This window comes from Lottia gigantea, assembly GCF_000327385.1.
Source record: "Lottia gigantea unplaced genomic scaffold LOTGIsca_92, whole genome shotgun sequence".
In the NCBI taxonomy this organism is placed as follows: Eukaryota; Metazoa; Mollusca; class Gastropoda; family Lottiidae; genus Lottia; species Lottia gigantea.
In genome coordinates this window covers 693,274-765,362 of record NW_008711014.1, presented here as the reverse complement: position 1 = coordinate 765,362, position 72,089 = coordinate 693,274, and the positions used below count along the sequence as shown (strand labels likewise).

Sequence of the window (72,089 nt, the reverse complement as noted above, 5' to 3'; positions counted from 1 at the left end):
ATTCATAGACCTGTAACAGATGTAACCATGTTCTAATTTAAGATTAACCAGAAAAACGCCAATGATATCCACGACAGGTGGCGCTTTCTTCTTTATGACATACTTAATACTTATATTATCGACCTTCGTAAACTTAATTTTAAATATTATTTAAATTTGTTTGAAAAGTATCTTAATATTTTGACAGAAGCATCGATACTATGTTATGAATTAAATTTATTTTGTTGCTGTTACATTTTGTATTTTTGAATTTGGAAGACCTAGGCATTGGACGTTGAAGGTCTGCCACTATAAAGCTAAGCAATGACTATAAATGTAAAAGTCATTAATCGGATTAAGTGTCTGATGTTTTTAATTAGCATTTTTTGCTTGTGATGTTTCTGATTAGATTATTTAAGTACCTATACAGTATAATCATTATAATTGTAAATATTATATATTTTATAGGCTGTAGAAGATAGTTTACTTAAAGAAGATTATAATATAATATATGATGATATTGTAACAAGAATATTAAGATACAGTTTATCTTCTAACCAAATAAAGTAAGTTATCTACCCTTGGATTCGATCATTATTCATTTGTATTACCATGAACATTATGTATTGACGTTTAAACCATACATCCTCAATAGATAAAGGGAACAGTTTATGTGAATCTAAATGGCATTTTTTCATAAAGAATAGTTTCCTATAATTCTAAATTATACACAAGCATGTCATGCTGGACTTATAGACCAATCAATAGAGTCCTACAATTAAGCCATTAGCCTTGTGCTCGGTGAGATTTACAAAAAAAACTAAAAAAATTGCTTTTTGGTTTATTAATGATTTTAAAACTGTAGATACTACACTGAAGATTACACATGGCTAATGTCATTTTGATGGTTAATGTACTATTCTGTATTTTAGATTATGTAATTATAAAGAATATATCAATAAATTAATTAATAAAACAGACGATAAAGATCTTAACGAGAATATCTTACAATCAGGTCAATTACAAAACTCTACACCAACAGAAAAGGTAAGAAAGTTGTACTTAAAAGTTTAAATGTCAGTTACAGTTCATGCATAGCTAAAAGAATCTTTAAATCTCCAAAATTGATCATACAATTGATGAATACTAAACTTTACCAGTAGAAATGTAAGACATTGTCTCTTTTTTTTTTGGACATCAGCGATATATATTAAGAAATTGCAATTAAAAGCAAAAAATTCAATTAAACTGATCTGATTAAATACAAATGTTTCTTTTTTAACTCCATTTGCCACCAATGATCTGACATGATTGTTATGTATCTCCTGTTCAAGGTCACTTGAAATTTAACCAATCAAATGCTCTGTTCGATATTCATTGCTCTGTTCGATATTCATTGTTTAACATAGACTTATCTTCATCCCACTTAAATCTTTTTGCTTATAATAGTATAGCAGAAATGACATATTTTGATGCTATTTTTGCATGTTAAATTATTCATAAATATGACTTAAAATACCAGACTGAAAGTATTTATCTTGTTGCTCTGTTAATAATTATATAATTTTTTCAGTTGCTGATATTAAAGGCTGTAATTGATGAAACATTAGACAAACATTCAGATGATCTAGATGATTATTTAAATGATCATTTTACCTCTCAAAACCTGGTGAGTTATCTTTTCTTCTTTCAAATTGCAATTTTTTTTTTATTGTACTTTGTATTGAAAACAATTGATGCAAAGCTTTTTATTATTGTTGTAATTTGTACCCTTTCCTGTCATGTCTCAGCAAAACTGAAGAGCTGCTACCAAAATAATATTGGATATCTTGTGATGGGTGACATAAGCCCTTTAAATGGTTTTGGCGTCCTTAAAAGTAATGACAAGAAACTTTTAGTTAAAAACCTTAAAAACCGTCTATGTTGTTCCTTAATTCAAGCACTTAACTATCCCAACTTATTAAAAAAAATCATACTACCCTTTAACTTGTGAAATTTTTATATTAAATCAAAAAAAAAATTAAACAACTCAACATACTTTAAGTATGTTAATTCAAGTCAAGTAAGGAAAATAACTTATCAATGAAGGTCCCCATCTTTAAGTGAAATTTTTTTTATAAAAAAGTTGAATAATAGATGTAAGTATAAGATATATTGAGTTTTATAAGTGAAACTGTATAATAAAAGGCTCTGTTTATGCGACACTCCCACTTAATATATATATAATTTGTTTCCATCTTATATACAATTTATTACCAATTTTTATCAGATTTGAAAACCTCCCATTTTACACCTGATGACATGATCATATACTTTACAATATTGACTATTAAAACTTCACAATGTTTCCCTTAAATTTTCCTTCAATACTTTATATTATTGCTCTTAAATTTTCTTCAATACTTTATATTATTGCTCTTAAATTTTCTTCAATACTTTACATTATTGCTCTTAAATTTTCTTCAATACTTTATATTATTGCTCTTACATAAGTTTCTTCAATGTTTTACTTTTGTGCCTGTACATTAACTGAAATGGTTTATATTTCTGACCCTACATTAACTTTCATACTTCACAATATTTGACCTTTGACCTTTGCTGGAATGTAACGCCAAAACAGAAAATATTAAGACAAATTTCAAAAGATAATGATGGCTAATTGATAAAAATTAACACCTATCTGAAAATCTGATATCCTGAATATTGTTACACTTACTTGACATTTCGTAAGACAGTTGGCAATTATTAAAATTAGATTTAATTCTTGGATATGTGTCAAAAATTGTCTTTCAATATCCTGTAAATTGCCCTTTATTTGCTTTCAAAACATGTTTTGGGATTATTGATACAATGGGATATTGAAGAAGGAAGTAAGAGAATGAGGTATGGGTAGGGACACGTTTAACTTTGTGTATTGTGTACTGTATAGTGATAATCCCACACGATACACTGTATACCACAACAGGATACCTTACCTTGTTTACCTCTGATAATCCAACACGATACACTGTATACCACAACAGGATACCTTACCTTGTTTACCTCTGATAATCCAACACGATACACCGTATACCACAACAGGATACCTTACCTTGTTTACCTCTGATAATCCAACACGATACACTGTATACCACAACAGGATACCTTACCTTGTTTACCTCTGATAATCCAACACGATATACTGTATACCACAACAGGATACCTTACCTTGTTTACCTCTGATAATCCAACACGATACACTGTATACCACAACAGGATACCTTACCTTGTTTACCTCTGATAATCCAACACGATACACTGTATACCACAACAGGATACCTTACCTTGTTTACCTCTGATAATCCAACACGATACACTGTATACCACAACAGGATACCTTACCTTGTTTACCTCTGATAATCCAACACGATACACTGTATACCACAACAGGATACCTTACCTTGTTTACCTCTGATAATCCCACACGATACACTGTATACCACAACAGGATACCTTACCTTGTTTACCTCTGATAATCCCACACGATACACTGTATACCACAACAGGATACCTTACCTTGTTTACCTCTGATTATCCAACATGATACACTGTATACCACAACAGAATACCTAACCTTGTTTACCTCTGATAATCCCACACGATACACCGTATACCACAACAGGATACCTTACCTTGTTTACCTCTGATTAACCAACACGATACACCGTATACCACAACAGGATACCTAACCTTGTTTACCTCTGATAATCCAACACGATACACCGTATACCACAACAGGATACCTTACCTTGTTTACCTCTGATTAACCAACACGATACACCGTATACCACAACAGGATACCTAACCTTGTTTACCTCTGATAATCCAACACGATACACCGTATACCACAACCGGATACCTAACCTTGTTTACCTCTGCTAATGCTTAATTATGATCTATAAAATGGTAGTCATATTCTATACTCAAGACCTAAATATACATTCAAAATATTTGAACATGCTGGAATTAGCCTTATTAACAGACATTCCAGCAGGGTCCAGTCTCAATGATAATCTCAGTTGACAGAGCAATAGATAAGTTTATTAATTATGTGGAAATTAGACATATGGTTTTAGTTAAAAAGACACACACACAGCCTTGTAGTAGACAAAAACACTGTTTCATAATAAACAATAATTGAATATAAAATTATACAATCTGTATATGACTGGCATTTAAAAATTCATATCAATAACCCTCAAAAATATTTGTCTTATCAAGATTCACCTATTGATGTGACACAGTAGATATTGTAACAGTCAGTAGACTATAATGAATACAGGAGTAGTTGATAGTAAACAATGAATGATAATCATACTCTCTAGATTGTAGTCTGCCTGTCAAGTCTAATAATCACTGTTATAATGACGTGTAGAGTTATTTCCCTTCAAGAGGCTATTGACAATGTAAAGTGAAGAGTGAGATTGTGGCAAGTAGTTTGGTATCAAGAAATGATAGCACTACATAACAGTATTGATTTGTTGGGTATCACAGACGGCAATATATGGACTGAGGAAGTCAAGCGAGTAGTCTTTCTACAGCCACAATCCTATAATTCTATTTACTGGCTGCTACTTGGACTTAATGTTTCTAGTAAACAGTGTATTGGTTATATACTTGGTATTTACGTGATTATTAAGGCTGATATTTCGGTGTTAATACCTAGTTATGTTTTAAAACGGTAAGTATATATGTGAGATTGTTCAATGTGATTATTAGTTTGATCAGATAACCAAGAGGCATCATGAATTCAATATAATAATCATATAGTGTTTAGTTTGGCTTTAAATTGACAGTTGATTATTAAAGCTTTTCACCGCAAGCTGTTTGTATTGACAGATTGTCGGTTACAGCTTTACGCATGAGTGATTTCCCCCTGACGGACCAACAAGTAATAACTAGGGAGAGAACCAGCATGTTATTATTCTATTGAAGGCCTCGAGGATAACTCTCATCCTAAGATTAGCTCATTTTCAATTTTTTCTGGTAGTGGATCAATAATGTATTGGATAATGTTATTTGCTGATTTTATTTTGCCTTTAAGCTTCGATTATTGTGTTGTTATGTGGAAGCCATGTTTTAACCATCTCTTTAGGCTTTGCTATTTTATTGTTTTTTTATTTAGAATTAATTTTCAACTTAAGATTTTAGGTAGCCAAGGGGTTTAAGGTATTTATTTTATTGCCAATATTGTCGTTTTTTCTTGAGTCTTTGTGTTAAGCCTGTAGCACACAGAGTTTTGATTTCATAAAAGACGCCTCTTTCCTTGTCCTCTCTGAATTGAATTATTGACCAGGCAAAAGCAGTAATTTTTTAAGGTTCTTTATGTACAGCCTGTAGCACAATGAGCCTTGATTTTCATCAGTGAGGCCTCTTTCCATGCCAGCTTCTCTGAATTTAAATAATAATAATAATAATAATAATTTATTTGTACAAAAAATAGTACATTTACAAAAATACAATACATTTACAAAAATACAGGGTCACTAGATGGAACCAGGTTGAAAAATCCGGTTTTTCATGATTCTTTGTGTACAGCCTGCATAGCACAGCCATATTCATCAGAGATCATCTGCCCATGCAATAATTAGAATAATAACAAGAGGGTACTAGGTTGAACAATCGGAGGGTCATTCTTTGACCTTTGCTGGAATGTAACGCCAAAACAGAAAATATTAAGATAAATTTCAAAAGATAATGATGGGTAATTGATAAAAAATTAACACCTATCTGAAAAAACTGTTAAATTTTTCATAAAAATGTCAGGATATCCTGAATATTGTTACACTTACTTGACATTTCGTAAGACAGTTGGCAATTATTAAAATTAGATTTAATTCTTGGATAAGTGTCAAAAATTGTCTTTTAATATCCTGTAAATTGTGCATGAAATATCCATAGGAAGTGTAAGTAAGTTATCCTATTGTCTTCAAACATGACTGGCAAGATACAAATTAAAGCATGTACCATATTTGTAGAAGACCTCTTTTTATCGCTTCAAATGAACACGACTGGCAAAAAAAATCCAAACAACATTCCTGTACAAGATTGGATGGAATTTTGTTTTTTGATCACTCTTGATGAACATGACTGGCATAATACATCCTTATCAACTAAGTTATATATATTTTATGATATCAAATAGATGTGTGTAGATGTGATAGACTATAGTTTGTAATGACTGGCAAATACAACCAAATCAGCATCCATTTATTGTACTGTACATGATTGGAAGGTCTAATGATTTTTATCACTCTAGTTCAACATGACTGGCAAATTTAACTCTATCAACATCCCTGTAGACAAGGAATAAAATACTAAGTAAAAATTGATGTGTGTAGATAGATAGGCTATTGTTTTTTATATAGCTTTAGTTTTAATGATTCTGTTTCAACATGACCGGCTAATACAACCTCATCAACATCCCTGTAGACAAGGAATAGTATAAAATGGATATGTGTAGATAGATATTCCATTGTTTTTATTATATAGCTTTAGTTCAACATGACTGGTAAATTAAACACTGTCAACATCCCTGTAGACTAGGAATTAATATACTAAGTAAAAAATTGATGTGTGTAGATAGATAGGCTATTGTTTTTAATGATTCTGTTATAAACTTAGCTTGATCAATATTCTTACATAATATCAGAGTTTATTACTTATTTTAATTACTTATATAATGTATATCAATATTGACTATGGTAGATATTCATATGAGCTCTGTGCATCATTGTTTTGAGTGCATAAACGCACTTCTTAAAACATAAGTTCAGAACTTTTCTCCAAACATAGACATGACTTCAATAGGCTGAAAATAAGTCAGTTATCAGAAGATCTCATAACGTGAAACTTTAAGTAACAATATGATTCAAGTTCTGTTTTTATATTTCTAAGTGCATACAGGTTCAATTGCAGGATAATTGATACAGTGGTAAAAAGACAAGAACTCTCAGAAGCTCCATGGGTTTTGTGCCTCACAGCATTTTCACCGACATTTGTCTCCACATTAAATCAATCTGCTCCCTATTTGTACCCCCAGTCTGATCGAGGCTGCCACAAACACTGCTAGTGATATGAAACCAACAATATGTCTTTGTCAACAATATTATTAATATTTCTGTTGATGTCATTGTCAATGTCATTGGATGATAAATTTTTATTTATTTTGAAATTTCTTCACCATTTGCCTTATATTCAACTGTGAAATATTTCGAAATGTATATGATACATTGGTTTTTTCACGATATTTCTGAAATTTTTATAAATTATATATTATATTTAGTGTTATTTATATCTATGTAAGTAGTTAATGGTGGTCATTGTGGGATACACTTATTTTTTCTGAAAATTTAATTAAGAATTAATTTGATATTAAATAATACATTCTCAATAACAGTTAGTGATAAATCCTCATTTTCATGATGCATTCGTTTTTAGTAGTATTTCACAATTGCAAACTAATGCAAAACTGTTTTTTTTACATAGAAATAACATTTGACAAAAAATAAATTATGCTGTTTTAAAGCCCTATGATGTCATCAAGTTAAATGAATGAAAAGATAAGATCGTTAACAAGAAAAGTTAATTAGTATTAATAAATAATTAAGATGACTATTTCTATATTGAGATGTAACAGTGAGGTTATAATGTATTAACTACATTTTTCATATCTGACTGTGAACTGGTCTTATAAACTGGCACTGATATGGAATTGTTCAACTTCAACCCTTTTATATTTCTAAAATCATCATTGATAAATTGCTGTAATGTAACTGGTAACCGTTCTCAGAAGAGTTTTCTGTATTTGCCTAATGAGTGACCTTCACCTTTTCTGGAGGATTATCTTCTCTTTGTTCGGTGCCATTATTGTCTACATTCAAAAATCCGCTGAAAACTGTATTGTAAAGCAGTCATTGTCCTGGCCTTTTACTGAAAGTCTTAGAATGAGTTTGCATTTACAAAAAAACGACATCCTCTTAAAAAATATTTCATTTCATTTACAAAACAGTAAATCTTGATTTGATCTGATAAGAAATATTGCAAAATAATAACATATTTAACATAACTTTATAAATGTGAAATTCTAAGATAGTATTTTTTTGGACCACCCTTAAAAGAAGTTTGAAATGCCAAATGGTATGATGTAAAAGTATATCTGTAATTACTGTTTCGAAGGTAGAATCTAACTCAACTTTACCTGTTATTGTTGGCCGCAGTTTTCTAATATCAACATCCACTCCCAAATGTTTTCCTTTCTAGAATTTGATTTTTAAGATTTTTATGTATGATACTGGTATTTCAAATGTTATGAATTCTTCTGATTCCTGTTAATGGCATACAGGAACTTTTTTTGTGTTGCATAATTAAACTTTTAACAAAGGAATGTCTCTCATTGCAATTAAATTGAATTATATTAGATCATTTTTCAAAATTCTTCAACATGTTTTGAAATAGTTCCTTTAGGTTATGCTTTTGCACTACAAATTTCAGCTTCTAAGCTTTCATACTTTGGACATTATGGTCCCCTTTGGAATAATTGAAATATTTTGATATATTTTCAGAGAGGAGAGACAATAGGTCAAGATGCATTTGGTAATACATTCTGGTACTTTAATGGTAAGTCTAACCTTTCTATTCCTTAGTGTTAAGTTGCAGGGACCAAACCTGCATAAATTCCCTTTTATCTGAATGATTAAAATCTATGTAAATCATGGTATTAGTAGCTAGGAATCTGGCGTAAATAAGAGTATCTGTCTACTTCTATCTGAATGATTGAAATCTATGTAAATCATGGTATTAGTAGATAGGAATCTGGTGTAAATAAGAGTATCTATCCACTTCTATCTGAATGATTGAAATCTATGTAAATCATGGTATTAGTAGATAAGAATCTGGTGTAAATAAGTCTATCTGTCCACTTCTATCTGAATGATTGAAATCTATGTAAATCAAGGTATTAGTAGCTAGGAATCTGGTGTAAATAAGAGTATCTATCCACTTCTATCTGAATGATTGAAATCTATGTAAATCATGGTATTAGTAGCTAGGAATCTGGTGTAAATAAGTCTATCTGTCCACTTCTATCTGAATGATTGAAATCTATGTAAATCATGGTATTAGTAGCTAGGAATCTGGTGTAAATAAGAGTATCTGTCTACTTCTATCTGAATGATTGAAATCTATGTAAATCATGGTATTAGTAGATAGGAATCTGGTGTAAATAAGAGTATCTGTCTACTTCTATCTGAATGATTGAAATCTATGTAAATCATGGTATTAGTAGCTAGGAATCTGGTGTAAATAAGAGTATCTGTCTACTTCTATCTGAATGATTGAAATCTATGTAAATCATGGTATTAGTAGCTAGGAATCTGGTGTAAATAAGAGTATCTGTCTACTTCTATCTGAATGATTGAAATCTATGTAAATCATGGTATTGGTAGCTAGGAATCTGGTGTAAATAAGTCTATCTGTCCACTTCTATCTGAATGATTGAAATCTATGTAAATCATGGTATTAGTAGATAGGAATCTGGTGTAAATATGAGTATCTGTCTACTTCTATCTGAATGATTAAAATCTATGTAAATCATGGTATTAGTAGCTAGGAATCTGGTGTAAATAAGAGTATAAATCATTGTGGTTTATTGACAGGAATAACAGCTAATTGAATTAAAGACCTTTGTGATAGTCATTACTACCAACAGTAATTATTCTTCCACTCATTCCTTTTATTGGCTTCTTCTTATTATTTACAAGCACAAGTATCCAGTGCAAAGGCCCAATTCTGTTTCATTCTGTAAACAAATTGAGAACTGTACAGGCAGAAAGTTTCCAGTTTGAAATTCAATTCTCTTCTTTTCTGTAAACAAAATTGATGACCACATAGTGGAATGGTGTTTCAGCTTTTTCTTAGACTAAATTTTCAAGACCAATTTAAGACTGCACAGAGGATGGTAATTGAAGATACCAAGGGTCTTGCCATTGTCTATGATCTTAGTTACACAAAATATTATGAAAAAATTGAAGCCTGTAGGAGTTCTGTAGACACACAGGATATGGTGCTTAAGAACTGAACCACATTCTGGAGTAATGATTACTGTGAGTTAATTTGGAAACAAGATTTAAAACGTTGAAGTTGTCTACTAGATCAATGACCTGTCTGGCCTACTGGATAGTATTTGAATCTATTGGTCTGTCGAGCACTGACCAGGTTTGAACCAGGTTCGTTCAGTGTGATAATGTTGGTCAAGAAATAATATGCTATGAGGGCAGACAGTGTCTTGAACCTGAGGTCCTAGTGAATTATTAAAACTTATAAGAATCTCATCAAATTCAGTTTCATATATAATAAATACTGGGTTATAGAACTTGGTGGTACTGGTTCAAGTTGATATCACAATATTAAGCATTAATACATCACGATATGGGTATTTATTGTGATACCGGTATATCACCTATAATATTTATTAACTTTTAGATGATAGCAATGAAGTGAATATTTCAGTGGTTTGCTGTGTACGTGGGCCAAGTTTTAATGTTAGTTCTGTAGAGTTTCTATTTGACATTATTGGTAACTTGCTACTAATAAATTCTAGGTTTATAAGTTTTAATAAATATGGTGGCTCTTTTATGTGGTTTGTCCAAGTTCTAAACGTAGTTCTGTGGATTTCTTTTTAGTCATTTAGTTATTAGTGTCTTGCAATAAATAAATTCTACATTTATTGTCTTTTAATTAAAGTTATCTGGTCAGTTGAATCCTTGATACAAGCTCCAATATGTAGTCTGGAGTTCTTAAATTTAGTTGTTTTGTGTCATACAATTAAAAAGTGGAACGATTATATGCTTTAAATAATGGATACTATATTTGGTTTGGTTGCATCCTTGGTCCAAGTTCTAATTTTATAGTTCTGTGAATTTTCTATTAATCATTTAGTTGTGTGCACCTTGTACAGGGGATTTATCATCTGAAATACTTACTTAACCAGCTGATAGAAGTTATGGTCAGTTATCTGCAGCAATATCAGTATTAAAATCTGATGCCCTGATATCAACATTATCTGAAACAATGTTAAACGATTACACTATAGAAATTTAAGATTGGTGTTACGCTGTCAGTTACAGTCTCAGACCTTGTCCTGTTATTCCAAATTTTTTGTTTGAAATGACATGAAGATATAAAGAAAAAAGTCGTTATATTTGAAGAATATTCTTGGCATATTTGTTTGTTTTCTTATGACAAGTTGAAATTTTTATTCTAGAAATAAACAGAAAGAGTATAGTTGTATAAATTTGTTTGTGTCTAATATTATATTATAACTGTATGAAATAAGTATTAATTATCATACAAACATCCTTTCTGGAAAATGAGAAATCATATTAACGGTGATTTATGAAACTAATTACTTTTCTCCTAATTGAAATAAACTTTGTGTAGGTAGATGGAATTTCATTATGTTAGATATGAAAACCTTTTGAAATTGATCGAAATAGATTTTTTAAAGAGAAAATTAATAATTTTAATAACTTTTCAGGTTCCACCATTATGTAGAAGTTTCCCAATTAACCAGACAATCAAACCTTACAAGGATACATAAGAAAATAATGATCATAGGCAAAATTTATTTTACATTATCAAATTATTTCTTGTTAAATAGTAGAGAAAGACATGAGATCAAACACCTCCCAAACCCCCTCTCTACTACTATAATAAGTTTGAAAGGAAAAAATATAAAATTCATTTCAACAGCCTTGAAAAAATGGAAAGAACATTGTACGTCTATTTTACTGTCTGGCTATTTGATCATATGATGCTGATAATTCCCTTGACATTTCTACCCCTCAAAAGTAAAATAAAGGAAAAATTCAGGCTGTATAGAAAGAGTCTGTGTACGTTTATATTTCGGAGATGATAAGACAAACAATACAAATACGAATCGGATGCCTTCTGCAAAAAAATAAAAGTATAGTGTAGATCCATCAAGTTTTTACTGCCTATCTTTTGGGTCATATAATTGCCAACAATTTCCTGTTTTGTTTCCATTCCTTCAAATCAAATTTAAGAAAAATTATATTGTAGACTTGATAGGTCACGAATCTGTATGATTTTATTTCTGAAATGACGGTATTGTATATAAAAAAAAAAATACTGGTGGATAGGGGTACCTTTTAAAACACCATTCATGTATTTCACTTAACAAAAGATTTGGCATTTAACTATGCTACCTGTATGGAACGTTTCCATTACAATCAAATGATTACTAGTCAGCCTGTTTTAATATGTTACCATGGAAACATGACAGAATCTTAACTAATCTTTATAGAGATGAAACATTTCTAACAATTTATTTTCCTCGTGTACAATATCCTACCTTTTTTTCTACATCAGATTATTGGCTTTATTAAATGTATTTTTAACTGAGTTCCGTGTTTGTTTTTCTATTTGAACTGCTTGTAGTTTGAGGAATATATAGTGCCTGACGTAAATTATTTGCTGTTTCATTTACATGTTTCAAAATTGAGAAGAATTTTTGTAGTTTGAGAAATATTTAGGTAGAATGAGGTAGAATATTTGGTGTTTGGTTTACATGTAAAATTTAGGTATAGATTTAGATTTTGAAATTAAAGTAACTGTTATGTTCTTAAAATATTGACCTGATTAATTAATGTTATTTATTATGAATACATAGACAAAAGAATTTGTGTTGAAGCAATCCTGGAAGTATTTTCTTGTAAGAATCAGAAAGATAACAATCTTTCGCCCAAAATTTCAAGTAGGTCGGGGTATATATGATCGGGCCATCAAAACTATAAAATCTGAGTCAGGGAATCGCATGTTTGAGCAGGGATGTATTAGAATTATTTTTTAAACCAAATTTTATTTCTCAAATCAAAGATTATTTTTGTATGCTGTTAACGAGACATATTTACACGGCTTGATGAAAACTGACGAGCATAACAAATCTACCCCTAAGTTTAGAAATGAGTTCTTCCAATTGTACATAAACAGTTTCATATTGGTATAGTGTATGCATGTGCAGAAGAGTTCAATAGTTAGGTCAAGGGGTGTAATATACATGACTGACTCAATATATCCAGTCTTGATTTATAGAAAGAAATATTCAGTAACCTCTACATATGTACAACATATGGTGAATACAATATTGACTTCTATATGTTGAGTGCAACCCAAAAAACCATGCCAAAATATTTTAAGAATATTTCTCCTACTTCAGGTCTATTTTGTGTATTTTTTCTCCAGTGTTAGTTAACATATTACATCTGTTGGTTTATCTTGTTGAAGAAAAATAAGAATTGAATTATAGTGAGCTGTAGATAGGTTTTAATCCTTCAGAATACAATTAGTCATATTCAATTTCTCTCGGCTTTCAGCTGTTCACCCTGAATATTTTAGTTTTTAGAAGTAAAGTCGTCTAAATGTATACCTTAAATGGTGAGGGTGGAAAATTTTGTTGGCTCTGATTTTTGTCACAGACTAGAGTCTTGTCAAAGAGTTTCACCGCCTGGCTGTGGACATGCAAGAATAGAGAAAATCTCCAGTTGGTCGTTTTCTATATGTCGATATTGCTTTGATTATGGAATTAATAAATGAAATGAATATGATTGGATGATGAGGCTCTGTGGAGTCTTGTCTTGTCGTAAGTACGGTTACACGAAGACAACAATTGCCAACGAGAAAAAAAATCATTGACAATTATCAAACTGGTTTGATGTTCAAAATCCTGTTGACAACACGATTATCTTGTAGTGGAAGGGAGGGCATATGTGAAATTTTACTCAATGCGTTAGCGTCAAAAATAGGCGACAAACACTGTTCATGTACCCTCATGAAATTTAGGACTGGATAACTGATTATTTGCAAATATTTTTTGAAGTTTAAAATGGAATTTTGAATGGTTAAGTTTGATGCTATATCCAAACTTGATGATATCACTATGTTCAAAGCTGTGTGCTATAACAGTGAGGATAGAGCAAGCTGGTATTACAGTATTAATAAATGTGAAGGATAAGATTCAATTAGATTTTGACCCCACTATACTTCCTTGACAACTGCCTTGTTTTAACACCATAGAGCTGCATACAGAGTAAGTTGTTGGTATAAGAAATCGGATATGATATGCCACCACTCTTGGACTCGTGAGGCTATGCCTTGCCACGTTACTGGACTCTAGACGTTTCTTGAATCAGACCAGTCAGACAGATATTTCTATGATGTATAAGATATAAATACTGAATGAGTTGGTGGTATAATAGATGAGATATTAACAGTAAAATGACAGTAAGATATGATTACTCTAATCAATATAATAGTCCTCTAGTACCAGTGTTAAATATCACCAATAATCATTTATTAACACCTTCAATATACTCACATCTGCCAGTCAGGAATGGTTTACTTTCCATAGCACCCTCAGATATATACTCGTTCTCTGGCCTTGTTTTCTGGCCTTGTTTTCTGGCCTTGTTCCCTGGCCTTGTTTTCTAGTTTTGTTTTCTGGCCTTGTTCTCTGGATTTGTTTTCTGGCCTTGTTTTCTGGCCTTGTTCTCTGGTCTTGTTTTCTGGTTTTGTTTTCTGGCCTTGTTCTCTGGATTTGTTCCCTGGCCTTGTTTTCTGACCTTGTTCTAGACAAGTGAACTAAGGTTAATTATGTTGAGTATTTAGGAATAAGTCCACAACTATATGGACCCTTCTTTCACATTCAGCATAATGCTGACAGTTTTTGTTTATATTTTCAATTATACTCAGTTATGCCTTAACCTTTTCTTGACTTGCTTGTAAGCAAAGTGTTTTTTGTTTATTTTTTTTATTCTCCTCTATTTTGTAATTGAGGACTTGTAATCAGTAAACAGTCTGTGGTTTAAAATTCTCATCATGTTAGTCTTTATCAGTCTTAAACCTTACAAAAACTTCAACTATTTTTAATTTCCTGTTCAAAACTTGCTCTTATTGTGAGCTATAATTGTCAAAGAGAACTGTGGCGCTAGACTTCAAGAACCTGAAAATTGCTTCAGGAATTCAGGAAGATGTATAAGAATTGTTTTGGAATTATTGATCCATTTTCACATACCTCAAGACATAATATGGGATGTCAGGGATGCTGATGTGACAGTTTTTGCCAGTCATATACAAAAAATGTCCAGCTTTAAATTTCCTTTTTTGAATCTGTTGTTGAAAATCTTTATCCAATTTACTCGGAACCGACAAGTTAGGGTATATTTTTTGGCTTGTATTCCTGGATCAGGGGTCGTTGATGTTTTGATTTACAGAAAAACAGGACTTAATTTAAATTCCATAAATATATATACAAGAATGATGTCAAGGTATAAGACTAAGAGTTTGATATACCTTGACATTGTAAAGATGTGATTATGTTACTTTGATTTATTGAGTCATTATTAGAAAATCATGTGTAGATATATAGGGGATTTTTATCACTGTATGTTTTTTGTCTTGAATTCCTGGATCAAGGGTCAGTACAGCTCTAAACATGTGTGTATGTACCTTGTTAAAACCACTTATAAAATATTTATTTTTAAAAACCCTTTGATAAGGTGTCTTTTGTCATATAAAGAACTTTCAGGGTAGACACTAGGGGAGAATCTCCTTGATCTTATTTTATTTCATAATCATAAAAGCAAACATGAGTATTGAAATGAAATTTGAGACACTAGTTAAATTCATAATATTTGTTAAGAATTGAGAAATGGTTTTATTGAAATATCAATTCACTGAAATATAATCCTAGATAAATCATTTTATTGTTCTACCTTGAGATGTTTATTTTGATGGTGAACAATGGATAGTGTTAAATAAGAGACAGGGTGTGCTTGTTGTGGAACTGTACATCTCTGAATTCTTTCCTTGATTGTATAGCAGCATTAAAGTGGGAAGGGCATCGGTTGTGGTGTACTGTATGGGTTGATCAATATAGTAGAACATAGAAGAAGCAAATTGTGTCTGGTCCAGACGATTACCACATGTATTTGCTACTTCCATTTTCTACTATACCAATTATTCCTTGTCGTACACCACACAGGACATCGTACACCCACAGGACACAGGACATCCTACATCAACAACGTACACTCACAGATTATCATACACTGTATTTTTTTTTACGCAGCATAAAGATTACATTACGCCTTCTGGAAAACAATGGCTTCAAACAATTAATAGTTTTGAAATGAAATTAATCCTATTTCTCTGTTCAATTTGGGCTAATGGCTTATGTGCATGGAATGAAAATTTCATCAAGACAGTTGCATTAGCCTGTTTTTTTTAACCATTTCCAATTGAGTTCAGTATAATGTGTACATTCTGTCATTTATCAAAAGGACAAGACATGTTTGAAGAGAAGGATGATGTTGTTTTGGTTTTGAAAGTGGTAATTATATAATAAGAGACTTATTCCATATTGCCACTGATATGTATTTATTATTGATCTGTATGCAATATTGTAATATCTAAATCTATGAAATATGTCATTATATACAAAGTACTTCATGACTGAATGAACAGCACAAAATATGCAAAATGAAATGAATTTGTTGTAAATAAAAAGGACAAGTTAAACTGCAAACTATGGTAGGAAGGTATATATTAATCTACTCTTTATACAAACTTTATTAGAAATAATAAAATACAAGGTCACGACCTGTTCAAGTCTTTATTGAAGATTGTCAAGTCTTAAGTACAGATCATCAAGTCCTTTCTTATCAAAGTATTTGATACAGGTATTTTCACAGTTCTACTCAGTTTATCAAGTGCTATTGACGTTAGTGTATAAGTGTTATTACTATTCATATAGTGGATATATTATAATATTTGATTGGAAGTAATGTGAATTATGATATAGGTAACTTTATTAATATACAGTAGTTTATAGTTGTATAATGCCCTGAGCTAAAGTTTTGACCGATCTTTTAACCCTTAATGACCTGTCTTGGTTAATTGTTATTATGTAATGTTGGTAGCCAACTTTCTCACTTTTTTCAATGACCCTGTCTGGTAAAGAAAAGAAACCTGTTCAATATCGTTTACAATTTTTTAATGATCTTATTTGCCCAAATGATAAGTGTGAATATTTCTTATTATGTTAAAATACAATCTTAAGACATATTTTTTGGCCAATAAGGAGACTTATGTGTACCGGTATAGCCAATTTTTTCGTTCATAAAGCCATTGTAAAGTTCAATATTGTATATTATATTTATCTGCTTCATCTTTATATTTTATCATTAGAACAATCATTAGTTGTATCAGATGAGGATTCAATGGATACTTTAAGTCACAGTAAGGATTGAGAATTGACTATCATACTGATTTGATTTATGTCACTTATATCTAATTAGGCAATATATGAAGTTAAATCACGTTAATCAATAATTTCACTAGTGTACAAGTGATTGCTCTTATACAGTGTTCTGAAAGGGTTAACACTTCTGGCCCCTGTTTCTATACATAAAATTTCGTCTTTAAAATGATGGGAAGATTTGAGAAATGGGGGCCACACAAAAGTTGTTAGGTTCTTTACGTTTTAAGACAATGTCCTTGTACTGCTAGGTGTCTGGTGTGTCTGGCCTAACTTTCAAAAAACATTGTAGCTCGCCAATCAAGACGCTTAGCCAATCTTAACATCTTAACAGAAAAACTAACAGGAAAATGTTTTGAGATACTGAGCTCACTGATATCACAGACTAAAGGGGAAAATAGAGGAGGTATGGTGTATTGTGAAAAAGGATCGATATAGTAGAAAATAGAAGAAACGAATCGTGTCTGCCCCGTGTCCAGACACTTACCTAGTGTCTCCACATCTTTTAGTTTCGTTTGTATCGATTCTTCCACACAGTAGATCGTCTATTCACAGCTTAAGATGGTAGATGTGTTAACTGGTTGTGGAATCAAGAACACAATTGGATGATTCGATACTCTTGGTAGTTTGTCAACCAATAGCTTTAATTTCATATCTAAGTCTGGTATCGGTGTTCTGAAAGTTTGTCCAATCTTTCAAGAAACAAAACACTTAAAATTTGTCTGGCAAATATCATTTAATCAAAAATCCTGTGTTACAGTGCAATTACAGTGCAATTTGTATTTGAATTCAATTCAATAAAACATGCATTTGTTTTTTTATGAAATATCGGGAAGTATTATTAAAACTATTAATAAAAAGAAATGTTATATTTAATATTTTCAGTTGACACCTGCCGCATTATTCACTAAATTTGTTTTTCAATTTTCTCTTTTGCACGATTTACAAAGTTTTCACAAATTTGAATTGTTCAGACAAATGAGAAAGATATTATAATATTTTATAAAAGGGCAGTCAATGATGGTTCTTTTATCTTATTGTGACCAGCACAGACTTAGAATTAGAGAAAAATAGCTGCAGGCCAAACCAATTTACTTCTCTGATTGTTAATAGTAGCATTGTGTTAGGAAATTAGGGAAATATGGCGTTTTTAGATGCAAAATGCATGAAATTAGATTTGAACAATATCATTGTACAGTTTATTGAATTGTTTACATATGGAATTTAATGTATTCATGTTTATTTTATACAATAATCTTCACTCTATTGAAATCGGATCTTATGATTTTTCTGCATAAGAACAAAAGTTAAAACTAGAAAAAATACATCTGAATTTTTTAGAGGCAAGGTGTGGCTGGGAAAGAGGGAAAGTTGTGGCCCGGAAAGAGGGAAGGTGTAGCTGGGAAAGAGGGAAAGTTACGCCCGGGAAGAGGGAAAGTTGTGGCCCGGAAAGGGGGAAGGTGTGGCTGGGAAAGAGGGAAAGTTGTGGCCCCGGAAAGAGGGAAGGTGTGGCTGGGAAAGAGGGAGAGTTGTGGCTGGGAATGGGGAAAGTTGAGGCCAGGCAGATGGAAGGTGTGGCTGGGAAAGAGGGAAAGTTGTGGCCCTGGAAAGAGGGAAGGTGTGGCTGGGAAAGAGGGAAAGTTATGCCCGGGAAGAGGGAAAGTTATGCCCGGGAAGAGGGAAAGTTGTGGCCTGGAAAGAGGGAAGGTGTTGCTGGGAAAGAGGGAAAGTTGTGGCTGGGAAAGAGGGAGAGTTGTGGCTGGGAAGGGGGAAAGTTGGGGCCAGGAAGATGGAAGGTGTGGCTGGGAAAGAGGGAAAGTTGTGGCCTGGAAAGAGGGAAGGTGTGGCTGGGAAAGAGGGAAATTGTGGCCTGGAAAGAGGGAAGGTGTGGCTGGGAAAGAGGGAAGTTGTGACTGGGAAAGAGGGAAAGTTATGGCCGGTGTGTGTGCTATGGAAATATCCAACCTTTTTTTACAACTTTTATTGGAAGCCTTCTATATTATTTCAGCAATTTATATTCTCCTCATCATGGAGATATTATTGTTAATCAGTGTTAATTAAAATGGACCCTTTAGAATATTTGCAATAGATATGTAGGCTAGAACTGTAATGTCTGAAATGGGACAATTTGAAATTTTTTGGCCTGCACTTGACCTTTCTTAGCCCATTAAAAAATATATAAAATGCTATTTTTATACCAGTTAATAATTTAAACCAACATTTTATAAAAAGGGGCCTAAACTAAATAAAGAGTTCAAAATGTCATCTAAATACTTCTTTGTTCAACAGTAATAGACTACTCAAATAAAAAAGGCGGGAAAATTTAAAAACTGCTGCAGATGTATTATGAAAAAATAAGTCATGAATGTTTGATTTGACTTTGAAAAAATATTTTTAATGGATATGTATTATTGATAAGAAAACCTAATATTTAATTTTTTCACTTCCTTGAATTTACTTTAATGCTAGAAAATCAGATTAGAGCTAGTGACCTATTTCTTTCAAATGCCTGACTCTTGGAAAATCATGATAAAAGGATTCTAAGAAGTCTGATTGGTTCATTTTCTTTCACTATCATTATCGAAAAATTTCTTAAAAAGTAAGAATTGAGAAAAAAAATTCATTTCACTGCATTCTATTTCTGATGACAATGTGAGAACTACTCTGAATGGTTGAATGTAATAAATATTCTAGTATCTATCCATCAGAATTGTCTTATTTAAAATAAAATCAATTTAAAATTTGAAGATGCGGTCCAAAAAATATATTCAAGCTTCCAAGGTTTTAGTTGTGACATGGAAAAGGAGAGTGAATCTAATCGGGACTGAAAATCGGACCTATTGGCATCAGGTGTTTCAGTTGTGACATGGAAAAGGAGAGTGAATCTAATTGGGACTGAAAATCGGACCTATTGGCATCAGGTGTTTCAGTTGTGACATGGAAAAGGAGAGTGAATCTAATTGGGACTGAAAATCGGACCTATTGGCATCAGGTGTTTCAGAATGTAAAAACATTTAAGAGAACAATGGAAAAAGATTCTAATGAAGTGACACTTTCTGTTCTACAATGACGTCTCAATAATAAGAACACGGAAATTGAAAAAAGTGAATTTTAATTGTATCTTTTGAAAAAAAAGGTGTCAATTTGATTGAATATTGTGGTTTGAAGGAGCAGTCTTCTGCTAGAGTAGAAGATTAACAACGTTGACCTTTAGAGATAAGTTCTTATTTAAACCCAGTCTGTGAAACTCTTGTATAACTCTTGTGGAACTTTATTACCTCCTCATTGAAGAGCGTCATCTATTGGCACAGTATTTTAATCTTTCATAGTAATCGGCACCCCATTTTGATTTGGACAGACTTTATTTGAAAAGCAGGAGTAGTTGAATCAATGTGGAACATAAAATGTAGAATTTCTATTTACTTTAACCGACTCATTCCGTACTTTTCTTTAAATATAATGGGCCCAAGATTCTCATAGTTTACTTAGACCACACTTTGAAAAGAGGAAAAGTGTAAAATGGGAGAAAATTGTGAGTGAAAGTCTGAAATTACCTAACTATTGATAAAATCTAGTCTACCAAGACTCAAACTTGTCTTTTAGAAAACCGATAACTTAAAGATACTTAGTTTCCATTTCTTGTTCATTGAGTTTCTAACTGATGTACCCAGACCCTTAGCTAGGAATGAATTGGTGCTGGGGCTCAGATTTTAAACTCAGAAAATTTGAAGAATTAAAGGCCCAGAGAACTCATTTCTGACAATTTTGAGGTGCCAAAACAAATCAAAATCTATATCTTTTTGATTTTGTACTGTTGACACTGTAAATGAATCAATCTCTGCTGAACTGAGGAAGGTTTTGCTGGGACTTAATTCTCACTTGCTGGGGCCCAACCCCCACGAACCCCACACTAACAGCGGGGCTTGATGTACTAAATTTGAAAATTATCCGATATCCAAGCTAAGTGCACTGATTGGGATGTCCAAAACATGTTCACTGCATGTTCATATCAGCTCTTCTCAACTGTTATGTAATTCAGAAGTGATGCCTTGTGGCAAAGCTTAGTGGAATGTTGTTTAAGAGTTCCTGGTTCAGTGGTGACCACTCTCTCTATATCTGGTTTGTTATATATTAAGTAGGTACTAACCTACATACAAGTCTTGATCCAAAATCTTCATAACAATTATACTGTATAGTCATTCCTTAAAGAGTAAAACTCTGATAGTTTGTGCCACTTTAAAAATGATTATTGAAGGTTTATAAACTATATTATAAGCATGTTCAATGTTTAACTATAATTTAAGATTATGATCTAGGAGAATTGAGAAATAGAAAGGAAGAAATTCTCGGCTATCAAATTAGCTCTGAAGTGCTGTCAAATAACGTATAGCTTTCGGCTTAAAAGAACAAACCTCACTGATTATATTTCTAATAACGAAATAAAAAACAAAAGATTGTGTGGGTTTGATTTATGATTTCTGAGTATCGCTGTGAAATACGTCTGAACGCGACCCATCATAGAGTCTGATAGCTAGTACATTGATTCTCATTTCCCATTCTAATCAATATTGTGGCGTATTGGAAATTATTTTTGCTGCGGGATCTTATTTCACTTGAAGCGACAAGGAATTTACATGAAACTATCTAATTGGTCAATATTTATTTCCTTATGTTCAGTTGGTGAGAACAACAAATACACTCTTCAAAAGTGATGGCCACCTGGGCGTAGAACACTATGGGATATAGGTACAGGAATCACATGATATGGTTTGTCCCCACTAATTTTTGTGGCTAATATGATTATCAACATGCATGGTAAAATAGATAATATTTAATTCTTTCAATTTACTATCAACTATACAATTCTGAAAAAGGGACTACTTCTCTGAACAGATGGTACACCACAATTTTATCAAAGGATCTGCGCCCCCTGGCTAGCAAGAAGTGTGGGTGATTTGTGAGATTAAGGGAAATTATTTGAATCCACCAGAAGCCATGAATTTTCACTAACAAACATAATATTAATTTGGATTGAAACACTCAGCAAAGATTATGTTTCGTTTCTATATGTATTGTTATAGCTAAGATCGTTAAAAATACATTCTATTCTGGATGTGAAAAAAACTTAAAAGTTGACTAGCTTTTAGACAACCATCCCTAATCTTAGCGAATATTATCTAAACTAGCATTAAAACCACATTAAAAAGTTATGATAAATAATTTGAAACAAAAAGTGATGTTACTTGGAAGTTGATTATCAGGTACATGCTTTAAAATAATTTTGTATTAAAACATCACCACCTTTTGTCATGAGAAGTTTATGAAGTATCAAATCTCTCTGATCAATATACTGTGCAAGCTTAGTTGTTTATAATATATTAACAATGGTTTTGAGACAATGAAAGAATGAAGAGAATGAGAAATGAATGAAATATTGTTAATTATTTTGATTGGTAAATGTAATTAGTAGATTGATATTGTCCCCTAAGATTTACTGTCTTTTTTATTCTTGCCTTTTGTATTTACTGATTCCACCCTAAGAGTTCGCTTATCTCTAATATATTCCTTTTGAAGTATGGCTCAGGTAGTTGATTGCTCAACTATCTTTTAGATACTGCAATTGTGTATCAGGGAAGCTTGTAAATGAAGCGATGTCATTGAATTGTACGCTAGCAAAAACAGCCAATCATAGTCCCTGATTACACTTACAGCCAATGTGTTTGCAGGCTTTCTGTTGAGGGTATGATTGGCTGTATTCGCTTGCATACAATCCGATCAAATCACTGCATTTACAAACTTCAGTGATACAAGAAAGGTGGCTGTTCAAGACATTTGACAAAGTTCTAATAGCTTGACATTGTGAATATGATAAAATACATTTTCAAAAAGTTGATAACTCTGTTATTATAACATGTTTATCATATACAATACATGTTCAGTGAGTTAATAACACTGTATAATAAATACTGTTATTATAACATGTTTATCATATACAATACATGTTCAGTGAGTTAATAACACTGTATAATAAATACTGTTATTATAACATGTTTATCATATACAATACATGTTCAGTGAGTTATTAACACTGTATAATAAATACTGTTATTATAACATGTTTATCATATACAATACATGTTCAGTGAGTTAATAACACTGTATGATAAATACTGTTATTATAACATGTTTATCATATACAATACATGTTCAGTGAGTTATTAACACTGTGTGATAAATACTGTTATTATAACATGTTTATCATATACAATACATGTTCAGTGAGTTAATAACACTGTATGATAAATACTGTTATTATAACATGTTTATCATATACAATACATGTTCAGTGAGTTATTAACACTGTGTGATAAATACTGTTATTATAACATGTTTATCATATACAATACATGTTCAGTGAGTTAATAACACTGTATAATAAATACTGTTATTATAACATGTTTATCATATACAATACATGTTCAGTGAGTTATTAACACTGTATAATAAATACTGTTATTATAACATGTTTATCATATACAATACATGTTCAGTGAGTTATTAACACTGTATAATAAATACTGTTATTATAACATGTTTATCATATACAATACATGTTCAGTGAGTTAATAACACTGTATGATAAATACTGTTATTATAACATGTTTATCATATACAATACATGTTCAGTGAGTTATTAACACTGTGTGATAAATACTGTTATTATAACATGTTTATCATATACAATACATGTTCAGTGAGTTAATAACACTGTATGATAAATACTGTTATTATAACATGTTTATCATATACAATACATGTTCAGTGAGTTATTAACACTGTGTGATAAATACTGTTATTATAACATGTTTATCATATACAATACATGTTCAGTGAGTTAATAACACTGTATAATAAATACTGTTATTATAACATGTTTATCATATACAATACATGTTCAGTGAGTTATTAACACTGTGTGATAAATACTGTTATTATAACACGTTTATCATATACAATACATGTTCAGTGAGTTTATAACACTGTGTGATAAATACTGTTATTATAACATGTTTATCATATACAATACATGTTCAGTGAGTTAATAACACTGTATGATAAATACTGTTATTATAACATGTTTATCATATACAATACATGTTCAGTGAGTTAATAACACTGTGTACCTTGTCAACAGGTATGCTGTTTGGAATGGCCATAGATGCAATCGAACCAAACCTATTTTTTAGAATTGAAATGAAGATCCTCCACTCTCAACCCCTGTGTAAATATTGTTATTCTAACATTCCTATCTTATTCAATAGTAATGTGTCAAGGTGTTAGAAATTAATATTGTTTTAGTTATTTAAACTATTTAATATTACCATCCCGGTATCAATGATTTGAAATAATCTAAACATGATGTAATTGACATATATACCCTCAAAATATTCAGGAAATTTGAAAATAATTTGATTCAGCAGAAAATACTGTAAAGAATTAAACGAAAAAATAAAAAAAGTAGATTTTATGTAATTCAAGTAGCTGTCACATTCCTCTTGAGTTTTTTTTTTTAAAATTCACATAAATGTCAAAACAAATTTTCAAATTATAATTCAAACTTTTGCTCGTCTTTCAACTTTACTTTCTTTGTGTTGAGATATGTTGCAGTTTTAAAATAAACGTTAAATTTTAAGCGAGTCAATTTCACACTTCAATCTCACTTGCCTCTCAGTTTTATTTTATTTTAAGATCTACATTGGCATTCTTACAATTCACTATTATATATGTTTTCTATATGTAGGTCAGAGGGGCATAGAGTATATATTTTATACATAGTGGCATTATATAGAGATAGTCTTGATCATTGAGTGGATTTTAAACAGTATATTTGTCATTCTTGATACTCACTAACACCTAAGATAATGTTACAAGATTTAACACAGTTCAACACTAGCTACTAGGTCGATTCAATGTGAAAAGGATTTTTTAATAGTATTAATCTATATGGATTAAGGGCTGGATATCTGTATATGTGTGTATGTGTACTAGGAATAGTGTATATAACATATAACCAATAAGGTAGTGTATTATTTTACTATTTATATACTGTTTATCTAACTATGATCTTTGACTGATCCTAGATGATTTTATTATTTTATCACATTCTTTGTTTAACAAATATTTAATGAATTTAAGTATAGCTACTTTTCTACAGATATTGAACTATTTATTAGAGGAGTAGGCTGTGGGTTTGAACAAGAGATTGGAAATATTGAAAGCTGTCTTGAAACATGTCTGTTTTCTTTTTTGTGCCAACATTGTAACATTGAGGCAATCCTAAACATACAGTTTAAATATCTGATGTGTTTCTGTTTTGATGACATTATTTTGAAGAAGGTTTTGACCCAGAAAGTCACAAAAAGAACCACAACAACATTATACTACTTTGAGCATATATTAGTTCTTTTTAAAATGTCAATTGATCAAATTTTGCTCATAAAAAAAGTGATGCAAATTGCTCCATTTGAAACAATAGTCTGAAATAATTTTAGCTAAATGCTTGAATACCTATTCTCAGATGCTAATAGAGTGGATGCAGTACTTTGGGAAGAAAATGCTTACTCTTTTTGTTGACACCTGGCTTTGTCATTCATCTTGAGTGATCCAGGATTGCTGTTGAACTATCATGTCTTTCAAATTGCAAGATACGAACATATCAGTTATCTCTTCCTGACTAAGTTAAAAAATATTGATTTATTCATATTTAAGTTCTCAAAGTTGAAATTCATTCTGGTATGTCCTGAACGAACCTGTGTGTTAATTTTTTATGAGTAAAGGTAATTGTTTGAGTATATTGGTAAGGACAAATAGAAATATCACGAAATGTGAGATAACATTCTCTTGTATATCAGCATGTGTTGTTATCAAATTGTAATAGAGGTAGAATTCGGCATGATGTAAAAACTCTACGAATTACAGACTTTATGGTGAGATCTGTTGCCAAAATTCTTAGTTTTAACAGTTTTACATTCTTCAACGTTCTTAGTTGTTAAATGATAGCTGGATTAGAAAAGTTCTGTGAAAAAGTTCTATGAGTTCACAGAGTTGACAGGGAAAGGTATCAATTAACTTTTTAAAGAGATGACAAACCCTGAGGCAAGAAAGAATTAATTTCACAGATTAAAAATGACCAATCATTACCAGACAATTTGAAGCTACATTCTGACATGGCTGGCAAATATTGTCAGATCAGCAGTCTAGGAAGGACATTTTTTTTGTAGAAAAAAACATACCAGTGTAGTTTTATCAGATGTTATCTGGTTAAGCTTGGACACTACTCCTCTGATTATTTAACAATAGTAGGCATTGAGAGCACTCTGAAAGGGAGGCTGAGTTGGCAAACAAGTGTATATCAGGTTATTTATGTGGGAGATACATGCTTTGTTTTGAGGCTGAAATTTGTACCCCTCGCATAGCTACAGGCCTTTATAGACAACAGGTGCTCTGATATTCCATACTTGATTCTGAACTCTTACAAACCAGTTGTCAGTAATAAATAGATATATACATCATATAGCTGACAAACCCTACAACATATTGCTATCAGGTGCTCTAGTATACTATACTAGCTAATAATCTCTATCACATCTTGCTATCAGGTCCTAAGGTATACTTTACTAGTTAACAACCATACAACATATTGCTATCAGGTGCTATGGTATACTTTACTAGTTAACAAACCCTACAACATATCGCTGTCAGGTGCTATGTTATGCTATACTAGCTAACAATCTCGATCGAATATTGCTATCAGGTGCTCTGGTTTACTATACTAGCTAACAATCTCGATCACATATTGCTATCAGGTGCTCTGGTTTACTATACTAGCTAACAATCTCGATCACATCTTGCTATCAGGTGCTCTGGTTTACTATACTAGCTAACAATCTCTATCACTTTTTGCTATCAGGTGCTCTGGTTTACTTTACTAGTTAACACTCTCTATCACTTCTTGCTATCAGGTGCTCTGGTTTACTTTACTAGTTAACAATCTCTATCACATCTTGCTATCAGGTGCTCTGGTTTACTTTACTAGTTAACAATCTCTATCACTTCTTGCTATCAGGTGCTCTGGTTTACTTTACTAGTTAACAATCTCTATCACTTCTTGCTATCAGGTGCTCTGGTTTACTTTACTAGTTAACAATCTCTATCACATCTTGCTATCAGGTGCTCTGGTTTACTTTACTAGTTAACAATCTCTATCACTTCTTGCTATCAGGTGCTCTGGTTTACTATACTAGCTAACAATCTCAATCACATCTTGCTATCAGGTGCTCTGGTATACTTTACTAGCTAATAATCTCTATCACATCTTGCTATCAGGTGCTCTGGTTTACTATACTAGCTAACAATCTCTATCACATCTTGCTATCAGGTGCTCTGGTTTACCATCCTTGAATCAGGACTGTAATTACAAAACAACAGTAATAAAGTGTCTAGGAATGTATATATATTATATAGCTAGTGAGACAAAACTAATCAATATTATCATTATTATTATTAGTGCCTTAAACACCGACATAGATGATCCATGGTTTTACTTGCTAGCTCATCAACAAATATAATAGAAACATGTCTCACTACTGATTTGTTTGGCGAGATCTTGTGTATAATAAGTTGATCATTTTGTAAGGTGGTAATTAATATTCAATACCCACTAGTCTGTTGGTGAGAGTAGAGTCGATTTCTACCTCATATGATCTATATTATGTTATAAGAGCGAAGCATAGGCAGCCAGGACGGTTCAGCAAGGTACTGGATTGCTAACAGGGGTTGGGGATTCCATTTGGATAAGTTCAGACAATGAGCCTGTCTGGTATGTTGGTAGGAGTAGATTCCATTGCTACATCATAATAGTCTGTATTAAAACATATTAGTTTCTCAGATATTTATATACTCAAACCAAAGCATATAAGTCCAGCATGGTTCAGAGGTTACTTGCATAGGTCCAGAGGTTCAGACAATAAAATAAATCTGTGAGCCATAAGGTGTGAACGTTAAAAGATCCCTCAACAGTTGTAGGTCAAAAAGATTAAGTTTATCTCCCTCTCAAGGCAACATTTTCCTCATTGCACACTTCATCCTGTCATCTGTCTTCATTAGCATTATCTGGAATAGAAAATTACACGTGAATTCATCACTTATCACACTGAAAAGACATGGATATGACTACTTATGAATTTTTGTAAGATGAGATTTTGAAGCTATTCGAAAAAAAGTAGATACACATTTGTGAACTGTTTAGTCCACATTTTGGTTTAATGTTATTTTGAAATTTTCGGAAATAAATTTTGTTTTGGCTTCATTCTTAAATTCTCAGCTAATGATATTTTTTCTGTCCAAGAAGAAAACTTGTGGTTTTTAACCATTTTATATATTTTTAAAAAGATCCATTAATCTCTTTTTTTTTTGTAACAAAGAGAATGTAGAAATTGTAATGAAAACTTAACACCCACGTTTTAATCTGCCATTTTACGTCTAACTCTAGTCAGAAATAACTTTCAATTATTGTTTCATAAGCTGAAAACAGAGGGGGTGGCTAAATACATCATCATGAATTCATTCTGTAAATGGAGAGAGATGACACTACTTCTTTAGGGATTTTAAGATCCATTTGAAGCAAGCTTAATCATATTAGATTTATCAAAAGAGTTTTTATTGATATTTGTCAAGACTAAAGGTAAAGTAAATAAATAATGAAATAAAATGATATAAGGTTCTATGTGTTACTTTTTGACATCAGGTGCCTTTTTCTTGAAAACTTAAATTGATGATTTAAGTGTTTCAGTTATCTGATTGGTCAGTCACTAAAATTGATATTAAATTTAGTTTTATTATCCAATCAGAATACTGTAGTTCTTAAAATCTGGAATTTATTTAAGTAAAGTTTTGGAGAATAAGGTCTAAAAGTGTGGAAAAATAAAACTTAAAACTTTAATTCATTTAATGATTCTAAGTGATTAAGAAGAGGACTTTCAGATTTATTTCATTAGTTTAAAACAACAGCCATGTTAAATAACCAGAATTGGAAATAAATTAAAGTAACAACTACCCACATGTTGTGATCCAATTTCCAACCTCTATTACTCATACTAAGGATATATGATAAGGATTAGTCAACTATTATATGCTAACTTACCTTGATATCTGTCAGAAGATGTTTTAGTACTCTATATGCTAGTGACTAATTTTGTGACTGTTTTGGTGTCAAGGTCAGGCCCCATATTCTTGAAAACTTAACTTAAAATGATTTTAGTTTTCCAGTCAATTGACTGGTAGGTCACTAAAATCAATTATATACAAAGTTATTCAATCAGATTACTGTATTTTTTAAAATTTTGATTTTATCTTACTTAAGTTTTCGAGAATAAGGCTAACAGTAGACTATATTGACTAGGGGTATAGCCTTGTTAAGTATACAGTAGTTCGTTTGTATAGTTTTTAGAATTATACAGGTGAAACTTTCATAATGCCTTTAAATATAAAATGATTGGAAAAGCAACTTTATGACTTATGTGGTTTCTTTTACTTTTTTCAGTAGACACATGACATTACTTACCGAACATAAATTGTTTTTCTGATTTCCAACCTTAAAGTCATTTGTGTCTACATTCATACCTAAAGTAAACTAATTATAAATTCAAAAAATTAGTACGAAAATTAAACTTAACAACTTCTTCAGTTTTCCATCATCTACCCCACCCCTCTTCAACCTGCACTGTAGAGAGGGTGAAATCCTCTTCAGGTATATATTTAGTTAGAATATATTAACCTTTAGTATACCATAGTTAGTAGTCAGTATGTTAACACCTATATCAGGATATCTAAAAAATGTCTGATGAGCAGGATAAGACTCAAAGGACCAAAGTTCCTTGAGACCAGGCGTCTTGGTTCTGCCAGAGGCCCCCAGATGTCAACAGATTTCAAATGACCTGAGATGAATTTGAGCATTTAGAGAGCTTAATTCTCACTTCAAAATAACACTTATCACAGACCACGGTCCAATGGCCTTCCCCATAAATATGCTACTGTCAGAAATGAACAGTGATATTACTACCTCCGCCCCTCTTTAGTCTGAAGAGGGTGAGATCATCTTCTGGTACACATACTAAGTGTGCCCTTGATGACAAGTGTGAATCTATTAACCTTATGCATACCATAGTTAGTCATCAGTAATGTTAACACCAATCTATATCAGGATTAAACACTAAGATTACAACCTGATACATAGACCCCAACCCCAAACCCCATCACCACCTCACCCCTAGTCAACCCACATCTCAGAGAGGCTAATATCATCCCCTGGTATATACATATCAAGTGTACCCTTGATGACTAGTTTGGATCTATTAACCCTGTACATATTTAACACTTACCTAGGATTAAACAATAAGATTACAACTAGTAATCAGTTGATATACATGTTGATGCATATTTTATAATACCTTTCTATATTAATCATAGAGTGAATTCTAATTCAATGACATTCTTTGGTCGTTACTAATCATTGTTAAAATTTTCTATTAGGGTAAAATTTTGGTTGAAATAGTCTTTGTTGAATTGATGCATTACAAGTTATTTTTAAGAGATTCAGGTAAAGTTTTGAAATGAATAATTCAAATTATGTATTTATATTTAATGTAAATTTGTATATTATTTTTCATATTCACAATAAGATAATTTTTGAATGTCTTTTGAATGTAAACTTGATTCAAAAAGTTATTTTTGGTAGGATTTTCATTGAAATTGATGATGAATTTCATGAAGATTGTTGCTTAGTATGATTGGTAGCCATTTTGTGAAATGATTATTCCATTGAATGAGTTATTGTCTTTGTCTACACGCTGTGGTTTAAAGGAATTACTTCATATATCATTCTAGGATTTTTTACGGGTTGGGGTGGTTGTGTAAAAGGAGCATATAGTTGTGGTCCTGTGTGCTACTGACTGTGCACTTTAAAGATCCCAGAAAGGTGCCACTGTCTTAGCCAATATTTCACACTGCATGGTGTTGCCTGTCTTCAGTAGATGTAAAACACCACTTCATTGCACTTAAGGATGTAATTACTTGACTGAATTCTACCAAACTAGTATGCACATTTTAAAGACACAGTTTTATGGAACAACAATCAATGGTTAAAGTTTTATGCAAGGTTTCGACGTGTTTACCCTGTGGTCCTCAGGCACATAATCAAAACATTGCATAAAACTTTAACCAGTGATTGTTGTTCCATAAAGCTGTGTCACAAATACTAAAGACTTTAGAATGCACATTATTAACTGGAAAAGACAATTGGTATTTGTGGTACTGATGTAGTTGGAGTTATCAGAATTATTTTATAGTATCTTTGTCTCTTCCTCATACCTGTAAATCTCTTGTTAATATCTCTAAGGGTGGTAATTATGCCATTTATATGGTTTAATGCACTAGAAAAAACAATGATCTATACAGTACATAATTTGAATAACCAGAAATGTTCAAATAAACCAGCAAGTATCCATATTACACAGGCTGACAATTACTTAGTTGGTTGTAATTATACGGAATGAATTGCTTAAAACAAGTATGCCCAATAAAGTATGTGTAATTTAACTGGAAAAGACAAATGGTCTAAGCAGTAGTGACATAATGAGAATGACCATACATCCTCACTTGTAAAATTCAGGGTTGTAATTACTAGATTGAATTGCTTGAAACAATTATAGCTTTTCTCTAGCTCATTGCTCTCCATAATGAATCCAGATCAACAATATAGTAGACAAGAAAAATCATTAAAATTATTATTAGTAAATTGAAAATAAACATTAGGTAGTCAACAGCTGGACTAGTGTATGAGACAGAACTACCAGTAATTAGTAATCAATTACCTTTAATTACATGTAACAAAAATTGTCTTACTTTATTTACTTGTTGTTGTTGTTGTTGTTGTTGTTGTTGTTGTTGTTGTTGTTGTTGTTGTTGTTGTTGTTGTTGTTGTTGTTGTTGTTGTTGTTGTTGTTGTTGTTGTTGTTGTTGTTGTTGTTGTTGACATCTAAGATGATTGTGGCTTATATTTTATTCATTTGCATAATTTGAGTTATTGCCCTTGATTCAGCGTTTAAGATCCAAAATGGCCTGATAAAGTAACAGATTCCAAGACTTTGATGCAGGTTGCACAACATTAAGATAGGTGTCTGTATTCCTAAGTTTAAGTTGCATACAAATTCTCTACAGTATGAGCATATTACTTTAATCAACATTGTAGATATGATACTAAAAACTCTCAATTCAATCAGACCAATAGAATCACTTAGAAACCTTCAAATTCCTGAAAAGTCCATAGACTGTTAAAGAATCATTTGAAAAAGGAGATAATATATTTGATGGTAGTGTATGTAAACACAGAATCAAGTAGAAAATTCAATAAAGCTTATTAAAATTCCAATCTGTCTCGAATAGCTGAATACAAACTCTACTCTAGTCTGCTAGTACAAGACAATTAATTATTATATCAATAATCCTCTCGATATACTTTTATTCATCTCACTGGTTCTACTCCTGCTTTTCTCTTAAAGATAGGTTCCCTTATTTCCATTTATTCATGTATATATATTCCATTGTAGGAAGGCTTATACTTGTATCAATTGAAAACAGAGGTGTTATAATGATCAGGAAAAATATCACAATGTTAGCTTAATTGTTAGTTTGATTCGATTGTTACAAATATATGGAAAACGATCATTAACACATAAGTTGCATAGCATAGCATAGCCAGTGGCAAAGCCAAGGGGTGGGGAGAGATATCTGAGATTGACGGAATCTCTAGCAGAGTTATGAGATTATGGGACTGTGACCCCCTTTGGCTCCATCACTGAGCATAGCATAGATCGTTATATTGGACATGTTTTGTAACGGTGGCAGTGGGGGTACAGAGTGATTTTGCCAGAGTAAAGCAGTGTTTGCTTGCATTCATACAGGATTGACATATTGAATATTCCTTTATTGCTAAAAGAGTTGAAGATTTAGTCTTGCTATCCTCCTAGAATTTCCTCCATTGTCCATTGCAGCCCATAACTGTAGCAGTTGATCAAAAGATTTTGGACTCTGTTTCTTTTCAGCTATCTTAAGCTTTTTAAGAAACAAGAGAATCATTTGGCTAAGCTTAATATTGAAATAGAAACCTTATATATGTTATTAGCTTAAATGACAAGAAAATCTGACTACCGAATCAAGTGTTTGGGGATGTTTTAATTCGCACGTCCTTGGTAAATCATGATGATCAGCTAAATGTGTGAAAACACCATTTGTTAGAATTAAGCTTAGTGGAGATGGTAGTTTGACTTATATATTTGCAAGTAAAATCAAGGGCTGGAGCTTGTAAAACTTGTAGACCCTTAGTAAATCATGATCAGCTGAAAGAGTCAGAAAACACCATTAGTTAGAATTAAGCTCAAAATGGTAGTTTGACTTATATATTTGTGAGTAAAATCAAGGACTGGAGCTTGTAAAACTTGTAGACCCTTAGTAAATCATGATCAGCTGAAAGAGTCAGAAAACACCATTAGTTAGAATTAAGCTCAAAATGGTGGTTTGACCTATATATTTGTGAGTAAAATCAAGGGCTGGAGCTTGTAAAACTTGTAGACCCTTAGTAAGTCATGATCATCAGCTGAAAGAGTCAGAAATTACCATTAGTTAGAATTAAGCTCCAGTGTAATTGTTTGAAAGTCATTTGTTCCCTTGACATCCTCATATCTCTAAATGGTTGTTTCACTTAAAAGGTTTCCTCTAGAATCCATTATACTGGAAGATACTCTGACATATGTCAGGTTTGATTCTATAATAACAACTTATTCCCTCTACCAAACAGACAGTCAAATAGATATGGATATTTCTACCATCTTAATGTCCGGATAAAAACAAAATAATTGTCTCTAACTTATATTTTTTAACCCTAAGCAGGAATTAGTTTTTTTAAGTCTGGTCAACATTATTTAAAGGGACAAGATCTCCATCTGTTTGACCAAAAGTACCTTATTCTCAGAATTTGAGCCTTGCAATCCATGTGTCTAGAATTATCTGCGTTTGAATGTTTAAATGACGTCTCGTCTTTTCTTGAGACTCTGTGATATATAGAAATGGAAAGTGAAATTCTTAGTTTGAAATATTTTCGAAGGAATTATATGATTTTGTTACATTTCTAATACTTCGGAAGACTAATAACATATATTCAAGACTAAAATCAACCTCACAAAATCCAATTTGTCCTATGGTTGAAGATCTTTAATACAGGAAAAAAACTCAGTTAATAATATTAGTTAATTCTCTCTTCACAATGGTTTATTGACTTCTGTTGTGGGATCATCTGATCACAAGACACCTACAATGTCCTTCCTTCGCATAAATAAGAAAATATTCTTGAAAAGAGATTTTGTTGAGTAAGAAATAATCCACTTCTCAATGAATGTTATTACCTTAGAAAATGTCAAGTAGTCCTATGATAATAGTTTTTGCAATATACTGTCTTTTCTTAGACTCTTTTTCCTCATTTACTATTTAGTCTGATAGCTTGTAAAAGTGATGGATTTTTTCTTGCCAGAATTCTCTTCTCAAAAGGAATATTTAGAATGATCAATAATGCTTTTTAAATTATCTGTATCACATTGTCAACTTCCAGAAGAATCTTTTTTCTCATTATTTGAATTTCAAAGGTAGTTTGTTTATTGTGCGTGTTGTTTTTAAAAGAGTGCTCAGTATTGTAACTTGAGTTCGAGAAAACTCGAATTTTTTTTGTTTTCAATTGAAAGAATCTTCAGTTGTGGATTGTTGTTTCCTGTGTTTTTTAAAATTGTGTTAAATATTGTAACTTATGTTTAAGAAGATTCTTTTATCTCTTGTTTTCTATTTCTCAGGACCTTGAGATATGAATTGTTGTTTAACTTGCTCGTTTTAAAGATTTAGTATAGTATTTAATTTTGAGTTGTGACAGATCATTCAAATGTTTGATCAATATTGGACCAACCTGTAAGATTTTCATAATTCTAGAAGTCTAGGGTCTGGGGTCTGTATTGTAATACATTACATATCAGTATATATCAGAATTTGATAAGATTTAGTATGATATTGTGTTGTGTATTTTGGTTAATTTTTGGGGTTTTTTATAGTAAAGATTTATTTTTTATGTGGAACATAGGATGATTTTTTTCTCACTTTGTATTTTTTAAATTCATGCATTATTATTCTCTCCAAAGAGTTTTGCATATATTATATTTTTCGGGTAAAATTAATGATAGAATTTTTTTTTAAATTCAGTCTATGTGAATTATAGTAATTTCACAGCATTGAAGATTAATTCTTGTGTAATAAGGTCATTTGACAATATAACAATATAAGATAATAAAATGTAATTTTAAAACGAAATAACTCCAGACATATTATCATGTCTTAACTCACTGAACACTGTAATAATGAATTATTATTCTTATAATTCTAGATCTTAGACTCTATAGAGAATATGCCAGTAAAAAAAGTGGAAGGTCAGGATGGGAAACAGTGTGTGTAAACCTCTCCGATTGGTACAAATTTATCAAACAGTTCCGCAAAACAAACAATTTTCAAGAAAGACAACTCTTCTCCTATCTTACAGATGAACTGTTTCCATTGGTGGAAGTTCAGTTGAAGGTAATTAATTGATTAATTAGGTTTTTTAATTAATTGTCTAGTGTCCATTAGTAAACATGGAGCAGAAAGTTTTCATTATTCTATTCTGTTGTAAAATATAATTCATATGATTAGTCATATTGGCAGGATCACAATTCTTTCTTTTTTCACTTTGTGAACCAAAGGATAGTAGATTGTAGAACATTAGGTGTTAAATAAAGATATATTTGAGGCAAAATGAGACGGGGCTATATAGGAAGGCTGTTTCCATTTTGCCCTTCCAGTATTTCAATGTAATAAATCATTTTCCTCTTGTTAATAACTGTAGTAGGAAGTCATTTTTTTGAGTCAAAATGTAAAGGGATCCAGACTGTGCATGTGTATATCTCATAAATGGGAAAAGAGCCCTGGCTTGTTGTCTTAACGAAAATCTTTAAACACTGCATGGAGTCTTAATTAAATATTTAACAGGCCCTGAGAACAATCCTATTAATTATCATGTCTGACTATTCTAGGAGAAAGAGAATAGCTGTATAGATAAAGAAACACTCTCTCAAGAGGTGTTGACTAAAGAAACAGCAGAGTTGGCAGAAATGTTAAAAGATTCCTCAGATACAATGAACAATCACGAGATTATTAGTCCAAATATTTCACCCGAGGCCAACCCTGAGCTGAAGGAAATTTTAAAAGATGATTCCACCCCGCCCAATAGCGAGAGAAATAAAAATAAAACTCCAGTTCCTTCAGCCAAAATAAATGGAGAAACAGGTCAGTAATTTCAGAATAAAATAAAGACTTCTAGAATGTAAAGAAGAATCTGAGAGAGAAGAGGCTAACAGGGTCTACTTTCTCTAGTAAAATACTGAGAGTTGGAGGTAGTTCTCCTCCATGGAAGCTCCACTGTGCTGCAAATGTAGCACAATTATTGCAGAAAGAAATTTGATTTAAGCAATTCGTCTCAACTCCAATTTAGCACATAACCCTAACCCTAGCATTTACGTCCTGTGCCTGTGCTTTAGTAATATTGTTTTCAATGCAACTTAATAACCATTATTGCCTAGCATTACTTCTAAATGATCAACCAATTCTGATGTAGAAAATCCAAGTTTATGGTTTTGATATCTGTCTTTCTGGCAGTGAAGTAATATATATATATATATATATATATGATATTTCAGATGTAAATATAAAAACGGAAGATAATAAAAATAATATCAAACCTATAGTTGATAACAAACAAGGTAAAGAAACTTCAATTTGAGAAAAATTAGATTTTCCTTGATCATGAAATGAAACATTCTGTCAATGTCTGAAAATTAGGGAAGATTTTTGATTTCTTCTGAATCATTATGATTGCTTCTTAATGGCACAAGTCTTGGACACAGCTAAATACTTGATTCAATTCTATTATCTTAAAGTGATACTACATGAAATACAGAATGAACATGAAATTTAAGTTCTTGAAATGGTCAATATGAGTAATATTCATCAGTGAACTTACCTGGTGTCATAAAGTTACAACAGAATCCCTGGAAAATCTGGAAAAAAATTCATAAAACTAAGTAATTATTGAAAAACGCTTAATCTTGATATTAAGCGTTTTTCAATAGTTAATTGCATATTTATGGATAATTACTAAGTTGTTTTTGGATTTATCGGATGATATAAGGATCCTGTTATGTTATTTATGACACCAGGTATATCTACTGGCTCTTATTCGCCAAGATTTAAATTTCTTAAACGTATCACTTTAATGTATTATGGCAAAATACATCTAAAGATTTATTGGGCCTAGCATATAGGATGAAATATCCTTGAAATTTATATCCAAAATCATTGTTATTTATTTCAACCATTGCTTTTAATATACCATTTAATAAATAGTGAAATAATAGATCTGTAAAAATATTATTTTCTATTTCAGTAAAAGATGAACCTGGTGTTGCTGTTACTAGTGCTGAGTACCCCCGAAAAATGACCCCAGGGGCTCAGAGTGGACCATTAAATGCTTTACAACATATGACCAATGATCCACCTTTCATGCAGCAGCACAGTCAGATATTTGTGTTCCCCACGGAATTTGCTAATCTAGCTGCTGATATGGTGCTTCAAGGACAGTGTGAATCTATCATTGACTTTCATTTGAGCAATCCCAAAACTAAGGAATTTCTTCAGGTTGGTAGAATATGTTTTAATGTTTTGTTTAGTTATAAGGGAAAGGTGATGAGAATACTTTAGGGCATAATATTGTATTTATTTAAACGCATCTGCAAATTATTCAAAACATTAACACTGACACTTTATTTTTGATGATATTGATTGGAAGCCGACACTGGGCCAACTCTTGAAAGTACTGGTAAAAAGTCAGTCTGAGGTATTTCACTGCCAAAGAAAAGGGATAGATTAAGTTATATTATATATTCAGCCATAAAATACAGCAAACTTTTATTTTTCTGAAATATATGTTGATATCTTTGACTAAATCTGAGTCATTTTCAGAATTATTATTTATTATTGATAATATTCCATTCAAGGGAAGTAATAATGTTAGTATTTCTTTAAAGTATGGATTGAAAAGTAGTTAAGAGCACTATGAAAATGAGGTTCTATTTGTTAAAGTCTCTGCATGTCTTGCCAGATTGAAAGAAAAATAGGTTTCTCTGCTTTGACAAAATTTTTCTCATTGTACTTTGTATTTCGTTAAAATTTGTTCATCAGCTTTATCTGGTTAGAAAAATTTTTTCATGATCCTCAATTATTTATACTAATCATTGTCTTTTGTGTCTTTTCAGCGTAATCCAATGAAGGGAAATCCAAACCGTCCAATGGCACCAGGAGGTGGAATGCAGCAACAGTTTGGTCCTGGTATGGGAAATAATATAAGGAATGCCAATCCAAATGCAATGAAAAATGCAGGAATGTCTCCAGGTCCGGGTGGAATGATGCCTGGGAATAATAGTGTGGCTCAGTGGGTACAGCAACAAAACGCTCATCTTGAGGAGCAGGGAATCATGAACAATATTCCTCCAAACGGTGGACAATTTCAAAATAATCCACGAATGATGAACTGGAATCAGCAAATGAATCAACAAGGCAATATGAACCCACAAATGAACCCTCTTGGAAACTTAGACTTCGATGACTTTCAGTTAGGTGCATTGAATCCTAATAATATGAACTTGTTACAAAGTAAAGTGCCGAATGAAAACTTAACTCCTGAACAATTACAGAGGAGAGGTGCATCGTTAGCAAAGTTACGGAAATTTCAGGAAATGTTATTCCCCGAACAGCGTGAGGATGTGTTCATGGATGGCCCTGGCGGTCCTGTAGGTCCAGGTGGTCCACCGGGACAATGTCCCCCTGGTGGTCCAGGTCCTGGCCCTGGTCCAAATCAAGGAATGATGCCTGATGGAATGAATCCAATGTTTCAACAGAACATGATGTCACAACAGCATGGCATGATGGGACAGAATATGATGCCACAACAAGGAATGATGGGTAATCAGCATGGTATGATGTCATCGCAACAGCAACAGCAACAGTTCATGATATCTCAACAGCAGAACATGTCTCAATTCGGACCTCAACCACCTCAGAACATGCCGAACTTGTCTCCATCTCAGCGTGAATGGCAGCGATTGCAGCAGGAATACTATAACAACAAATTTAAACATCAGCGAATGGGAATGGATCCTGGTGGTGGAAATGGTCCTCCTCCTCCACCATATTATAGTTCAATGGGACCGAAAGGAATGTGTGGACCTACCTCACCTAACATGAACGGACCTCATATGCCAGGTGGACCTGGTATGGAAGGTGACATGGGCTTTCCTCCTGGACCTATGAGGAGACCCATGGATCCAATGCACGGTGCTATGAGTCCTAATTTTAATGGTCCAATGCCACCTCATGGACCGGGTTTTGATCAACAAATGATGCCGAATATGCCAGGCCGAAATATGGCCACAATGTTACCACCTACTCGTGGCAGAAAGAACTCAAATGTTAGTTTATTTCGTGCTGGAAATCCAGAACAATTTTGCCCCGATCCTCCTCCGCGGAACGGATTAGGAAGTAAACCACCACCTACTTACGCACAGGCCCAAAAACGAAAACGAGACGACATGGAAGACATTTATAAAAATTTACAACCCACTCCCTCACCCCAGCAACTGAACTATCTGAATCAGTTTGAAGGGCAGGAGTTAACGATCACCAAACAACCTAACACAGCATATCATGAAAGTGGGGCAGGCCACCCAGGTGAACCTCATCCTGGATTTTTACAAAATCAAGTGAACTCTCCGATGCATCCTGGTGCAGGAATGAACAATAAAGGACCTTTGTCTAATTCGAGTCAAAACTCAAGTGCTGGACCTTTAGGTAGTCCTGGACCTCTACCAGGAGGTAATCAAATGATGGGAGGTGGTGCTAGTATGAGATTATCCCATTTTGATCCTCCGAATAATAATATCACCAGTGCTCCAACCACCCCCACAGCCAAAGCCTCCATGTCACATATTACCTCATCAAGTTTAGCAAACCTTGCAAAAGGCGTCGAACATTTGTCTAACCAAATGCAACAAAATATGATGCAAGGTGGTCCGTTCCACAGTATTCAAGTTCAGGGACAAAGTGCATCGAACGCAAACAATAATAATAATAGTGTGCAAAGTGGTAATAACAATAATAATAATGGTTCTAACAATGGTACTAATCCAAGTGGTAATAATAATAATAGTAACAATGGTACACCAGGGTCACAGGTTTCGCTTCCAACAACCACAGTGTCCAATGTTTCGAGTGTTCCACAATCTCAAGGAACTCCGAGTGTGAACAATACGTATGTGAACGCTACAATGTCTATTCAGCAGTTAAATATTCAAAGCGTGAATGCTCCAAGTGGCCCTGGTTCAGGGTATAACCCAACGATGCAAGTCCAACAAATGAACAATGGAATGTCACAAACTAGCAGTGCGCCTAATGGTCCACATAGTGGTCCCCCATCCGTGCCTTCCTCACATACCAATCATGTTTCAATGTCCCAAGCTTCAACTATGTTATCAAATATGGGCTCATTACCTCACGATATGCCCCCGTCAGGCCATCCAGGGATGCCAGGCCACATGCAAGGTCCCAATGGTCCTATACCACATGGTGCAATGATGCCCGGCGGACCCAGTCCAATGTCCAATCCCATGTCTCATCCAGGAAACTCAGGACATTTCTCAAATTCAGAGCCACCATTACCTGGACCTGCCATGACAATTGCAGCATCAATGTCCCAGTCTCAATCGATCATGGTCAACAATGGAATGGGACCCGGTTCCAGGCCTATGGGAAAATCACCAGGATTCTCAAGTCCGCCACACCCTGGTATGGGATCAGCGGGAGGCCCGAACAATAATCCAATGATGGGAAACAGAATGAGTTCGCCAAATTATCCACCAAATTCTGTCGGGAATGCCAATGTCCAGATTCAAGCCAAAACACCTAACACCATCCAGTATCTACCGGCTCATCCTCCAAATAACCAACCCAATGGCAATGGTCCTCAGAAACGACCGGAATTAGACTTCATGCAGCAATTTATAGATGGGAAAGGTCCTTCATCAACACTAAACTATTTCCCTCCCAATCAAAATCAACCTGGTAGACCGCCTGGAGTAGGATCACCTTTTTCAAGTCAACAACAAATGGCTATGCAGCAATCCATGATGATGCGATCAAGTGGTACCCCAGAATTTCCAATGGGTGGTCCTGGTGGTATGGGAGGACCCGGAGGAATGCCAGGAATGGGTGGACAAGGTATGCCAGTAGGACCTGGTGGGATGCAAGGTCCCGGAGGAATGAACGGTCCTATGCCTGGTGGCGGTATGGGTCCCGGAGGAATGCAGCATGGTCCTGGTGGAATGCAAGGAATGGACCCAATGGCTGGTGGTCCTGTAATGACCAGTATGCCTGATTCTATTATGGCCAGTATGGGAATGGGTCCTGGCCCCGGAGGTCCTGGTCCTATGAACAATATGGGAGGTATGCCACCAATGGGAGGAATGATGGGTAACGGTCGTCAAGGTAATCCAGGAATGATGAGTAACGGACAGATGATGAGTGCTTCCATGATGCAATCACAACACATACAGATGCAGGGTCCTGGACCTAGACCAATGGGGAACATGCCCCCAATGCAGTCCCCTCCAGGAATGAGGCAGTCAAATCCTGGAATGAGGATGCCGGGTATGATGCCTGGTAACCCAGGTTACGGACCTCAACAAATGTATCCACCACAACATATGTATGGGCAACCACGACAAAGGCAGATGTCGCCAATGGGCATGATGGGAAATCAAGGACAACCTTATATGGGCATGATGCCACCAACGTGACCTGTTAATCATAATAGTTGACGACAAAATGTTTTTTTGAATGCATGAAATAATTTGAATGTGAAACTTGGACATCATTGTTATTAATCATGTGACCGGATGTGTGGTGCGGAAGTGACGTCATTTGTGATGCTCATTACATGAGTGAGTGGTTCATTCGTTAACGTGTTCATTGTTTTTGAATAGGCCTATAATTTTTTTACCAGCATGATATCTTTGAATACGAATTGCCAAACGTTTGTTCAATTCGAAATTCGATGTAGCGCCGTGTAAGTCGAGACAATTATAAAAATTAACTGAGGCAAAGCATAAAATCTAGATTCTATTAATGTTTTTGTGAATTATTGAGATGCATAATTTGTTGATGTTTTACAAATGATTGGATGAATGGTTTGTGCAATATTATACTTTTATAGTTTAGGGGAAATAACTCGTACTAGCTTCAGACAACATTGATATTCGAGGCTCATAATATGATAAATTCTTGGTTTTGTTTCACATGAGCTCATACGATCTGTAGTTTCTTGCAAAAATGGCTCAACATCGCAACCGGTGGACACATTTTTAGCCCTTAATTAAGGACACCTTGATGTAGTAAACCTAGCTAAACATGTCCACCATAGAAGCAGATGACCCCCTTGTGGGAATTCTGACCAAATTTGTCCATCTTTAACACCTGTTACCTAACGTAGTGTAGTTGGGGTAATTTGGCTAAACATTTCCACCACCAGAAACAGTTAACCTTAACTAAGAATCGAGAACAGTAGACCTCAGTTGTGCAGAAGTAATGATGTTTGAAAGATTTATTTTTGATATATTTTATAAAGTGAAAGTGAGAGGTAGAATAGTAATGTTTATATCTGTATGGATAACCAATCGTGTAATATATTGTACAGTTATTTTGATAAAGGAATGCCTTAATAATCAGTTTGACGCAACGGATATTTTTTTTCATTGTCTGTTGATTGTAGAAAACAAACATAATTCTCAATAGAACAAAATGTTACAGTTATTACTCCTGATGTTGTTCATTTAGTTTTATTGGCCATTCTGCCTCAACCTTCAGCTTAAGTGAAAAGCCGAGGTACAGGTATCTGTTAAAGAGATAGATGAAGCGCAGTGGCCGAGCCAGGGGAGGTGGAGAGGGGAGGGCAGCCCCGAAAGCAAGTTTTCGAGCAAAAATCTCATAAATAGGTTAGAGATTCGGGCATTCTTGCAAAAATGGATGTACATGGTTTAAGTTTGGGCGCTCCTTCTTTATTTTTCTACCAGCTATCTCATGTTAAGCGTTCTAACTGGAGGAGCTCTCATGGATCAATAAAGCAACCTGTGGCGAAATAACAGAGCCCCGTCTTCTGCACATTTATGATACCCTTGCCTGTTTGACTATACAGATCTTCAAAACAAATATCATCACATAGCTTGGTGTTTGTCTTTTGGTCTTTAAACCGACTTGCCCTAAAATTTGCCCATTGTTTATTTCCCCTTCGGCGTTGACATGTAATTCAAACTCTGTAGAAAGGATTCTTCACAATGTCAAGCTATTACGAAATTATGAACGATACCTTGACCGAAACAGTCACCTTTCTTGTATCATAAAGGTTTGAAAAAATAAACGATTAGATTAGACTAAACGCTAGAGCATATAGCTAATCAGAATCTGTGAACACAATGCCTTAATGTTCACAGCTTTTCTTGTATCACGCAATGCAGCGATTTGATAGGATTGTAAGCCAATACACAAGAAAGGTGACAACTGCGGTCAGGGTTTAAGTACGAAGTTCGTAATAACTTTACAAAGTGAAAATGATAAACAGGATGCTCAGTATTATGACCTTGGTGTTGACAACGCCTACACAAGATACGTTGTGGTTGTTATTTTATTAAAGTAAAAAGATTATTTACATCAATGAAATGATCATCTATCTATTATGCAAACAAGCTTAAACGGGTGTGGGGTTTAAAATTTGTAGCCTATCTGATGCCATTTCAATGGTCACAGTGGCCACCTACACTTCAAGTCTGTACATCAACACGAAGAAACAGTTGCTGGAAAAGCCGTTTGAACATGACGACGAACCCATTTGTGCCACTGTGGAGGCTTTCGAAGCCACAAAGCAAGGATCCAAGTTATGGAAAACCTCTGGCAAAAGTGTGACTTTTAATGAATTGAACAGTAAATATTATAGCTATTTAAAAATGCAATCAAAGATAGGCTCCGAATTGTCACCCTACACTCGTATATTGTATTCCAAACATATTCAGAATGAATAGATTTTTATCCTTCAGTTAACTATACATGACCCTAGCGATAACGATACATTTTTTACGTGAGTCTTACATTCTTTTCTACCTTACTGACAATTTGGTGATAAAATGCATTCAGATAAAATAAAAATCCAAATTAAACCCAATGACATCATAATTCAGTCCCAAATGGCCTCCTCTTCAACTCCTATTTAAATAAATTTGTTCAAATGTTTTAAAAAATGGTAAGGTTAGTAAATTCGATGCTATTTATCTGTGTAATATATACAAAATACCAATTGCTACGGAAGCGAACAAGAATATACAAGCTAGAATCCTTTCATAGGCACTTTTCTTGTATACTCTATATACTATATATTGAGCAATTGGAATCGACATTACACCCACAGCGTTACTGTTGTCGATATCGCCCACAAGTGAAGCAACAATTCTCTGCCACTGCTTGGTTAAGGGTACACTGCTCGGCAGAGAACTGTCTAATGAATGCTGTACAGTTCAAACTACCAAACTGATCAGTATTAAATATGACTGGTTTATCGCCATATTCACAACCTGAAAAAGAAATATTAAATTATTCGTCACACATCACTGCAAATTATTTAATTAAACGGAATACAGAATGTATTGTGGTTGTTTTAATCAACTATCTCGTTCTTCCCTGTCAGATCCTCTGCTAAAGCCGACACAGTGTCAGTCGATGAGTTCGAAATGAAAAGCATGAACCATAGATCAAACTGGTGGTTTACCTCTTACAGCATATTGCCCAGAGTAACGACTTTTAATTCGTTGACAAGACTGGCAACATAACCTAGCTATTGGTGGTGAATAGCAATTGACTCGAACTTCGCCACCAGGGTGATAGGCTTCACAAAGATTAATATTTTGGTCGCCCCATGGACATTCTGAAAAATTGAAATAAATTTAATGCAAACTTATTTTTCTGTAAAATCTTGGACTAAGCTATAAAATGAGCAATGCAACATCATGTACAATGAGTATCTTTAGATCAAACAAAAGCATTATTGCGTAGTTCAGCCTGTAACGGGCCTCGATTTATAGTCTGGAAGACAAGAATTGTTTTTTTCACTGCATCACTAGTACTATATCTACAAATACTAGAATTAACTTCAGATTCCCATATTAGATATCTCATCTTGCAGCCTATGTGTTAGCTTCCGAGTGCTCTCGTATACCACGGGCTATAAGTTTCTGACCTGGTTTTGATGTATCTTTTAAAGAAGCACATGTAGAACAGCAGAACCTGGCGTTATCTGGGATATAACATAGACTAGGTTTTTCTCTGACTTGCTCACATCTCGGCGTCATATCGCCATATTCACATCCAGGATCACCTGAAACAAAAAGCTACAAATTGGAATATCAAACGGCCGTAAAAGGTATTAACCTTGTATTTTCCTACAGTGGATGTTAACAATTAGACGGTAGCATACACGACTCCTCACGACTGTTTCATTCTAACAATTTAACGCTTTGTTGGATTCCATGCATACGACCTGTATCATCGAAAATTTGGATAGACATTCCGTGTACCATTTGCAAATAAGACTCAAAAACCATCACCCTTTAGTGGAGTAGGAAGATAAGAATGAAATAGTGGACTATATTCTAGTGTCCTGGAAGACAAGTTATAAGGAGTATATAATATAGACCCAGCTTTATGGAACAACAATCACTGGTTAAAGTTTTATGCAACGTTTCAACGTGTTCTCAGGCACAGAATGATAATTGACCAACTATATGTACATTAATGCTTATTATTAAGAAAACACAAGAGATAAAAGGTTTATTAGTACAATAAGGTGTAGTTCATCAAATGGCATACTCACCAGTTCTGAATCTTTGACAGGATTCACAGCATCGTTCATTGTGACGACGATCATAGCAATCAAACCTCTGTAACTGTCGACATTGATAGGAATGGTCGCCGTATTCACATCCTGTAGAAAACAATATAATTGAGTATTGAGTGACGGGAATTCGAGAGTAAAATTGAGAGTTATTCTCAACTGTAGATAGAAGCAGGGATGGATAGCCGAGGTGATCCTCTTTTCATTACTTCACGAAAATCTATCCAGTAAGTGGTCTGGTAATTTATATCCGATTTACGTAGTATATATAAACCAAACAAAGCGCATTGTGGAGATTAAGTAAATCAAAAGAAATACTGACCTGCTTTAGTTGGTTGTTTCAATGGTTGACATTTATCACAACATTCTCGTGATGTAAATTCGTGACGGTAACACAATGACGATCCAAACTGATTAATAGCCTGAGTGCAGTCTAATCCATTGATCCTTAATCGCACACCAGTCTGTGGACAGATCTGAAAAGGGGAAATAGTTACTAGATCAAACCCTTTTTTCCATGCAGAACCTTGCTTCCTAATCCAATCAAATCCAGCTATTTGTAGAAAACTCTGTGGGCAACTGCCATAAATCATGTTGGAGCAGTAAGATGGGAATCTAACAAAATTTGTGGACAAAATAACTGTGACATAACATTATAATGCCTAATACCAAATCTTACCGAATCATACTGTGGATTAGCTGTATATCTAGGTAACGAGGAAGAAGGAACATATGACCCACCACTGGGAACATAGGAACCGCCAGCCGGAACGTATCTACTTCCAGAACCACTGGGTACATAACTACTTCCTGAGCCACTGGGAACGTAACTACCTCCAGAGCCACTGGGAACGTAACCACTTCCAGAGCCACTGGGAACGTAACCACTTCCTGTCGATACGTAACCAGTTCCACCTGGCACATAAGCCCCGCGTGGATTGACAGAACCCCTTGGTACAAACGATGTCCCAGAACCGCCAGGGTTTATTGAACCCCGTGGTATATATGCGGTGCCAGATCCCCTCGATACAAACGCGGTACCTGATCCACTGGGGACATACGAACTACTTGGAACATATGTTCTCCGTGGTACATATGTTCCACTTGATGTAAAGGTTCCCCTTGTACCACTAGAGGGCACATAGCTTCCTGAAGGGATGTAACTTCGTGTTCCAGTGGGGACATAACCACCTCTTGATGGTACATATGTTCCACTGGATTGGTAAACCGTTTGACGAGTTCCTTGGCCGGATCTTTGACCAGATCCTTGACTAGATCCTTGACTAGATCCTTGACCATTGCTTCCATAAACTGGGTAGCTACTTCTGTCTGATCCCGAACTACCACTCCTACCACTAGTTCCACTAGTACCAGTCCTACCACTAGTACCACTAGTACCACTAGTTCCACTAGTTCCTGAGTACCGGGTTTCGGTATAGAAACCTTCGCCAGCTCCTTGACCTGGAAATACAAACAGACCTTAATAAGTGTACAGCTGGAAACCTGAAATCGAACTAGTTACCCATAAGGAATAAGGTCATTTAGATCTCCCATTCAAATTTGTGGGTCAAACCAAAAACAATGGCTACCGTAATGTATCAAGACCCTTCTGTATCAATAGCTTCAAGTCCTCCTTAGAGTCTTTTTTTTTTTTACTCTGGATTGGGTTTAAATTATGGATGAATATGTACCGGTAGATGAATATTGTTGTCGCCCTCGTCCTGTCGACTCTCCGCCACTACTACCGGAAGTACCAGACCCAGATGATTGACGTCTTTCCTGATTACGGCGTTCTATCTCCCTGTTCCTTCTATCCAACTCTATCTGATGCTGTCTTCTTCGCCTTTCAGCTTCAATCCTTCTTGATCGTCGATCATACTCCGAGGCAGAACCAGACTGAGATCCGCCTACCCGTCCACTGACTTGAGAATGAGAACTTTCGGAGGAGAAGTATGTTCCCCTTGTTTCTCCTGGTTCCGTTGCACCACTATCTCGCCTTGTATTGGGTTGAGGGGCGCGTTCATGATCTGTGTATGGTACAGGCTGGAATAAAGAACAAACATGAATTGGATAAATTGGTTTTAATGTTGACTTTACTAAGCTACCTGTATCACTCTTTAGACAGAGATTCTGACGTTATACGACAATACAAAAAGCATCCAAATGTCAAAAGATGAAATCAATCAGGCAATCAAAATGTCGACCCGCTTAATCTATCACCAGGACGAGCTTGTTTTTGATAGAGTAAAATATCAAACAAGAAGGCCAGCAAGGTTCAAGAACAAACTGAACAGCAGTAGAAATGGAAAGAGACGGGATAGCAAAAGTTTTCACTCACCCCATATCGTACTGCAGTTTCTCGTTTTTGTATCGAATGTTGTGATGACTCATCCTCTGAAAAATAAATCAAACTTGAGCGCTATAAAAACCTTGAACACATGATCATAAATCACAACCTTGCACTAGAAAATATTTTCCAAGAGAATACATGAATATGTTCACATGTTTGTTTTTTGTACAATTACATTTGTTGGATAGCTAGTTACTAGTCTGGTCTGGTATACACTTGACATCATTTATCAGGTTTTTCATTAACGACAATAATATTTCATTCGGTTCTTATAACTTTGTAACTGTAGCTTTTTTTCCTTTTAGACTAAGACATAAATTTTTCCGTATGGTCACTTTTAAACAATCAAAAACAATTAACAGTAAATATATCAAATTTTGAATTTCTAATGCAAATGAGTGTTGATATATTTGGACTATTTGGGGTGCGGTTCTTTCAATTTTATGCTAATTTGTTAAAAATCTCGTTTGTCTTTCAAGAATTAGGCAAGTTGACAGTTTTGTCAAAGTTTGTTAGAATTTACATCATAAAAAAGGAATTATCATCTTAAATCTTAATTAACTTTCAGACATTGCTAGCCAAATGCAACAGTCTATAATCGTAATTTTTTGGGAACTAAGGACAGATATTTCTCATCTATAGCGTGGTAGTGTTGCTCTGATCGGTGGCATTTCTTTCCATTGTTAGTTAAGAGAAGTTTTAATGCAAAAAAAAAAATCGAATAAAATAGATACATTGTTCTCTAGTTATTCATTTACAAGACTTGTCTTATGTCGCTACTTTTTCAATCCGGTTTCCAGATGTCAGTGATGCAGGTAAGAGGGGCTGACATGGAAAAGGCGTCTAGTCGTTTGGATGGGACAATAAACCGAGACACTACAGGCTGTGCACCTTACAGATTTGGAAATCGGCTAAGGCCACTGTCCTGGCAAAATTTCCCTCATTGCACGATGCATGGTGTTGCCCGTCTTCATTAGCCCTCATGGTTCAGATAAGTAGGGCGTTAAATTCCATTCATTTCATTTATATCGCGACTTTGGAAAATGTAGTAAACAGTACAATGATACAAGTTTGTCTGTACTTTTGATGTTGTTCTGTTGGCAGAGATGGCAGTTTATCTGTCAGTTGGTAGTCTATTGTTTATTTAGTCTATTTATACTAATGAACTTAATTACTACAGAGTTATTTATTTATCGTTTGTTTATACCTACACAATATTGTTAGTAGATAAGGTACCTTTGCTATTCAGTAGAGTAGTTCGTACTAGTACTTATTGCCCTAGGTTTGCGAGACATAGATGTTTGTTATTTTTTTCTTAAAGACAATGTTTATAACAACATTTCATATAAGTACTAGATATGGCAGACATTGGCCCGTGTTGCTCTTTAACTCTCAAACAATGTCTATTGGGGCAATGGAATATTTAGTAGTAGTACATACTGCCTAAGGTCTGACAGACATAGACCTTTCTTAACACTAATCATTGTCCCGAGCAGGACCGAAGCTACAGAGGGGCCGGTGGTGGGGGAGGGGTAGACATGGTTGCTTGTTAAGCCCTACAGAAAGTTTATAAAGAAGAAAAAAATTATTACCACCTTCGAGCTCGTTGATCGATTGCATTGCCCCCCTTCCCCTATAAATCCTAAACTATTTCTCTTAAGTTTTCCCTGCAATCTTTTCCCTGTCAGAGAATTTAGCTTGAATAGAAAAACTAGGGGATATAATTTCCACTCAAATGTCTGAACATGCCTGGTACCGTTCATTTCCTTGGCGATGAAACTCACTTCAGCATTGCTGTCTAGCTCACTCGGCATTTGAATTAGAAATATGCGTGGGCGAATATTTCAAAGATAAAACTCAAGATTATATTTTAATTATAACATCCCTAGAGAATACTCTTATCATAATCAACATCTCAATGGATTTACACGAATAAACACGATAAGGAATTGGCTAACTGTCAAAAGTAATAATGACAAATCTAGAGATTCATTGCATTGATGTTGTTTCAAAAAAATCCCAATTGCCACCATAAAACCCAAAACTTTGGCAATTCATAACAATTTGTTGAAACACCTGTTGAAAGCCCCACAGAGCGAGAGCCAAAAATACAATTAGAAAAACACAACTAAAATAATTACTCGATGTCTAATTGGATTTTACATTCTTGTGAGCTGTATAGAAGCAAACAGTAGCAGAAAAGATGTTTTAATTCTAGAAAGAATATACTATCGAAATGCCAACCCTTCGTATCCCTTTGCGACGTTTTCACGCCACTGCTATATTTCGTGTAAAGCATACATCAGCAAGTTGCTGAAATCTACAAGAAGCGAAGATTAATGTAAGGAAGGGAATCCCAAACAATCATTTACCTCTTATGTTCTGGGTGTCTTCTGTTAATCCGCGTTGTATACAACATAATACCAGGGTACAAACTAATCCACGATACATATTTATAGTTTATCACAGTTGATTAATCCAGGTAAAATAGCAGGTGCTTGTTTTCTTCAGGAAGACCTCGTACAGCCTTACTATATATTTAAACCATGATTACCATTCTAGTTCCAGTCAATCTGAAGAGAAAGGTTGGACCATATCAATTTCCAAACTTATCTTAGACCAATTTCACAAAAACCAAAGGAAATGACGTCCCACTTTTCCCCACCTGTTTGGGATAATAAAGACTTAAAATTTAATAGATTAGTGAATTTTCAGCAAACGCACGTGTATTGAGGACAGGTCACATATTCATTCCATTTGCATTTTTCTGGGTACCCCCGATACTTGTAGTTCTTGTATTACTTGATCAGACGTCATAACCCTAAAATCCTTGTGGAATTTGCTATTTTATCATCACGATCTCTACGTTTTATCTTGAATAGCAGGACGAAAAAACCCCAGAAAGGTGCAAATAGAAGTTGCAAATGTCCTCAAGATACACAGAGAGACTAGAAAACATTTCATTTATCCCTTAAACTAATTTCTATATTTAATTCAATATCCTAAAATTTGGGATCTATCTTATAACTTTTGTTGAAGTAGGCGTCAAAAATATAAACTTAAGATTGATATTATGGGCAATTTCAAACAGAACCATATTGTAAGTCCAATTAGGGCCAAATCTAAGAAATATTTCTCCTCCCCGAGACAATTTTGAAAGATGTTAAAAACGACCTATTATCCAACACAATTCTCGAAATTAAGCCCCCTCCAATTAAAAAAATTCTGCACCCCTAAAGAGATCTTTTTCTAGCCACGGGCTTGTGTCCGATACTCATTTTAATTTTGCACGTTTTAACACCGGCGGAAACAAATACTTCATAATATGACAATGTCGCTACACAAATTAGAATCCGTTCGTTCAAAGTCAAAAGACCAAATAATTGATCCACATACACTTGAAGCATAAACACAGATGTCAAGTAACACAAACTAATGATCAACAATATTTTCCGACCCAACAGATAAAAGATATAAACACCATGATTTTTACTAAAAAAAAAAAATTGTCTCACAATTATTACACAACGGACTTCTGAATAAATTTTTACTCCATTAAAGAATAGATCCACGAGGTAAAAGCCGGTGTCAGCAGTGACACACTGTCGACATCTACAACCCGTTGTGAAACTAATGATAATGTACCCCAGTCACTTAGCACGAGAGTAAGAACTACAGCGATCAGGTTGCGCCGAACGTTAAATACTTTACCATACCTCTGTCTCAATCAAATCATCTACACAAGTCAAAATAAATATTTTCTTTGAGTAGCAACCATTTAGATAGAAGTTTCATGTGTGAATGAATGAAATTTCAACCCCTTTTTCTCTTTAATTTTTTGACGGCTGTTGATAAAATGCCAATTAGGTATCTAATAGATTTCTCAAGTTATCTTTTAACGATCTACATAATCCTCAACATATCTATACCTGTCTTATTACGGTTATTTATATCTTTATTTCTTCTCTCAGTTTACTCCGAATTTCTCATAAATCCACACCTTTTTATATTATAAAGACACAGTAGCCATTTAATTTATACATCTAAAATATCTTAATATAACTCGGAATATAAAACACAGGGTCGGGTATTCACCTTAATTCTTATATACACGTCTGATGTCTTCGCACATTCATTGGTAAATTGAATTTTACAGATTATTATTTTTTATACGAACTGGAATTTCAGCTTGGTACTGTTAGATTTAAAAATATTTGCATTTATAAAAGATTTCAGCATGAGAACACATTATTACTTTGAAATTTGATTTTACATTTAGGTTTAAAATTCTTGAAGATGTATTTCTATTTAATTCAAATTTCCCAAAAAATATTTTTGTATCATATTCATTATGTTATCTTCTTATGATCTAAATATACAATGTGGTATCTTCTATTGACCTTAATATACCATATGATATCTTCTATTGACCTAAATATACAATAGAGTATCTTCTATTGACCTAAATATACAATAGAGTATCTTCTATTGACCTAAATATACCACATGTATCTTCTATTGACCTAAATATACAACAGAGTATCTTCTATTGACCTAAATATACAATGTGGTATCTTCTATTGACCTTAATATACCATATGATATCTTCTATTGACCTAAATATGCAATAGAGTATCTTCTATTGACCTAAATATACAATAGAGTATCTTCTATTGACCTAAATATACCACATGTATCTTCTATTGACCTAAATATACAACAGAGTATCTTCTATTGACCTAAATATACAATATGGTATCTTCTATTGACCTAAATATGCAATAATATATGTTCTATTGCCCTAAATATACAATATGGTACCTTCTATTGACCTAAATATACAACAGGAAATATACAACAGGGTATCTTTTATTGACCTAAATATACAATATGGTATCTTCTATTGACCTAAATATACAACAGGAAATATACAACAGGGTATCTTTTTATTGACCTAAATATACAATATGGTACCTTCTATTGAACTAAATATACAACAGGAAATATACAACAGGGTATCTTTTTATTGACCTAAATATACAATATGGTACCTTCTATGGACCTAAATATACAACAGGGTATCTTCTATTGACCTAAATATACAATATGGTATCTGCTATAGACCTAAATATACAATATGGTATCATCTATTGACTTGAATAATCAATAACGTATCTTCTATTGACCTAAATATACAATATGTAATTGTTTCTAAATATCTAATGCAGAAAAGTAGGACGTAAAGCAAGATTCATTTAATTTCATTTCTAAATACCTAAATATACAATATGGTACCTTCTATTGACCTTAATATACATTACGATATCTTCTAATGACCCACATTTACAATATAGTATCTCCTATTGACCTAAATATACAATATAGTATCTCCTATTGACCTAAATATACAATATATGTATCTCCTATTGACCTAAATATACAATACGGAACAGTCATATCACATTTTACATTAATATTTAAGGATTAATCCAAGGGAGATAACTGGTGACAAAAAGTAAAGGAATAAAAAATAAGATCATAAGTTGATAAATTCGGTCTGTAGCATACGATTGGTGTGTTGGTTATGTCCCCTTTTCCAAGGAATATGTATATTAATTTATTTGTAACTATTTTGTTTCAGCTTACAATATGCCGGTGGAACTGTTCAAACTACATATTATGAGCAAACCTATAATATACATTATAATGTTTAACAATCTATGGTATTACATAATAAGTTGAATATTTGCTTGTCTACATGTAAAAATCAAATATTGAACTATTGATAGTCAATTCATAAATTGCATGGAGAATGTTGGTGATATACCATGCCAAGGGGCGAATATTGACTTTCATTGAGAAAAGACAGAAGTAAATCTATGATACTTTGAAGACTGGAAACATAAAGTTGAAGGAAATAAAAGGAAACGACGGATTGATTATTGAATTTGGTTATTATTGTAGAATTCTATAAAGACAAGAGATAAATAAACATAATCATATATTTTATGATCCGAAACAAACTTTAACATCTGTTGTGTGAATAGCCAATTGATCTGATATTAGTCCGATACTCCACTCATATCCTTTTCCAAAAACGTCGAGTCTGCAAATTATCCAAGCATCAACTTAATCTACCATCTGTCTGAACACAGAAATAGCTATTTTTCGTCAAGAAACATATGCCTAAGATACTATCCTCCAAAAATAAAAACAAATAGCTAAGCTAAATTTAAGGCACAAAATGTGTTGAGAGATGTATCCGTTTTAAACGAGTAGATTATAATAAATAAATCTGTTTCAAATCATCTTCTTCTGAACATGTTGGTCAAACAGTGATTTAACTCTGCTCTGATGCTTTGATCAGTCGATATATAATTTTATGGGTTAAATTCTTGAATAAGCGCAAATATAGCTGTAGCTAAACATCAAGCTTCGGACTGGCATTTTATATACCCTACACCAGTATAGTGGGAGTAATGTAAGAACTATTATCCCCGCTAAATCAATCTGGAGCGTTATTCAATTTGTAAAACACTTTGCAGTTTGAGATAAGCAAATATATGGCCTCATAAATAGATTTTCATAATGTGATTACGCTTAAGTATTATAACACAGAATTTGAGAGCGGCATTACCTAGAGTCCAAGACAACTAAAGAGAGGTTGGGAAGGATTTTCGGTTCCAAAAACATCACTGGTCAGTAAACAGCGACAGAAAAATCGAGATCTCATCTACTCTGCACTTTTAAAATCTTCGAAATATATCCATCAAATTGTGACATAAATACGTCCCATTTGACACACTTCTCAAAATATTATCTACATTGTTAAGGCTAATCGGAATGAAAAATCCAAGAGTGGGTCTACAATCTCAAACTATGCCTGGATCAAAACTTCAGAAACCCATCTTAGATAAATATATTTGGAAGGAGTCAAAATTAGCTATCAGAGATATGTTATTATCTACATTACTTGGGCAACCCGGGATGAAAAATCAAAGGGAAGGCCATTCTTTCTCTTACTATTCATAGATCAAAACTCGGTCAAAACTTACCAAACCACCTCGTTTTTACAAATTAATGGCAAAATTTAACCTGATTCTGAGAATGTGTGGCAGCCACTGACCTCTCTGTACCTCTGATTCGAATGGCAAGAAATTACCACCTGAATATAATTAGTTGTAATAATATATTAGATGTCTCGTTAAGATTTGTTAAGAATTAAAACAAAAATATTTAAAAAATGAAAATAACACGTGTTTTAGATTATTGATCAGGAATCAAGTTAAATATTGAAATATCAAAAACTTGGTGCAGTAATTATCCCCCTTATTATCATTAGATTACACAAGTATTTTACCTCCTTTGTTAGAGAGTTCCACCGGAAATTGATTCCACAACTGCGATACTCGATTTTTAGCGCCAAAGTAGGTGTCTCTTTTAACGGTAATCATCTACAAAATTTATAAGTTTACACCATCAATTGTAAATGAAATTAACTGATTTAAGAAGTCTAAAAGAATGTTTCAGATCTTTATGAAACACTTTCTTATTGAGAAGCGTGCACAATCCAACTTCTCACAAAGGTCGCTTGAAAGAGCTTTCATTATCCCATTTCCCAGAATTTCTCTTAAGTAGGAGACACGTGGTTGTTATATGCGAATTTCTATATAAATTTACTATTTGATCAACCAATGTTGAGAATATTTGAGTTACTTTTATTACGCGATAGCCGAGGTAGCCTACTATTGACCTACGAGAAATAGTTTATAGTGTTAATACAATACAGACAAAAGCATTTGTAAAATAAGTTATAAGTGGTATACCATAATATCTTATGCCTTATGGACCTACGTTTTTAGTTCAATCTGAAGGGATGGGCCTAACGCAATGCCGTGTGCAGCGAGGGAAATATTGGCAAAGACCATCATACGTTCATTAATTTTTCATAACATCATTATTAGATTGTAATGACTTTTATTGTTGATTAAGAAAATAAAATAACGAGTCCAATTGTTTTGATATTACAGTCTATCGCTTGTCTGGATTGAGACCTAGATTAGCTTAGTCTACTCTCATAAATCCATTGATTCTTGTTGATGTTATTAGCTCTAATGTGAAACGTACAAACTTTTATAATGACATCTACTGGCTACGTTAAGTCGCCGATTAAAGCTGACAGGAAATGGACCACCCTATTGTCTTAAAGTTCTTTCAACGAGTCGTGGACAAATTGAATTTCGTTCAAGAGGAGAGTGTGTCAAGTGAAGAGTCTGTGGTAGAAAAGGAACCTGGAGGCGACAATCTAATACAATAACATACGTCTACTTATATTATATTTTCTGCACACTTAACCACCAACTACCCTTATAACATGATTATCGCGGTCATTCAGTGGTAATATCATTGCTTCGATTGTCCTTATATCTCACTGAGGCTGATAGGAATGGTCAGCTCAAGGTCTGTTATTATGATGCGTTTGTCTTTATACTTCCTGGAAAGAAAAAAATAGACACCGAGTACAGAAATGATCTAACTGGGAAAAGAGGGTATCCTTGTCTGGCCTGATCGAAAGGCATGTTTATTTACAGGTAATATTGTTCCAGTTCCTTTTTAATAAAAACTGAGTAGCATCCTGTTTTTTCTAACGTCTATCTTTAACTCGCACTTCCCGTGGTAACCATACGTTTGTTTGAAAAAGTGGATTAATCATATAACAGTTCAGGTTAAGAGAATTGGCTATCGAATCTGCTGTTGTACCTTAGGAGTAGAATTGCGATAGTTAACTTTACTTTAGATTGTTTACAGACGACATCCAGTGTATTTCCTCAGTTTGTAAGCGTCTGTTCCAATTGTTTGGCCTTGATTAGATTGAACTAAAAAGAAAGTCGATATGATTTGAGAGCCATGCGTCCTGTAGAACCTTACGGGACTAATCAAGACTGGCCACGTAATGAGAAAAAATTAACCAGAACATCGGCTACAGTTCCTGTTCTATTTTCTGATAACCCTAGTCCGTGAATGACCAACTTATTGGTCAATAATGAAAAACAAAATTTTAAAAGAAAAGGCGATGCTCATAGTAAGGTACTAATACTACTTCTTGCAACCATATTTTTTATGTGTCCTATATTCAGATAATTGAGTATTCTTTTGCCCGAATCGAAGAAGAATGATATCCTAATAGACCCTGATTCCACTTCTGGTACTCCTTCCATCAGGAAAAAACAAAATCGTAATAGTGGAAATAGATGATGATAGATGTAAGCGTTAAAACAATCCCTTTAAATCTCTTTAATATTTAATATTCTGCTGACTACGAACTAGATTTAAAACTGGCACTTTTGGCAAATTCTGAAATATTTAAAACAATTAATCAACATCAATACGACGTCTTGTCCTCATGGTTTGTGTCACAGAGCCTTGTAGAGTGTCTATATTAATACAGTAAGACTAATCTATTCATCTTATTTGTCTACAAATTGTAACATTAAAGAATGGCAGTCTGAAATTTCAATGTAATAGAATAGTCAAAGTCATTGTATCGAAGAACAGTTCAAAACACCGATTATTATAATATCAAATACAAAATTTGTAATCTGGGATATTTTGAGATAAACCAGATTAAAGTAAATTATAAAATGAAAACACTTGTAAACAATGGTATTACTGGCAGTTTTCCTTTAATTCTAATCTCTTAGGAATAACTGGCAATACGGGGTTTAACTATTAAACCAGCTGTAATCTTGTAAGCTTCCAGACCTAGTCCAGTTTAACTCACTGTCTGGAAACCATTGAATCCACTTCCCAATGTGACTGGCGTTTCTGCTTTGACAGTTTAATGACCTCCTAATAGTCATCGCTACAGTCGACAAAACCGAAAATTGTTGGAGATTTGGACATGATCATCAAACGGTTTGGTCCAATTTATTAAAAATAAAAAGGACTTCGGCTCGTACAAAAATATTCAGAGGTAAAAAGTTCATTCCTATTTTGTTCATCTGTCTATATATGTAGCTAAACTAGACTAGGAAATTCCTACATTAAAGCTTCTATAGTATATTTGTAGAAACTTTAGAAAGTGCAATTATCTTTACCGATATCATTGGTAATAAGAATAAAAAAAACTGCACAGGTTACCGACTGTATTGATATATTGTTTTAGATATAGACGAGGCTGCAGGCTATTACTGTTTTAGGATATTACAACTGTTTTAACTGTTTATCTTATAAATAATTCAATTCTTATTCCAAACATGGTTGCAATTCCATGTGTGGTGCAGAGTTACTGAGTACGTGTTGGCTTACTTGGCGATTACTTGACAATGGTATGTTGTAGATTCACACACTTGGCGATTAGGTGATCCTTGGACAATGTTGCATGGTGGTCCATTCGTACTTAATTGGCACATAGTCACTCACTAGGTGCTTTCGCATGACGTTCACCTGTCTTCCTTCCAAATATGGAAGGCAAGCATTTTTACATGGGCCCTGTTCACTTACCTTACAATTGACTTGTTATCGCCTGATATTCATGCTCTCGTGGAATTCATGGTGCCGTTTCAAACATGTGTCGGTGGAAGGTGAGAGGTATGGGCAATTTGCAAGGAAAGGCCAGTCAATCCATCTGTAATGTTTCATTAGCAGTATGGGTGGTATGCCTTGTTATCGCTATGACAGAAACTTCTTCAGGGCATGACAGTTTGCTGCTTTCCATCTTTCTCAAGGAACTAGGAAGTCTGTATTATGATTACTGACAGAATCGTGTCAAACAGAACAGAGGTTGTGTGAGAGATTATTGTATTATTATTATAAACGCAGTCGTTTGTATCGTTTGTTTTAAAAAAAAACAGTTAAAAAAGAAAGTCTTCCTTGATGCTGTCATTGAACCAGCATCAAGTACAATCACATCAAACAGATCAGAAAGGTTGTGCGAGTACACATTGTGCGCGATCACTTGTATCGTTTGTTTCAAAAACAAAGAACGAACGTCTTCCTTGATGCTAGTATAAAACCACAATCATGCCAACAGGCCAGACGACGCAGCCATTTGTGTCGTTTGCTTTCACACCTAAAGTCTTTCTTGCTGATGCTATGTGAGTGCTTATTTTAACAGACGCAGTCATTTGTTTAATATAAAAAAAACAACAAAAAATGTTCCGTGGGAAAAGTAAAGGTGGTTTGAAGAAGTGAAATGAGACAATAGAAGTGAATCTATATTAAATTAAAAACCATTATTAATTATCTTTACTCAATACATATATCAATTAACTCAATAATTATGAACTTTAATTCTGCATTTTTAAAATCCTGATTATTGTTCACCATTTTTAATATTTCATAATGGATCGTTAGATCTGATTCTAAACTCTCTGACCAGTGGCTTAATTTTTAAAACATAAGTCAATCTTTTTTCTTCTCTAAATTATTTAAAAAACGCCTTGCATCAATCCAATTATTTCAATGTGTTTCACCGACAGTATTGCCATTGTAAATGTTATGCCGACGCTACACCGTTGTCAATTTTAAGGATTCTACCACTATCTAACGGTTAAATTGGGATAAATGACATTAAAGAGACAGGTATGATTACGACTTAAATATAATCATGAATATTTTCATTTTGTCAATAAAGGAACACGATAATGAACTCTCATGTAGCAGATTTGAAATGAAATGAATGGAGTTTTACGTCCTACTTATCTGCACCTAATAGGGCTACTGAAAATGGACAACGCCATGTAGTGTGCAATGAAGAAAAATTTTGCCTGCTCTTTTTCGATTTTCAATTGTCGAGGTATCTTTAACCTGCAACGGGGCCTCAGTTTATTATCCCATCCGAACGACCAGAAGCTTTTTCCATATCTGCCTCTCCGACCTACATCACTGACAGAAACCAGGTTGAAGGTATGTATCAGATCTGAGATCATTCGACAAAAGAGTAAGGGACTCACCATTTAAAAACAGAGATCAGTAAATATTGTCATGTAATGTTTTGGGCGTCGATATCCGCTAACACAGGAACACTTAAAGGAACACCGACTGTTTGATATCTGAACCTCCCAAGATTATGCGTAATATAGATATGAAACGGATATTACTTGACATGCATGTCTTCTATATCAACACTCCCATTCTGATCATATTATGTCACCATGTGGGACATCATGTGTTTAAAACATTACAAAAGCGTTAAAGTTCTAAATTTACCTGCGCCTTGAGTTATGGTTTAATAGAACAAACGACTAAAATATGAGAAAATCTTGCATCATTTTAATACTTTTACATCACGTTTCAACTGCAAACCCCGACATGAATCACTATCGCCGTCAATTCAACCCAAAAAATTAAGAAAACAACAAATCTTAACCACAAAAGTATTAATATCACATTATAGAGGATGCTCACTTGACCTACATCTTATGTACAGACCCTATAAATGGTTCAACGTCAGTCTGGGTTATCTTATCATCGTGGTCCTCATCTTCTTCAAGTGTTTTATTATCAGAAGGTTTTTTAAATGGACAAGATCTGCTATTGATTATACCCCTCCTTCCTTCCAATCGTCTCATCAATCTATTTATTTGGTTAATTTGTATATCGGCTATTGTTATAAGACTTTACCTTGGTCAACATTGATCTCCTGAATCTTTACTGAAACTTTTATCATTTTATTCGTCAAGTTGATCGCGATACGGGTGTTGTTTTGCGGAATTTCAGAAACGTTGAACGTAAAATACGCTTTGATGTGTGCTCTTATCTTTCCTCTAATGTAGTGTAACCGTGGACGTATTATTTATGAAATAGTGTTTTTCTGGAAGTTCATCAAACACGACTCGGATTTTCCTTAACATTTTAATAATTCATTCATGGACCTTAAATTTGGAAGTTTGAAATATTGAATTGTTTACTGGAATATAAGAAATTTAGAAGTAAAACTCCATTTGTTCATCCATGAGAAGATTTAAAGATAGCATTTAGCCAAGTGTTCTGTTCCTTTCCAGATGCCATGCTGATTTGTATTTAGTTGGTATTTGATCGTTTGGAAGATATCGAAATAAGAAACCGAAGTGAGTTAGGGTAAGTTCAAATCTTTTCTTCTATCATTTGTTAGGAATGAGATTGAAACTCATGATTTTCAAACAAAACTTACATTTTAAACTATCCAACCAACTGTTAAAAAAAGTCTTTTTTAGATTATTGAACTAAGCGAGCGAATTCGAGAAGCGAAGTAACTGTGAGCTTAATAAGGTGTCGTTAAGAATGTCTACTTATTTAGATTTTGAAAAAAAAAATTAAATTACAATCAACCAATCGATGTTCAGCTCATGATCCAATCAAATTCATGGGATTTCTGACATTCTGACGTCATCAAGGTATATAATCAGAGGTCATGGAGTTCTGCTCCGTGATATATCGATTAACATAAATAACTTCCGTAGAATATTACCAATAAAAACCATTCCACTGCACATGTTTATGTCTCAATCAGAATTTGCGAGGCGAATTTATCAGATTAGATGGTAATATCAAATCCTCTACACTATTCGAAATTCAATTAAGGTTTTGAAGAGAACACCTTTATGCTAAAGGCTAGAGATCGTTGCATTTTATTGTCAAACTGCGACCGTAGGCAGTCTACGGTTTTGCGTGAAAGTATCCTATATTTAATAGCCTGGCAGCTTAGACTACCATGTCTTCCACTGATCCTTTTTTCTGAATTAACACAAATATAGACTTTGCTTCTCATTTAAAGAATACTACTGATGGTTGGAAGCAAATATAAGAATGGTCATATCGACTTTTTAAGCGATTACTGATTACTATTTTCTCTGAGGTACTTCAGGAGTATCTGCAAACATTTGAACTACGAGCAGTGCATCTGCACAATGCCGAGCTATTATGATCTGTGTCTTATACCTTGACTACAATTGAATCACGAAAGTCAGGAATAGACCTCGATAGAAAGTCTGTAAATAAAAACTCATAATGTTGACAGTCTTTCTGTCGAGGGCTTTTATTAGCTGCATTCGCTGGCGTATAATTCATTCAAATCTCTTAAGAAACTACATATTGTTCTTACATGGAAATATCACACAAGAACGTAGTTCACGGCCACTTAATAAGTGAAATATGATTTTATTATAGTTCAAAAAACCCTTGAAATCACATTTATCGGCTGATAAAAGGATTAATCTGATTTGAAAGTTTTGTTGAAATATTGTAATCTTTTCGAAAATTAGATTTATTCAGTCCAGGAAGAGATTCAAAATGATTGTGACCTTGGTTGTGTTATTTGGCTGTAAGAACCATACGTAATTTCGTTTGCTTCAAATGCTTAAATTTGGGCAACATACATTCCAAACCTGGTCAAAAGTGCTTAGTTTCATGCTGCTTAGTTATGCGGAATAACAGTCTTGCAAAACTTGCTGGGTGTAAGAATTTTGAATTAAGAATAAAATGGAGCTTTACTTCCTATTTTTCTCTCCCAAAAATGAAGCTGTTGTATGTGTTCTAATAATATAACAAATAAGAAGGTTATATAATGTCTTATCTATATCATAGCCTTGGCCCTTCTGCCACCTTCTTTGCAACCCTGAAAAGGTGCGTATAAGCAGGAGAATTAAATGTAATACGCAGACGTCAGTCAGATTTGTAATTTGAACACGAAGTCATTTTCCGATTGAAGTCGACCATATTGTAGAATTTAAAATAGGTCATAATTTAATATTTTACATTACTTTACTCAATCAATTAGATTACCTCCCTTTTATTTTTTAAGTAGGAAAAATTAACTGCCGTCACAAATTGAATTGTAGCTTCAATCTACTTCAATACAGCACCTTATTACATTGCCAGTCTGGTGCGAATGTTAAAAATTTTCACCACATTAAAAAGCAATGGAATTAACATGCAAACATTGCAGTCAAATAAAGTACTTGAGATCTGATTGGAAATTGCTGTTTGAGAGAATGTTCAACTGTGTTGTCAATTTTCTCTTTGGACATTATGTGAATTTATAATTTTTAATATTTACTGTCATTGTTCGCATTTCATCCATTGTTAAAATCAGAATATATATTTTAATTGAAAAGTGTCCATTAGAAGAATGGCCTAGTTTAAATCAAAATCAATTGACCTTTCTGTGCCTAATTTCAAACAAAACATGCATTATACCAACAGTTCACCATCCGTACAGAAACTTAAGAAAGTTGTTATGTCATGTTGGTAGACATGTTGGGTTCGGATCAACAATACAATGGAGATACTAGCATAATTTGAATGCAATTCAATGCATGTCGGGCCTTTTGGTGAACAGTTTCAAGAATTCCAAGAACGACAGGACAGGATGACTCGCTATTCATTAACCCAATGTTTGACGACCGACCAGACATACTTTAGCCGATCATTAAAATATAGAAATAAAGGTCGGATATATTGATAGGAAGTTATTGATATCGATCCAGGACATATAAGAGGTTAATATTGAACACTAATTGTTAATAGGTATATCGATTTGATAACTGGTTGATATTGGTCAGTACTTTCTGGTATTTGACAAGACAATCTGACATTGAATGTAATTTTAAGATTTTTAGGACTTTCAGACATTGGGTTGCTATCTGACATTGACTGACCACGATAACCTTACATTGGTTAGGACTTTCAGACATTTGGTTGCTATCTGACATTGACTGACCACGATAACCTTACATTGGTTAGGACTTTCAGACATTGGGTTGCTATCTAACATTGACTGACCACGATAACATTACTTTGGTTAGGACTTTCAGACATTGGGTTGCTATCTGACATTGACTGACCACGATAACCTTACATTGGTTAGGACTTTCAGACATTAGGTTGCTATTTGACATTGACTGACCACGATAACCTTACATTGGTTAGGACTTTCAGACATTGGGTTGCTATCTGACATTGACTGACCACGATAACTTTACATTGGTTAGGACTTTCAGACATTGGGTTGCTATTTGACATTTGAAATAACTATCTGACTTGACATTGACCACGATAACCTTACATTGGTTAAGATTATCTTACATTTGTTAGAACTATCTGACATTGGACAAGGCTATCTGACATAAGTCAGGACTTACAGGCATTGAACACGACAATCTTTCATTGGAGAAGACTATCTGACATTTGTTAGAACTATGTGGCATTGGTTAGAACTTCTTGACATTGGACAACACGATTTTTGGAATTGAATAGAGCTTACGTTCATTTGTCTGACTGACATTTAACAGTGTAACCTATTAAGTTCTCCTGTTTTAGTGTGGAATGTTTTGTATCAGTGTGTGATAATCCTAATTATCCTACGTGTGAAAAATAACATCCATATTCTAATTATAATCCGTATTAATTATAGATGATACTTAACATGTAAACGTTCACCTTAATGCCATTCAGGACAAAGGCCAGTTCAACATGATTAATTCTTCCTGTTCAGAATACTGCACACCACACTAACTCAGAATAAAGGGATGCAGTCGTCTAAATATTGACTTCACCAGCCTAATAAAAGAAAATAACCAAGATATTTCAATTGCTTGACAAAAGACATGCCCAGTGACGTTTCTAGCAATTACTGCCCCGTGTATAGACACCACTGCCCCTGTCTTAAAACTTATTTCAACTTTTGATATCTGAAGGAGCTCAATAGCTCGCAAACCTTTACACCTTTTTAGTATGGAAAGCAATGCTTGCCTTCAATAAATCGAAAAAAGACTGTTTAATTGGCCAGACTGTTCAGATTGGTCGCTGTTGCCAATGTTCAAAACAGCTATGTACCATCGCATGACGCCAATTACTGTACTATCATTCTATATTTCATTGCAGGCGAATTTGTCGCCTTATTTTCATTCTGGAAAGTTGTTCGTATATCTAAAAGTTTCTTTTATCTGGCAGAAACGACTATGATATATGTTAGGCAATCGGGTCATTTACATCTTTAGCAATCTACTAAAAGGTTAGTATTGTTCAGTCTTGTGTGATGCATGAGATATCTCTTCTGTTCCCGAACCATTGCAGAAACATTGAATTCAAGATAGGAAGGAACACATTTTGAATCTCAGTGAAAACATTGAGTTTTTGTGTACAAGTTATGGCTGCATTATTACAATATCTGACACCAAACTTTTTGTATATATAGTTTGTACTTAGCGGTCTGGTAGCAAGCAACGTTTCCTTCCACCAACATATTAACAATGTCATTCATTCAGACTTCCAACACCCATTAACAGAATTATCACTTATGTCAAAGGCGGGTTTCTTTCAAACATGTATTTGAGCTGGCGGGACAAAAGTGGAGTTGAAGAGCAAATACTATAATATTGAACAGTTTGTGAGGATCACTTTGGTATTTGTGAAATAAAAGCTATTACACGAGTACTTGAAGCAAGTGTTTCAATACCAGACCAGTATCTATTGTGTGGTTGTAATAGGTTTGTACAAGGCATTCAATAATTCCCTCCTTTCATTCCAGATTTACTAAATTTATCAGAATGACGAAAAGATTCTTTTCATTTTCCAATCTTACAAGGATGGGAATTTGGTTGGCCTCGAATGCCCCGACTGCCCATACAAGTACATCGACTGTCTACATAACAATGACTGAACACACAAAATATCTTCGCTCACATTAAAGTATTTTACACACTGACACACTGGTAAAATGTTGAGCAACATGTTTAGAAAATGCCAAATTTGTGAAAAAGTTTTTAGTGCGTACAGTTCTGAAAAAAAAGTATGTTGTCCAAATATCTGGTATGATATAAACAAATATGGCAGCCACCAATAACGAATGGTAACAATTTGATCAACATCGAATTGTTGCCGTGCTGGTAATGGATTCAATGCGGGTTCTATAAAGGACGACGTACAAATAACGTTTAATAGAACCATCGCACCAAAAAAGATAACTGTTAACTGTGCACAGCAAAATGGTAATTTTTCAAATTGTAATGACATAAACCATTACATGCCTCTAATAAAACGCTCCTCGCAGGTTACAGGGCATTTTACACCGACCTGGTGATGGATTCAGTAGGTCTAATTCATCGTCGAACTTCACAGACTATTCAATTAGATAATACGTTGATTTTGTGTATTTAGTGGAATGATAGGGTGTTATACCACGTGATTATTACGTCGTCATTTCAATACAAACATTTCTCATCTGATGGATACCGTACAAATTAAATTCCATACAAATCACATTTTCTTACCGCAACATGGATTTTTTTTAAGTTCGGGGTGATATTAAAGACAGATAAAGAAACGACCCCCAGCAATCTTTAAACAACCTCTGTACAGATTGGATGATCAAATTGTAAGGTCATTATTTGCAGTTAAGAAGGTTAACCTTTTTCTCTACGAAACTAAACCTGAATTTTGAAATTTGATAAAAATGAATTTGATTACAATATAGAAATCGAGTGTATTTCATCTAGTTTTCTACTGGTGCAACTGGCCGTCAAGGGAAGTACTTGCTTTGAAATTAACATTTGTTATGACATAGCGTAGCCTATAGGTACAGTTACAATTGTGGGATATTCATCAACTGAACTTACTTCAATTATTAGATGACAATGGAGGTCCTTTCGATATCATAGGTCCCATACATTGTCAGTTAATTAGAACCTCGTTGAGTGATATGACATGATTCATCATTTTACACGAAGCCAGATCCATTAAGAAACAAGACTCAGTTTTGATGTTACTCTACCTTTACGTAACACAACTTTAACAAAGAGCAACCACATTCATTATTTTATTTCAGAAAAAAAAAGTGGTTTCGCCTCAATGAGTATAACAATTTTTTCTAAATATTACCTATATCTAATGTTGAATCGCTAGTGAAGTGGAATACGGTCAAGTTTTTTTTTAATACATTGATTAATGATACAAGCGGATCACAATAAGTATCGGAAATCGCTTATAGCCGTAAAAAAAAAACTAGCCAACCATTCCCTTACCTTTTGTCAGCTTCACGATCAATACAACTGAAGAAATGGGAGGGTTTTGTTGATAAAAGGAACAGAAACAAAGCAAAGAATAGATTGATATTAGAATCATTATTTATATAAGAAATATCTAATTAATTATGTAAAATAACGATATAAAAAGTGAAATATGCCCCAAGTCAAGTGAGTTCTAGAATATCATATAAATATAACCAATGTAAACAGAATTGGCTCCAAATATAAAAAAAAATGAGATGGAGTTTACGTCTTACTTGTTTGACTGGGCAAATAAACGGACCATGTCATTCAGTGTTAAAATGATTCAAGGGCGGTGATGTTAATGTGCAAACGTGCAATGTATGGTATGGGGGTATCGGTTCCATTGTCTACGTTACTGTAGATAATACAACAACATATCCCGCACCCCTCACTTTTAAAATTTCCAACTGTTTAGGATCCAACACGTACCCACCTCCAACATATCATGATCCCATCGGGCCCGAAGCTTCAAATTTTATACACCATTGCCCCTCAATATTACTTGCCCCTCCGGATATATTACTTACAAACAATCAAGTCTGGATACGGGTCTGGATCTCACCTCCTGAGAAATAGAGAGAATAAAATATATAAAGCTTTCATAAAGCACAATTTGGAGTAAGGAGATTATGCGTTGGAAAAAATAAAATATAATAATAATAAATACTGCTGCATGACATCTATCAGTTTTTGATGAAAAGAATTTGTCATGCGAATCACACAAAAAAATTCAGCTTTGTATGATTATTGAATGCATAAAAAATAAATAAGCAATGCCTTACAAGCGATATCTGAAGTAATGAAAAGGTCATCTCGAACAAGTCATTGGCTTCAAAAATTGTCCTCGCGTGCTGAGATGCACTACGAAACTCAAATAATGTCTCAATTCGCTCCTATAATGTTAAAAAGAACTTTGATTGATTCCAAGGCTATCAATAGAATAATCAGTTTTAAATCGTACAGGTTTTACCATCTTCAATATATTAATCTTACATTATTGTCTTGAGCTGACCGCAAGTCTCGTATTTCATCGTGAAATATCTTTTGTAGCAGACACGATGTTCACAAATAAAAAAACGAAAATGAAAGTAAAAATTAAGATGGATGACTCGAACCTCGTATTATAATCGATTAGCCTACAGACCAGAGCAACTCACGTTTAATTCAATTAACAGTTTAGTTATAGAGAATTATCTCCCTTGAGTGCGATATGAATTCAGATACGAGGACCATTTAGGCATAATAAAATAGCATCAATAGCATGTATGAAGCAGATTTAATTCCTCGAGATAAAGAAAGGTCTTTTTTCTACAGTTATAAAGCTCGACATGGCCCCAAGGGAAGTTACAGACTGTATGGTATAACAACTAATGTCTGTAGACCTTATTGATCTCCATATTGAAGAGTTAGAGAGCGGGTTTTCAGACGATAACTTGTCGAGTTCCGGCACTTATCCTTCAAATGTTCATCAAATACTTCTATTTCTAAAAAACAAATATAATCTGATGTTAACTTAATTACTTTTGGACGTAATACATTCATTCCTTGTTTTTCTCGTCGTTTTCAAACTCGGCACAATATACGAGTAAACATAGAGTCACGCTAACTCATTCCGTTTACTATTTCACCATTTTAATTGAGTCAATTATTACTGTCAATAAGTACAGGTGTTCTACACAGACACGAACTTCCTTATTGCAAACCGCTGCTCGTTAATAATGAAACAAATCAGTGCACGTTATGGGGACGTTTCCACAAGAAGTCTATTGCGGCTTAAAAGACATAAACACAAAGGGAACTGGGCACTATTGGGCGTTAGAAAAAAGTTTGGACCCCAAATGATTCCCCCTCTCCTCCCACCTTATTTATAAGAATTTTCAAATTAAATTTTATATGCGTTTTTATCCTAAAATATGTGTCAGAATGTACCAAATTGATTCTATTTTTCCAAATTTTTCTTTAAGCCACTCCCTCTAGGCAGCTTACATATGTCAAGGATTTGGCCAATTAGATTCATTAATTAATACAAAAACCAGTTTAATTCAGCCTATCGTTTATGTTATATGATAGTGAGTTGATCAAATTGAATTAATACGTTGTATTGGAAGGACAAATGATCAGAATATCGGATAATATCCAGTACTGTATCAAGGGTTACGATTTGTCTTGTACAGCTTTGGTAAATCCAGCTGCATGACCAGGAACAATTAGGTTCATTGTATTTATTTTATTCAAACATACTCAATTATGCAATTTGGAAGTTGATGAAGCTTAAGCAATAGATGCACTTGATAAACTTCCAAATCTATTTTAATGCTGCTAATATGTGTACTTTTAATTGCCTCTATTCTTGGTATCATTCGAGGTCTTAAAGTGATACAGTTCTGTAGATATACCCACTCTGATAACTGAATCAGGTTAAAATATCCAATATTAAAATTTAGTAGTCTAATGCCACTGTCTTTGCAAAATTTACCGCATTGATACCTTAATTAATTTAATTAGGTGCAGAATAGTAGGGCGTGCAGTGGCATTTCATTTTATTTCCAAAAAGTCAATCATAAGACAGCATTATTCTGCTTAGTGTCAATATACGTTGATTATAGGTGGCCTTTGAAGTTAATTAATAGATAATTAATGTTTGACTAACACAACCAAGTTATTGGAGATTCCTTTGTATTCAAGAAACATAAAAATGGTACCATTATGCAGTGATTGATTGACATGGAGATACTTGTATAGTACGAGGACGCATTGACCTTTTCCCATCTGGAACATTGGTCAAATGGTCGGGCGTATGTCTGAAACGATGATAATCCGTGTCTTTGTGGTTGGACCTTTCTTTTTTTCAAACGGAACATTAGCTAACCGGTTCCGGACGATGATAATCCGAGTATTTGCGTTTTGATCATTCTTTTTTCAACTGGAATATTATTGGCCAACCGGTCGCCAGTTTGTAATCTAACTAGCTGACCATCCAAGACACATACACGTGATCACCTTCGAAGACGGAATGCTATATCCAGATATGAACACCCACCTCTTTAAAATATCTACACCAATTAATGTGATTGGATTCCAACACTGTGCCACAATTTTAAACTAATATATATCTATCAAGTATATTTGACCTAAATATCTCACAGACATTTCACCAAAATATCTTCTATAGACTTGATTAGCTAATGGAAGCATGACACAGTAATCGTGGTCAAGTTCGCAGTATCTTTACGTACGATTTGATCTCGGGCAAGGCAAGCCTAGGATGGATATCAACGATTGTCGAGTTGTTCGTGTACCCAGTGCATACAATTAATGGAAATTGTGTGATTTGTTGTTTGTGGTTCTGCTGCGAACATCGACAATAACATATTATCGGGTTCTCGCCGATCATAGGACTTTGTGTGGTGAGACCCATCTACCTGTTGGCATCAATGAGATCGGTGCTCCTTTACTTGCAGGTCTATTGAACTATTACATGAAAAATCTATCATTTGTGACAAGTATTAGCTATACGTCGGTCTCCCAATTAGTTCGACTCCCTTCTACCTGCAGGTTTATTAAATTATCAAATGGGAAATGTATGAATAGTATTAGTAACGGCGGTCTCCAAGCTCGGTCCGCCCCTCACTTTTTGCGGTCTGTATTTGTATTTGACGTCTGTATTTTTGTGGTTAGTATTGACTAATCTTCCACTGAGGTCGGCACCCTTCTACCTGTTGGTCTATTTATTGGGAATTCTGTGATTTGTGATTAGTATTAACAAGGGCGGTCTCCAAGTGCAGGTCTGTTAATGGGAACTCTATGATTTGTGATTAGTAGGGGTTATCAATGACTGCCTATCGTGTTTATTACCGATAAAACAATATCTCAATCTTTATCTTGTATTATTCCTATGGTAATCTGATACCACCAATCAATACCCAACCATTAATTAAATAAATTAATATGTTTGTTCTCCATTTTTATTAGCATTATTAATGGTCTCACAGGTGACGTGTTGGCAAACTAGTGTCTCGCTCTGTCATGGTGGTCCTTTCTGCAAGTTTATTATCTCCGACCTTGATCAATCCCTGTTATGAAAGAGAAGTATACTGTTAGAAAGGGGAATTATGTCTCTTGCTTTCTTAGGAG

The 72,089-nt window shown here is 33.8% G+C and overlaps 3 protein-coding genes across 3 annotated transcripts in view; 2 read left to right on the top strand and 1 right to left on the bottom strand.

The window, feature by feature from the left end:
* Positions 1-11,118, top strand: part of LOTGIDRAFT_170040 (hypothetical protein) — a gene marked incomplete at both ends in the record, with an annotated part of 11,448 nt that extends 330 nt beyond the window's left edge. The window contains 5 exons of the mRNA XM_009068668.1: positions 448-545; positions 912-1,026; positions 1,553-1,648; positions 8,583-8,637; positions 11,009-11,118. Of these exons, the coding sequence (XP_009066916.1) occupies positions 448-545; positions 912-1,026; positions 1,553-1,648; positions 8,583-8,637; positions 11,009-11,118 (474 nt within the window). The remainder of the gene's footprint in view (positions 1-447; positions 546-911; positions 1,027-1,552; positions 1,649-8,582; positions 8,638-11,008) is intronic.
* A 23,759-nt stretch (positions 11,119-34,877) lies between these two features.
* On the top strand, positions 34,878-43,456 carry LOTGIDRAFT_237014 (hypothetical protein; the record flags this gene model as incomplete). Its single annotated transcript, XM_009068667.1, has 6 exons — positions 34,878-34,884; positions 35,889-36,076; positions 36,571-36,823; positions 37,234-37,296; positions 37,980-38,230; positions 38,848-43,456. The coding sequence occupies 6 exons, from the start codon at positions 34,878-34,880 to the stop codon at positions 42,439-42,441; spliced, it is 4,356 nt and encodes a 1,451-aa protein (XP_009066915.1). The 3' UTR covers positions 42,442-43,456.
* Positions 43,457-44,307: 851 nt separating this feature from the next.
* On the bottom strand, positions 44,308-51,378 carry LOTGIDRAFT_237013 (hypothetical protein; the record flags this gene model as incomplete). Its single annotated transcript, XM_009068666.1, has 9 exons — positions 44,308-45,261; positions 45,456-45,611; positions 45,903-46,061; positions 46,557-46,667; positions 46,900-47,053; positions 47,257-48,038; positions 48,269-48,620; positions 48,916-48,971; positions 51,300-51,378. 9 exons carry the CDS (start codon positions 51,376-51,378, stop codon positions 45,101-45,103), a joined length of 2,010 nt encoding a protein of 669 aa, XP_009066914.1. The 3' UTR covers positions 44,308-45,100.
* Between the last annotated feature and the right edge of the window lie 20,711 nt (positions 51,379-72,089).